The sequence below is a fragment of the Triticum aestivum genome, chromosome 1B, assembly GCF_018294505.1.
Source record: "Triticum aestivum cultivar Chinese Spring chromosome 1B, IWGSC CS RefSeq v2.1, whole genome shotgun sequence".
NCBI lineage: Eukaryota > Viridiplantae > Streptophyta > Magnoliopsida > Poales > Poaceae > Triticum > Triticum aestivum.
Window position 1 is genome coordinate 477,390,165 of NC_057795.1, and position 72,089 is coordinate 477,462,253.

A 72,089-nucleotide genomic window follows, 5' to 3' on the forward strand; every position below is an offset into this window, starting at 1 on the left:
ACAGATTCAAAAGGTAGTAGTGCAAGAGACCAAATTACAACAGAAGAACAACGAATGAAAAGTTTTCCTCTTCACTGATTATTTTGGCATAGCCTAGAGCTATAAAACCTTTACCCCTCCAAACGATGAGGAGAATATTCACCACATATTGTCATTGGAGCCTTGCAGCATCTTATCATGCCTATGATCTATCGAGGACATGACCAGGCATCCCACCTTAACAACAACAAGCCTCGAAGCATGCCATGATCCATCCAGTGCTAGAGAAGTATTTATGATGTGTTGAAAAACCGATCTATAAAGTTGTGTCGAAAAACCGATCTATATACTTTAATCTCGACTATGACGTGGACGGGAACAAATCCTTGCTATGTTGACCGTTGGATTGATATAAATTGACCGTTGATATCACGTTTGAACCCTAGGATTCGAATTTTCAAAATTGGTAACCTATATAGTAGTGTAGATACATTTCGTGAACGATTACATTTCCTAATATTACTACATTAGAGAGTGTTCCCAAATATTATTCCGTCCCAAATGTTACTCTACCACGCATTCTAGTTACTTGTAGCTTTCACCCTTCTTCGTGCTCTCGGTGCCATTGCCATGGCCAGGTTGGTGCTCGACCTCCGTCTCCAATGGCTTAAAAGTGTAGTACTTGACACATACGAAGTAGTAGACGAGGTTGAGCCCCTGCAGCCCGACGACGAGCCAGTAGTAGTTATCTAGCTTCCCTCTGTTGAGGTTGTCCTGCAGCCACTGCCCGCTCGCCTGCGTTTTCTCGTGCACGATGGTCACCAGCAGCGTTCCGAGGTAGCTCCCCGCCGAGATGGTGAGCCAGTAGAGCGCCGCCGCGGTGCTCCTCATGCTCTCGGGCGCCTGGTCGTACAAAAACTCCATGCGGCCGACGTCCATGAATGCGTCGGCGATGCCGTGTATGGCATACTGCGGCACCAGCCAGAAGACACTGATGGGCAGGGTGGCGCCTTTGGGCGCGTCGAGCATGCCGCTGGCGGCGGCCACTGACTTCCGCCTAGTCTCGACGGCTGCCGCGGCCACGTTCGCCAGCATGGCGATGGTCATGCCGACGCCGGCGCGCTGGAGGTGGGTGATGCCGTTGGGACGGCCGGTGAAGCGGCGGAGCACGCGGACGAGCACCCGGTCGTAGAAGGCGAGGGTGATGAGCATGGCGAGGTTGGTGAAGATGAGCATGGAAGCCGGCGGGATCTTGAAGCTCCGCGTGATGTCGCGGTCCATGGTGCGCGCCTGCTGGATCGCGAAGCTGCTGTTGTGTGACGACGCGGTCACCATGAGGATGCCCGCCGCCCAGATGGGCAGCATGCGGACGATCGACTTGATCTCCTCCACCCGGTGCACCGTCGACAGCCGCCACAGCTTCGGCTCGCCGGACGGCAGCACGTCGCCCTCTGTTACTATGGCCGCCTTGTCAAGGAACCTTATCATTCAAGAACTACTCCAGTTAGCTCATGCAGGCTGCAGCCAAAAGTACATAAAAATTTCATCGGTTGCCAGTTTGCCACAAGGAGGGCAGCTTACTTTAGCTGGTTGGTGTGGAGAAGACGGCCGGTGGTGGAGATGCCGGCGTCGAGCTTCTTGTCCTCGTACAGGAGGTCCGGGTCCGGCAGGACGGTTTTCCTCTTCTTGAAGGCAGCAGCCACGACCTGCGCCAGCCGGACCAGCGGGCTGCCGCCAGGCGGCATCTTAACATACAGCGAGTACCCGGACACGAAGCCGATCACCGCAACGAACATGGCGATGGTGGGCACGCCGAGCCCCCACCCCCACCCGACGTTCTCCTGGATGTACACCACCACGGTGACCGCCGTGAGCTTGGCGAGCTCGATGCCGAAGAAGTACAGGTTGAAGAAGCTCCACATGGGGGCCTTGCCGCCGTTGGCGCTCCGGCGCCTGCGTGCGCCCAGCTCGAGCTGGTCGGCGCCGAACGCCATGTTGCAGGGGCGCGTGCCCCCGGAGCCGATGGACGTGCAGAGCAGCGACAGGTAGAGGATGGCGATCTGGTAGGTGGATGCGCGCTGGCACTCGACCGCGTGGTTGGCGCAGGGCGGCGGGCGGAGCGAGGGGAGCGCGGCGGAGAGAGTGAGGCAGACCATGCCCAGCTGGTAGATGATGGAGCCGACGGTGATGGTCCAGAAGCGGCCGGCGAAGGAGTCGGCGATGAGGCCGCCGACCAGCGGGGTGAGGTTGGTGGTGCCGTGGTAGTTCGTGAGCACGTTGGAGGCCTCGACCAGCGGCAGGTGCAGCTGCAGGGTGAGGTACGATATCAGGTTCGAGCCGAACCCCACCGTCGCCAGCCGGTCGCAGAAGTCGTTCGCTGCACCAATGGCGGGAAATGTTATATTTCAAATTCAGTGGCGGAGCTAGCCGAAGATCACTGGGGGCGAAGCAAAAATCTTTAGTGTTTGGGGGCCAAATGCTAAAAAAAAAGTCTAACCTAAGCCTCCCTAAATATTTTTTCTCCGGGAATTGATCAAAGGATGGGGGGCAGCCCCCCCCCCCCCCCCCCCCCCCCCCCCAACATAGCTCCGCCATTGTTCAAATTGTATCCGTATGCTAAAACATTTTCATATTATTTTGCGGGAGAACATTTTTTTCTCATATTACTTGTTCCAGAATCACAATCTTTGCTTGATTTGACACACGTGCTAGATGCTCTAGATATTTTGAAAAGGTAATTGGCCAATTGTGATCCATATGGACACTTCCCCCAAGAAGACATTGATAACATGACGAATGTTTGACATGAAAACCTTGAGATATCTACACGCCTTGTATACATGAATAGGGGATGCTTCAGCTATAGAACGAGAATTTCTTCTCTGCAATTAATGTTTTCTTGGTCGCGTCGAAATCTCACGCGGATAAGTAGCTCGAAACAACAATATTCCTGCTTCCAAAACAGTCGCTCTATTTTTCCTTTGATGAAACAGTTAATCTATTTTGAAGTTCTGATTACAAGTAGTAGAAATTACCTTGAAGTTGTAATTTTCTAACATTGCACGCTCACTATCAAGTTGTATCGACCAGTCAAAAGTCGTAAAGGTTCGGCACAGATTTGATTCTGCATTTCTGCATGTAACAACCGTATTGGTATTGTCTGATGGCTACACTTCGGCAGTTTAGAATTTTATTACTCACGGAGGAAGATTCTTATGCTGCTAGCCAGGTCAGGTTCTTCGATATGATTCCAAAAACGTCATTTTTGGTTGCATATAGGACTTTTCCTTAGATTGCATGTAGGATAGGACCTATAGGTTACACCAAACGGTGCAGGCTTGCCGTAGCACGTCGTTTTTGAACAAAATAGACCGGGTTGACTTCACGAAAGGAGCATCCACACTCATATTTGTGTCTGCTTCTTCTTTTCTTAGGAAGAAGGGTTTCCCCTGATTTTTATCAAGACACATTCGTATTGGCTGGAATTTTAGACCATGTGCAGAATTCAGTGAATTTTTAAGGGAGGTCCAGCAGGAAAATAAATAAGGTTTGGTTAAATTTTATGCGAATCAAGACAATTTTGCAGCTTTTGAATATTTCGTGTGGAATTTGGGATGCAACAGGATATAAATTCTGTTGTGACAAATACGGCATTTTTTGTGTTGTTTGCTAGAGGGAAGATGACATGTGGCAGGGGCATGCAGCAGCCCAAGATCATGAATAGTTGAATACAACACTTGAACGTTAATTCTTACCCATCTACTCCCTCTGTTCTAAATTAGATGATCCAACTTTATACTAACTTTGTATAAAATTGAGTCATTTATTTTAAAACGGAGGGAGTAGCTCCTAATACCCCTAACCTAACAGTAAACACTCGCGTGTCAAGACTGTTTCAACATGCAAGAAGTGGATGCATGTTATGCACTTGTGATAAGTCGCATGTCAAAATGAATGTGAATGAACGTAAAAAACAACAATACTGCAAGTACGAGGCAAAATCCTTGAAAAAATGTAATATACTGATCGATGTATCATATGGATAGCTAGAGCAATACTGTTGCGTGTTGCACTTCTTATTACGCGTTCCACGTTCTTGGGTATCTTTTGGCAATTGCTGAGCAACGTTCAGACATGAAGCATATTCTTTTTCGCGACAAGTTCGGTGGTCGAAAGTCAAAACACTACAAACGCATAAACCTCAGAATTACAGTGTAATACAAAAAGGGAAACTCTCTAGGTCACGAATTTTGTAAATTTTGCAGATTGGAACTGTTGCCTGATTTAACTTTTGTGCCACTGTGATGAAGCCAGTTATTGCATGCCTCAACTAGACGTGATCCGTGTGCAGCCTCCACCGAATCATAAAGGAAAATCGATAGCACTACATATCCGCAGCCGCCCAACGGAAGAAAACAAAGAACTGAGATAACGCTCCAGTGGACCATCAACGGAAACCTGAGGCGAAACCACTAGCTAATTCTGTGGGAGCAGAGAGCAGATCCCAACGTGCATATGTAACTTTACTAAGCTTAAATAGAAGAGAACTGGGCTGAAAATAGGGAGGATCAACCAATCACCTAGGATGAAGGGCATGGTCCTGAAGCCGCCCTGCTTGGCCTTCTTCGCCGCCTCGGCGGCGTCCTCCGCCCGCCCCCTCCCGTCCTCGGCCATGCTGTCTCTTCTCCGGCGGGAACCCTGGCGGCCGCAGCGGAGTTTCCCGGCCGACGACTCTCGACCGGAGCGGTGGAAGAGAGCTACGAGCTACGAGCTACGGCTAGGCGGCCGGCTGGCCAGGTAGCTCCGTGGCGTGCGTGCGCTGAGTGAGAATGGAGAGGTGTCTTGTGTCGTGCACGCCTTTATATAAAGGCGTACGTGGCTGCTAATGTGCTCGCACATATCCGTCCCCGGGAAAAACGTCGCTGGAAATGGGAGGCATCCGCTCCACTACGGGATGATTAGGATGTGACGGCGTCCACTGCTGTCAGATCGAAATGGCATCAGGGCGCCGCTTTAGATATCTTGATTGAATGCCTTGCAAGATCGGAACGATCTTGCCGTAGTTGAAATTCGCTGTTGGAACTAAAGTGGACTAGGCCTATATAGCATGCATGCGCATTGAGATCGAAACGATCTTACCGTAGTGGAAATTCGCTGATCATATGATCTGCGATCGTGATCACACCTATGTAACTTGTGGTGGATTTGTTGTTATTTGATGAATACTTCATTATGGTGCTGTTGTCTTGGTTACATGAATTGTTTATAGGTGGATGTTGCTCTCTCTTTTATTAGTTGTCAATTTAAATGAACAAAAAAAATGAGAGGTGTTTAAATGAACAAATAGTAAAGGAAGTGATGTGTAATTGATGAAGTAGGCCCATAGCTAAAAGTAAGTATCAATTAGGGAAATGGGCTTCTTTCCTTTTGGGCCTCGATCTTTACTTTGTCTTTCTTTTTCCTCTTCTTTGAATTGCTGACCACCTAAAGAAAAATTGAACTGTTGACTTTTCCTCAAAAGAAATTGAACGAACAGCTTGGGTTTGTTGACTTAATGTGATCCCGTGGACCTCATATTATTAAATGCTCATTCCCCAGCATGGGATTTAATTATTATTTTGAATTTCTACTAAAAATATTACTTGAATTTGCGCAAATTGTCCTAGAGAATTTCCATCGATCTCTTCCATGTTGCATCTGTGAGATGCTTTGTGGATGGGTGCAGGCTCCTTATTTTCTCAACAACCTATTTTTATTTGCGTGGTCTACTTAATTGAAGGATTAGCTGAACTATGGAGGTGATAATTCTTGGGCAAGAGAAGATTACATCCTTTGTAGAAAAGAACGGAGAGTATATTGTGATTTCCCAGTTGCCGGTCGTAAAATTATTTTGATTAATAAACATCAATGTTATTTCCATTTTACGAGAATGATATATCTTATGCTTAATTAGGTATAAAGTTGTATCTAAGGATCAATCTTTAGATCATTATATTGCTTGCACATATAGTGGTTCCGGCACTTGGTCTGATTTAGCTACTTGCGCCAAGGGCGCAACAGGTCATCTAGTTATTCAAAACCCTATGGTAGTACTATGACAGAGCATCTGGTCCCCTTAACATCCTTGTGCAACCTTGATGTTGCTTCTGTTTCCGGTCCTAATCCACCTACCATCCCACTAGTCGACGGGTTACTCTTGCATGCACGTGGCTTTAAAGTTTTGACCCGCTCCCTATTAGCAGCAATAATATCCACCCACATGAAATTAGTTTCCAAGTCATAGGGGCTCCGCACCAACCTCTATCTCTATAAGTTTCCTCTGCTCCCATTCATCCATCCATTGACCCCCATACACAGCCACACATAAGAACGCAACGATGGGCATCAACCTGCTAGGCTTCTTCGTGATGGCAATGCTCGCCATGGTGGTCGTCAAAAAGATTGTCAAGTGCATCAGTCTGGCTCATTCGTGGACAACTGGCCCAGGTCGGCGATGACCTCAACCATCGCAACCTGATGGGTATGGCCAACCGTTTCGGCGAGGTGTTCCTCCTCCGCATGGGTGTCCGCAACCTAGTTCAATAAATAGTTCGTGGGGAAAGGGGGCCAAGCCCCCCCCCCCCCACCCCACCCACCCCCCCCCCTCAATCCTATATAACTAAGTTGCTGATCCCTGCTATTTTTATTCATCATAACACACATGCCACCTCAGCGCACATGTCACATCATCAAAGGTCCACCTCAAGATGCATGGAGAAAAGTTTTCTATTATTATTAGTTTATCTCACTAATTTTATTTATCACAATATGCACACATGTCCACCTCATCAAAAGCCCACCACAAACTTGCATGGGAAAAAGCTTTTCACTATATTATGCTACTTAAATTCAATATATATTTAACTATACAATAATTAAATGCAATATATAATATGTGTTACCCTCAAAAAAATATGAATATTATGTTTTATTTTATATATAATTAATCAAAATATTCATATTTCATATTGGGATTGCTAAATCTCAGTCGATGAGACTTAACCAAGTCTCAGACGATGCTATTTTCATGAGACCTTAAGTGAACATCTGTGCAAAAAAATTTATTTTCTTTTTTTTACATGTTATGTCACTTGACTTAGACTTTGTTAATTAAGTCCCAGTCAACTGAGATCTAGCCACACCCATTTCACATTGTTACCGGCTTTTGTACACGACAAGAGTCGCATCAACTTTCTACACCAATGCCTGCGGAATACCTATATCTTGCTTAGGGCATGTACAATGGTGCTATCTTAGTAGTGTCACGTAGGGTAGATGATGAGGTGGAGGAGAGAGAACTCATAAGAAAAGACTTGTCTTATCTTATTTAAGAAAAGACAAGAGGTGATATCTTAGCACAATATGTCTCACCACATTTTTAGAAATTGCTAGTTATTGAAGATAAGGCTAAGAGATAACCTATTGTAGACAATTTTTTTTGTCATCTCTAGATCACATACAAGACTTAAGATAAGACTATCTTATCAACCATTGTACATGCCCTTAAACCTAACGTAACAATCCCCGGCCAGTCGTAAGACTCCAAGCGCCGCGCGCGCATGCCTGCGGATCACACTCAGGGAACGCAATGCCAAGACGCACCTGTTGGGCGTTGCACACGGACGATCGACGTCGACGGCTCAGCAGGCCACAGCTACGCGCAGTGGCGGCAGCACCGCGCGCGCAGGTCGGCTTCGTGCGCTCCTGTGGAGCCTCTCTGGCAACGAACGAAAAGGAGACGGACACTATTGCAACTTGCCGCTGCCGCCTGGTCCTCGGCAGGCATCATGCGCTGCACTTCCGGCGACTGAGAGGAACGCTCGCTGGCCTTTATCCGGGTTGAGACTAGGTTTCCAATGATGCGGGGCGGCAAAGACATTTATTTCTGCAGCATTTCTAGTGCCACAAGTGGCACACTCTTCACCCATCAAACAAGCAATCTATAGAAAGTACTACAGGCAATCTAAAGTATCGAGCAATGGCCGATCGAAGAAATATCTGGCCACTAGGGAAGATGCAATGGTACGATCGACAGTGATGTTTACAGTGACAGCACAGTTTGTGCCACTCAAATCTCTCAAATATTATTAGATGCGGTTCCAAGTGGAACCGGTGGATGACCCGTAAGCAATTGGCTTCTGCAGTCAGCGCTAGCTAGCTAATGATCACCCATAACGGTCCCGTCCGTCATAGGTACTGTATATGGGAAGTATGGCATGACCAACCAGCTAGTTTGCGTTATACTAGCTGGTAAAAATCAAGCTGTCAGCCATCCAAGCAGTGCGTGTAATCTAAAGATATACAGTTGGCCGCCAAGGTGACGAAACCAATACCGAAGTTGACACGCTTTCTCAGCAACACTTGCTGTGTATGCAGCACATGAGGATCAATGGACCATGCATGCATTACGAACAGCAGGATCAACTCACGGGATTTTCTTGTCTGAAACTCTATAGTGGTGTGTTTGAGATGCGTAAAGAGAAAAGGAGATGATTGAGCAATGCTAAGTTACTCGGTGATCAGGAGGACGCATTCACATGCCGGCCCTCAGCTAACGGTGTCTACTCCTCCATCTCTGCCTACCGGGCGTTCTTCTATGGCCAGGAGTGCACCGGCTACCGCCAAATCCCTCTGGCGAAACATTGCACCTCCGAAGGAGAAATTCTTCGCATGGCTTCTGCTGCGGAACCGATGATGGACGGCAGACCGATTAGAGAGAAGGGGTCTTCCTCGGTCGCCAGCTGGTTGCCTTCTTTGTGATCAGATGGATCATGCATGAATCCATGGATCGCCTCATGGTTCGGTGCCTACTTGGGAGAGATGTTGGTTTCAGTTACTTGGTGTCCGAGGTGAGCAGACTTTACAAAATTTGTCCATTGCGATGAAATATCATGTCATAGCATCATGAAGAATTTGTTTGCAGTCCCTGTCTATTCGCAGTGGCATTTTTCAACTCCAACGATCTCAATGTTGCAGGGCAAACTAGAGATTTGATGGCACAGATTGCAAACATCAAACAGAAAAGAGCAAGTGGAGTTTCACTTCAGCACTCGTCGCTCTTCTGCTGCCATAAATGATTTATTAAATTACTCTAACCCTATAAGAATTTATTTTGGACCAACAAGGAACATATAGTACAGGCGAGGAAACTCTAACCGTATAAGCAAGGAACATATTGTCTCCCGTGACCTATTAGGTGTATACCGTTTCCCACTTCACACAAAAAATATACTTTAAGTAATTGGGGTAAATATTACTGTGAGCAAAACTGGGGTCAGTGATTGTAAAGTCTAATAGCAAATGTGCAACACACAAATAATTTGAGAAATGTAACATCGTTTTGCTTTTGCACAACTGAAGATGATGTGGCTAAATCTCTCTCCTTTGAAACGGAAGAACAAACAAAAAAAAAATCAAAAAATTATAGTTGTAATTTACTTTAGGTAGTGATCTCCACAATGTTAAGTTGGCACCATGACAGAAACAACTGGAAACTGCTACCTTGCTAAGAAGTTGCCTTTGTTATACATAATGTTAACTCCTATAGCATCCCTGTTATCTTTACATCAGACTCGAATTTCTTTACGAGTACACTTCCCCGGTTTTCTCCCTGGCAAAATTGTCTAGCAGGGGGGGTGGGACGGTCTGAACAATCTAAATCTAGGCCCTATGAAGTGTGAACAAATAGCTAGGAGTCAGAACTCAATATTTTACAGAACCTGTTTGCTTTTGTGCTTTGCCGAAAATTGCCTCTATATCACCAGCGAACAGAGAAAGCTGTTTCGCTAAAGCAAAACCGCAATACATACCATCCACAGCAGCACTTACTATGCCCCCTGCGTAGCCAGCACCTTCCCCAATTGGATATAGCCCTTGCAGTGACGTGCTCTCGTATGTCTCCTTGTGTCGTGAAATTTGCAAGGGGGAGCTCGTTCTAGTCTGGAAACAGGCATCAAATATAATAAATAAAAGGGAAAGGTGGATGCAGAGATAAACATAACTGTACCACCAAAGATATAGCAGTCCAGCCAAAAAGAAAGACTGCACATAAATGAACCCATGCAGTGGAATACAACATTGACATTGCGCCTTTTCACGCTGCAGAGCATGCAGATAATTTACACATGTCAATGAATATTAAGGAAAACCTAAAGCATTCTCCGTGATGTTGACAGATATTTTTCACCAGTTCCCTATGAACAATTGCCTGAATTAGCTCTGCTTAATGATTTGCATTTGTTCTTAGTGCAGGGGTTGCTCCCAAATTTAAAATCAAGTTAACGATGGGAGTTGGAAGTTATACAGATTACCGGGTTAGAACATAATTTGAGACGAAAATGCTAAGGGGGTGAAGGATAAAGACAAAAATTTGAAATAAAGATCAGGGGTATATGCAAATACGACAACCGAAGTGGCCAGAGAAGGTTGACTGGAATGTGATGCAGCTTAGTCAGAGGGAAAGTGCACGTTACCAATAAGTAGTAAGACAGAATCTAGGGACAGAGAATCAAGTAGCTAAAAGCCTACTAGTTACAATCGCACTATCTAGGCTAGTGTATATTGGGATCATTTTAAAGTGGAATATAAATGAGCATTCAGGGAAACAGGCAAAAAATCACCTCTTCAGGGTATCATTCAGGATCTGCATTCTCGATTTTGTGAACTAAATTTCTAATGTCCTAGGGATTTTTAGCCTAGCTCGGCATGCCCAAAGAAACTAAAATGTTTTGTTTTCGTTCCATAAACGTTACTCTAATGAATTTACAGCTCAACCTTGGCCCAAATTTAATTAACCAGAACAGGAGGCATTTCAAAGAAAAGCCCGATTCACTGTTGTCTTTGCGCAACAGGTTCCGATCTCACTGTCACAGGCTAAAGTGTAATTGCAGAAACCCACTGCACCAACAGGCCACCTTGCTAACATCACTTGATAACAATTTTCAAATATACCCTGGTTTTGCAGGCTCTTCTGCAGGAAGTACAACTAGATTCAGCATTTCCTAAACTCAACTGCAGGCCTAAACTCTGAATTTCCTATTATAATTCAGAGCATGCTCCAATATTCTGTTCTCGCACCTGCCAGTAGCAAGGTACTAGTGCATTACCCGGCACAGGCTGCAACTAACAGCAGACAACTGTTACAGTGAGAGTTAAAGAATTGCAGATCACAGGCCAGTAGAAAAGAATGTTTCTATTAGACTGACCAGCTATCATCGAGTGGTTATGGTGTTGATGGCATAAGACTAACACTAGACTCTCTGATGTTTAAATACATCGTGTAGGAGTTCATCAAGAACCACCATTTTTAAGCAAATAAATCAGTAAGGAAATTCATTCAGCTTGTCGCATAAGAATTTGCATACCTCTACACCATGAAGTAAGGCCTCACTAGAAATAAAGCCTGGCATCTGGAAATAACAGATTGCAAATGGGTCAGGACAGATGGAAAGTCAAAACTGCAAAATGAAGAAACAAAATCGTAGTTCAAACCTCTTTGTCAATCATCATTATTGATTGTTGCAAAGCTTCAGTTAAGTAAGGAGGGAATAACTCATGGAGTTTGGATGGACGAACCCCCAACCTATAGCTTGATGGTGGGAGAGTTGTAACTGAAATAGGTAACAAAGTAACTAAAAGGAAATGTGTATCGTTACTCTAACTGACAAGACTTCCGTGTACAATTAGTACCTGACAGTTTGTTACTGATAAAATCTGTGACACACTGTGCAGGGACAACAAAATTCCCTCCCCCCATCATAGCTGCTCTTCTTTCATACTCTCTCTGTTTTCAAAGTTACAGATAACTCATATAAGCTAGCAGAAGGGGGAAACTGTCATCAGACTGTAGTACAGGTGCAAAAAGAAATGTTGCTGAGCTCAAACTCTCCTTTCTATCAATGCATCAAGATGCAAGGCTTTTGCGGTTTCTCGAAAAATAGAAGTGCAGCAAACCAGCTAATATTGGAAAAAGTAAAGGAATCAAACACTTGAGAAAGCAATTAGGTCCAAGTAGACTATTTGTACTTTTGCAATCAAGTGGTTTTCTTCTAGACAATCTTGTACTGCTGAGACCTTTATCATAAAGTCATTTTAAGGCACATAATCCAGAGGTTCAATGTAGCCAATTGTTCATGGTGATGGCAATGCAATTATTAAGCATTTCAGTTATCTAAGGGAATCATAGCAAGTACCTGGAACTCTACGCCCGCAAGAGAACCATGGGATTGAAATGGTTCAAAATCATGAGACGATACAGTGACCACAAGAGCTGAGTTTGCCCACTTAGACGCTCGCCGTGAGAATGACATACCATTGACACACAATTCCAATGGGTTTGTGCTAGTTAGAACAACCTGCAGACATTTCTCGGTATTTCAAGAACAGGATTCCAATACTCGATAATGTATTGAGGAAAGAAAGGTGAGTTGAACAACAAGAAAATGACTGACCTGTCCTCCAGGACACATGCAAAACGAATAACAGCTGCGATTTTGATCTACTTGCTCTATATCATTCTTCACATCTCCTTCACCAATAGACTTCACTATCTTGTAATCTGCTACAGGTATCCGCCCACGCCCTTTATGTACTTCAGCAGCCAATTCAGAATACTGCACAGGATGACAATGACACATATCACACAGATTGTTTGAAACTTTGAATACAATGTCATTATGTCAAAACACTGTACTTTTGATTTTCAACACTGAAATACAGTATGCTGCTACCCATACTAGCGTAATACCCATGCATTGAGATGGAATTTTAAACCTATACTGTAAGATCTTTCTGCCGTTCATGCAAAATCAAAATATCCATATCCGGTCTCATCTTAACCGTTTGTGCCAAATATAGCATGTGCTGTAATGAAAGTCAACAGACTGCCGCCACCAATTGACTTTCATGGGAGTAAAGATCCATGGTGTAGCTGTATCAAGCCGGTAAATAAGTGAGTGTTAGGACATAGTTACTACAAGATTAATAGGTCCATACATAAAGCTCTATGAAAGCCTTGGACACAGCCCAGCAAGACAAACTCAGTCCATGCTTTCAAAAGTGAGATCTCATCAGTGCATAGTTAACTGGATGCTTATCACAATTTGCAAAGGAAATAAATATAAGTTAAAAACCAAAACATAACTTCTTCAGCTTCTGTTCATGCTGCTACTCCTATAATAAAACTTGATGGTTGGAGGGTATTTCGGCAAACTGGCAGTTTCTGTACTTCTCCAGAGTTTACAAATGGATTGTTCCACATGATGCCATAGTAATTAACATCCTAAACCTTGATTATTAGTTTCAGTTTCACCTTTAACAATCGCCAGTTAGGAATTCACGAAATACAGAATGTTAAATTACTGGAAATTAAATCTCAACCTTGAAATAAAGCTAAACATTAGGCGAGTATCATTCAGAAAACCGTTGGTGTGAACAAATGAAATATGGCTTACTTGGATGTTGTTTATCAGTTCTTGGGGGTGTTCGATTCTTAAGCCAACCTGTAAGAATAACCAATGTTATCACATGGTCTGGAGAGAAGAAAAAAAACCAAGCTTTCCTTCATATTATGAAAAAAAATAGTCCTTGCAATTGGCAAAGATAACATGGGCAAAAGACATAATGCCACAAGGAGGCGATGTTCAGCCAGTCAGTGGTGCAGTAATCGTACAGCCAAGACCTACATTGGGCCGATTAAATATTAAAAAGAACCGATTAAAATGCCTAGATTAGCTGCTTCATGTACTAAAAAGCACTATTCTACCAATACCTTGTTGTGAACCTGGTTCTAACTAAATACTCCCTCCGTTCCAAAATACTTAGCATGGTTTTAGAACTGCAAATATTTTGGAACGGAGGGAGTAACTATCATCGATAAGACGTGAAAGGACTAAAGGGGGTGACAGATAGTATATAGAGGACAAAAGTATGTATTATTACTTGATTTAACTATGAGGTATGTGGCATCAAGTTTGGACCTTAAATTCCTAATATAATACAACGTCCTGATATAATATCATATGACTTACTAAATCTATATGTTTTCTACTAATATTTCCTGGACATCTTCCTAGCTCTCCTTCTCCTGTTCTTGTGCCAACTCCTGCTCCTGCCTTTGTCTGCACTCTTCAATTTCTGTGAGCAATCAATTAACTCCAAAAGGTCCAGCCACATTGTGTCCCAAGCTGCTGATATCCTTTATCCAACACACCCATCTTTCACCCTATTGTTGCTACCGTGGTCTTGCCCTGACTGGCCTTTTGTTTATGTCTTTTTCTCAAACATGCACCAAATTGCCCGTTGTATTAGAAGAACCTTTTGTCTATGCATACGGTGTAAAGGAGAGTGAAATAGGATAAGACAATGTTGTTGAAAACTTGAAATAGAAAGCATCTATATAACATGGCAAAAATTTAAATGATATGCTAGTATTTACTCAGTGGCTTGTACATATATTCTCAACCCGAGGCATTTGATTGACAAAGAAATCGAACTCCATCTAATATATCTGTTTTTGTTTGGTCTGAAGACCAATGTGCCTCTTATGTAACCTAATATCCAACCAAACATGGTCTCAAATTCTACGCTGTGGCTTGTCTGCTATCTGACCATCAAATTATTGACAAGTACAAGTGAAGTAGAAACTGCCTTAACCAGCATAAGAAAACTTACAGAAAAATTCTTGGGGGTTATATCTACATTATGCCTAAGAAGCATACTGTATGTGTCACGAGCTGAGTGCCCAACTGCTAACACAACTGCATCGAATGATAGTTTCTGATCAACAGAACCTGGCTGTAGATTTGAATCAGAAACCACAACTCCTTTGACCTGCCCGCCTTCCACTATAAGGTCATCTACTCTGGTATTAAATCTTATGGCAACCTGTATCAAACATAAAACAGAATACATTGGTGCATGAAACCTTACACAACAAAATAATAGCAAAGCTTCAATGAAGACTGCTTTGTTCAACTCACGCCCAACTCTCTTAAGTGGTGTCTGAAATTCCGCAACAGAGGAACAAGTTTATCTGTACCCAAATGAGGTCTCCCATCAATGAGAATGTTTGGAGGGCCTCCAAAATGGACAAATGTTTTCATCACCTGAAATCCAAGACCCCACGGTATAGCTTAAACACATATAAAGGGTCAGTTTTGGACTAGGAAAGTCTAGGATATTATGTTATGCAGAAGCTCTTCCTATTTTGATGGATATGTATTCAAAACAACAGCAAAAATTTACCATACTATCCATGACCAGTATGGGGAGCAACTTACTGGTTACCACCAGAGTCTTGAACTCTGGTAGCCAACAGATACTAAGCTTGCATTATTGCATCAATAATTACAGATAACCTTTTTTAGAAGAATTTCTAATTTGCAAGCTAAGCATCCATTGAGGTAGAGCAGGAAGATTCTTACAGCCTGAACACCATCAGTGTTTTTCCCTATCCTGGTCACAAGCTTCCCGTCACTCCATGTACCTGCACCACCCTGCTATGATTAAGAACAGAAGATCAAGAATTGATGGACTTGATCTTTTAAGGAACATGGAACAAGGGAATAGTGGTTTGGTCAATCATTGAAGTTCCATTGTAGGTAATTGATACTTCAAAAAAATAGGCATTGCCCCATATGCCATCAACCCAACTTGCAAAGATCATTTGATTTTAAAATTCACAAAAATGTATGGAAAAGCGGACCTCAAACAATGAAGAACATGAGTTCAGAACAAGCATGCATAAGTTAGGTTTTGAATTACTAAATTAGCTGCAGTAAAAAAATGTGAAGATTATTACACATTTTTTCTGCATCATTCATTTTAAGCAAATCTGAGATTATGGCAGATGCATTATTAATGTCTAAAATATGTCTCTGTACACTTTACAGGTCATATAATTAGGAGAGTGCATTTATTGGGATGCACTAATCCATGCACCAGCTAATATACCTGATTGGAACATGTATCCGCTATTTCACATACAGAGCACAGACGTAAACCACCTCTTCTAAGATACATGTACGCATAATTTGACATATTACATCAATTCCATTTTATCACCTGAACAAAGAGAACTATCACTAGTATTTGCAGAATGACATGACTGATAATGTTTATGTTTAACGAAAAGATATAGTCATCTATTAGACAATTCACGTTGTCAACAACTACCTATTTGAATACTGATCAAAGCAATTATGTGATTGTCCAGTGATGCCTTGGTAGTACAGTAGGAACAAACAGTATACCTCGCCAAAGCAAAAGTTGCTTTCTGATTGGAGAATTCGTCTAACTGCTAGTGCACCAATGTCACGCCCTCTTTGCTCAACAGGTTGGCCACGCTCCAATAAGGTAACTTCTGCTCCAAGTTCAGCTAACACAAGGGCAGCAAACAACCCAGATGGGCCACTTCCTACAATTGCCACCCTTGGTTTCATTCGTGTAGGACTGATCGAGCCATTATTAACAGTATCCCTGGTACCATGTTCATCATCGGAGACTTTGTTATGAACATTAAGCATACTGATCAGATCAGTTGCTACCCTCTCATCGGACATATATTCTACAATTCCAAGCCTGGGTTCCAATCTAGCAATAAAATCCCATGTCCTTGGCTCCATGTCCAGAAGCTTCTTAGCATCCACATCAACAGTATAAACAAATTGAGGTTCTTTCAAAATCTGTAAATGTAAAACATGGTTTATTCATTCACAAAGAAACAATTCAGATAAAGTGATAACCAATCTGAATATTGAAATACAGTATAGATTAAAAAAATTCAACGTCACTAGAAACACACGTGGTCACAGTCGCAACACGGATGAAGCAAAAAACGTGCAACACAGAACCATCTACCAAAAAATATTACGATAAATTTCAGATATCATTGAATATAATTAGATTGGGTAACCACACGAATAACCAATCGCTGCAATAAATAGAATTCACATCAATCACATATTATTTCAATTTATATGAACATCTACAATTCTACACTGTGAAAATAACTTTAGTATAAAATCCCCAGATCAAATAAGTGTACACCAAGTATCAGACAGCATAAATAGATAGTAAACTGACCATTTTTTTTCTTGCTAAATCTATGCTATTTGCGCAAATTACAGGGCATTGCAAATCTCTGCAGACAATACCAGATTATTTTGCAAAAATGCGGCGCTCTATGACGGGCTTAGATTTTACCCTACCCGCTAGATGACACCTCAGGCCCACTCACAAGCACCAAGATGGAGATAGGTGGCATCAATGCGTACAAGCAGTCTTGGCCCGAGTATAATCATCAAGGCAAGTGACACAATGAACGGAGAATCAAACAGTTACAAAGATATCTATGTGATTTGTTCCCAGACTCGACTAAGGGCTGCTCGTACAGTGTGGTACCTTCTATGGACCAGAGAAGTAGGCACACGGGTCAGAAAGTAACCCTGATAGACAACGCAACTTTGGCTAGAATAACCTGGTATTATGTGAAAATATTTACAAGATTTGGTAATTTCCGCAGCTAATGTAGAATTAAAAATGAGAAATTACTTCATTCTAAGGAGATATAAAATGTGTCTAGCAGTGTGACGCGTGGCGTTAGATTGCACTCGCTGGAACAAGATACTAACCAAGCAAGGGAAACAAAAGATGGTACAAAAGCAAGAGGAAAACCAGAATCTGAACAAGATATTATGTACTATTCTGCAACATGACAAAAAATCGACACCATATGATTAATTCTGGCACCCCCACAAAATTGTCAGTGTGGGTATGCATATAAATGTTCGCAGCCTGGCATGCAGATAAAGATTATTTTCATGGCATATGTGGAGTCGTCAACAAAAAGATGGTAAATTAACTGGAGAAGTAAACGAGCTTACTACATTGGCTTTCATTTCAACTGCATGAGTATTTTTTTCACAAAGCTTAACCCAGTTTGACTGCATCGTTTCAGCACATCCAACAGCAAGTGTTTTATGACAACTAAATAGTCATCCCATATATATACAGGAGGAGCAATATTAAATAGGATAGACACATTATATAAGTTCATTAAGAACCTTGCGTGCATCAAATGACTTGCGGATAACAGAGAAGGCCTCTTCAGGGAGCATAGAAGCGACCTGCGCAGGAGAGTCGATTAGAGGCGCATAATAATAATTATAGAGAAGATCTAACAAGGATATGAAAAAACTGCAATAACAGCAAGCCGGCGGCAATTACAACAAGAGACGTTGTAACATGGATAACAACAAATGTAAACCACAGTGGGATCGAACTTCAAAGCAAACGCATGTCGAAGGTATAGCAGGAAATATCATGTAGCGCAACATTTGAAGGGGGTTGATTAGATACGGTTGGGATACGGTTGCAAACACTCATCCAGCCATTTCCTGATTGATTAAATACGGTTGGGATTTGGGGAAATAACCCAATATATGTAGGAGAAGGTGAGGCAGAAGCTCTGTTAATTCAGTTGCAAACCGTTTATCAAACCAGGCCTATTCCACAACACAGAAGTAACATTTACACTTGATTCCTATTTACCATATCACCACAGCAAGCTGCACTAGACTTCCTTGAAGGAGGTTACGAGTGGCTAGCTCATCTCAAGGCTGTGATAATTTTCCAAGACGAATGAGCACAAATATAGTCAATTAAATGGCACGAACTAAGTAAAAAAAAAATCGCTACACTAGCAAAGGCCACCTAAAACATCTGTTTCAGCAACCCCACGTCGACTCATCTAACAAAATGCTAAAGCCTCGCGAATTTCATGGCATTATGTCCCCATATCAGAAAATGCAATACGTTAGCGTACCGGGAACTTGAGGGCCTTGGCAATGGCCTGGAGGAGCGGCGGGGAGACGCCGAGGAAGTCCTTGCCGGGGTCGTCGCTGGCGGGGACGGCGAGCTTGGAGAGGCGCCAGAAGCCAGCCTCCCGGGCCACGCCGCCCTCCTCGGGGGCGGTCTGGCGGAGCTGCTCCTTGTGGCGCCGATCCAGGCGCTTCTTCTCCGACGGGTACCGCCGCTTGCCCGTGCGCCTCGCGCAGCGCACGACGGCGGCGAGCGTGCCGCATCGGCGTCGCGGGAATGCGCTGCTCGCGTAGAGGCCGCTGCTGATGCCGCCGCCGCTGGGGCTGGCGCCCAGGTGGCGGTGGGGAAGCGGGAGGGAGAAGGGTGGGAGCTTGATGCCCGAGACAGTGTGAAGCGCCATGGCGGATGGGGCTGGAGATGGAAGGGGGTTTCTGGCCCTGCGGATAACGTGGGTTTTAGCCTGGTTTATACAGGGGCCATTTTATAAGAGACTGCAAATCCGTTTTGTTTGATGGATTTTCATGTGCAACGTCTTCTTTTTTTGTAAAATTCAAACTCTATATCGGCTGCGCTTATAGGTTGTGCGAATTCAGGAATTTGTCGAGAAATAAAAATGCGAAGGATGCAGGGATGACTGAAGTTCTGGACAGAACTGAACTGATGTTTTGCCTGGAAGCCAATGTTCGTTAGCAAGCTGGTTGCAGAGATCGTTACATTTTCTGTATTATGCTTATCGAAGTATTTCATTTGAAATGTGCACCTGATAAGTTTATCCAGATTGAAATAGTTTCCGTCAACCAGAGGTCGATTTGCCATAGACGACGCATGAACTAGTTTGTCGCAACTATATATGTTCAGGAATGATAAAACTACATGTATATTTTGTCTTAAAAGTTCCTCAAACAGTATTACATTATAACAACAAGGTTAGAGTACAGCATAAGATCCTGGTTATATTACAGCAGCACAAAAGCTGCACTCATAGCCTAAACCTGCAGAACCACATTTAGCTCACACCACTTCAAACCTTCGACAAACTTGAATTACCTCAGGCCGAGTGAATAGAAAGTTCATTCCTTGGTTAGACAACAGCATCAGGTCGTTTTAATCTACCGGCCATCAGATTCGTCGGGGCCAACAAAGCTGCTTGAGAACCATGACGACGCATTGACCCCCATGATTATTGGTTAGTTTACAAGATGAGGGCTGGCACTCTTGAAAGGAAGGGTGCAGGAGTATGTGACATATCTAACACCGTCAAGGAGAACAACAACAAATATCCTGGAGATGGACTTGGGAGTCATCCTTGGATCGCTGTCGCCGTCACCGGCCTCCCTGGGATCAGCTAGCACAGAAACAACTACCGACGATGCTGGCTTCTTATCAGGTAACTTGCTGCTTTCAGAAGTTCTGTTAAAAGGCCCTGTGTTGTTCGCCGTTTTCCCAGTGAGTGGAATCGCCTCATTGTACATGATCCTCCTATTCTTCAGCTTGCCGTAATACGCAGGAGCTGGTGTTGGAACCTTTCGAGTAGCATTAACACTTGAGGAGTTGACAGCTGGAGAAGCAGGTATTATGCCACCGGAATTGGTGGCAGCGGAAACGTCAAACTGAAATACCTCGCTGCACATTCCAGAATTTAGGATAGGCCCTGAAAATTGTTGCATCAGAATTAGAGTAAGAGACAGTGCAATATCCCTCCAAGAGTGTCGAAAGAAAACTGAGTTTTCTGTAGGAGATGACTTCATCAACAAAACCAAAGAATGATATTCCAATAACAAACTTGACAACAACACCAAAACATTAGGCACGTGAGTTCAGACTAGTTTTCCTACAAGCTAGTGAAGATTTAGCAGTTATCACTTCTCCATGAAAAGAAAATATTGCAATTGTGAAAAATCAGTAACATTGCTCGGTCACAAGTTTGAAAATATGCTTAAAGCAACATATCATGAATCTACTATTTTGCTAGCATAGAGTTTGAACATAGGTTGTACTGACAGATAAGTTTTGGTCAGGGATTAAAAGGCTCTTCAGGGCAGAGTCTACATGATAATTGCTGTATACGACAGTTCCCAAATAAAAAGCAACAATATCCCTAATATTTACTGAGGTCTTTTCTATGTGATTGCTAAAAGTGTGATATTTACTTGTTTGGCAACATTAAATATAGAGTTGAGTTCTCATTTCCTGAATAGTTGCAATGTCATAATATATGATGGCATACTAAGTGACATTATGCAATGTCATAATATATGATGGCATACTAAGTGACATTATTCTGGTCAAACATGCATTCTAGCTCTTCTCTTAATGACTCATGGACAATCCTTTTAAGTACTTTTACAAATAAAAAGTAATAACATCACTACTATTTACTGAGCTCTTCTCTACGTGATTGCTAAAAGGAGGACATAAATAAAGACATTGTTCCCATTGCTGGATGGTTAAAGTGTGAGATTTACTTGTTTGCAACATTAAATATAGATTTGAGTTCCCATTTACTGAATAATTGAGTGACGTTATTCTTATCTAACATACATTCTACTTTTCTTACGTCCTGTTTGGTTATAGTGGCCTGGGCTTCATGCCTGGGAAAAGAGGTTGCCTGGTTTGAGCCTGGTACTTCATTGTTTTGTGCCTGGTGAGGCTGGCCTGGCATACATGTGTTTTGTTGCTGTCCTGGCCTGGGGTAGTGTTAAAATAATATAGTACCATCATTGAAGGCCTGTAACTACAAAAAGAGTTGGAAATAGCAGCTCATTACCACCAGGCAGCTACCCAGGTGTCCTTTTTTGAACGCTTCTCCCAGGCTAAGCAATATGCCTGGGTCGCACTCCAGGCTAAGCAAATTGTGAGGCCACCAGGCCAGGCTAGCTGCTACTTTCTCAGGACAGTAACCAAACACTCCCCAGGCACCTTTCAGGCAGGCTTCAGGCCAGGCAAAATTTCATGTGGACACCATCCAAACAGGCTGTTAATGACTCATGGACAATCAGTTCAATCCCTTGACTTCTATTTTAACTTGGTAATATTATTCTCTGTAGCATTTGGTCACTCTTGAAGTAAGATAATGTGGGAACCTTCTTGATTAAAATATCACATCATGATGTGTCAATGCAACAGAGAAATAATAGTTTGGATAATAAATGGAATTCATAGCTGCAGTATCACAATTCACAAAAAAACAAGAATACTAGATTGACAAACAATTGTTCTGCTTACCTGCCATTCCTTCACGGAACCACTGCGGCAATGGTCCATCTACTGGGGATTTCTCTTGTGGATTCATATTGTTTCCAGGCAGTGATAGATGACGAGCTATGGCTGTACTAGTCTCTTTGTGATCTATACCTGACTGGTCACGGTTGTGTTGTGAAGTCCCATGTGCTACCGCTTTCTCGCTTGCAAGCACAGAATGAATAATCAGATTGCCATTGATCTTGACATGCTTTCCATTCCTTGGCACATACAACAAAGCAGGCAAGGTCTCACTTGAGTTAAGTGGAGGTTGATGCTTCTGGTCAGCACTGCCATCAGTCCCAATCATCATTCCAGAATCAACACCAGTCATGTCACTATTGTTCAAACCCCCTTTAGGTGCTTGACCATGGTTATTGACATTCACTACCCTATCATGAGGCTGACCAAAATTCCTAAACATTGCATTGTCACTTCCCCCACTCAATCCAAAGTTGTGATTGAACCCTGGAACAAAAGCGCCAAATACGAGCATAACAAGCATCAAACCGAGAAGGCTAACACTTGCCACCTTCTTGGTCTTGGTCTTGGATTTACTCTTGCTGTCCACGGCCTTCTTGTTCTCTGGTTTCTTTGTGGCCTTGGTTGCGGTCACCTGCTGCTGCGGCTTTAGCCGAGGAATTGGTACAAGAGGGACATGGGAACCATGAGGCCGCATGGCATACCCGGGCACCCAAGGGAAATGCATGCCGGGCATTGCTCCCGGTGGATACATCCCAGGAGGTGGGCAATTCCCGCCGCCGCTGCCGAGTTGCTGCCGCAGTGTTGCATTCTCGGCCACGATGAAGGAGATCTTGGAATTGAGGTCGTTTATGACCGAGTTCATTGACTTGACCTTCTCCTCCAGCTCCTCGACGTAGCGCTTCTTCCTCTGCCGGGACAGCTGCGCGCTCTCGCGGTTCCGTATCAGCCGCGCCGCCCGCCTGGTGTCCTCCCCCTCGCCGACGGCGCCCCCCTCGTCGGAGTCCACGGCGGCCCGCGAGGCCGACGCGGAAGGGGAAACCTCGCCGTCCCCGGATCGGCGGCACTTGGCCGCCTCCGAGCTGGGGGCGGGGCTCGCCGGCTTCCGCTTCAGGCCCCAGTTAGGGGCGGCGGCGCTCCTCCCCTCGTCCGACTCCTCGTGCTTGACCTCGCAGCTGGCGTCGGCGACGGCGGAGCCGGTTCCGGAGGCGGCGGGGGAGGGGGAGGACGAGGAGGCGGTGGGGCCGGATCCGGCGGCGGAGTCGCTCCGCTCGGGGGAGCGGAGGAGGAAGTCCTCGACGGAGAAATCCGCGGGCAGGTCGAAGTCGAGGTCGTCGCAGTCGCCAACGCCGCCGGCGCCGAGGCCGAAATTCCCGAGCGGCAGGTCGTCGTCGTCGTCCGCGAGGTGCAGGTCCGGGTCGAAGAGGCCGGCCGGGTAGTGGCGGAGGTCGAAGTGGGAGGAGGGGTCGAGGAGGGCCGGCTCCGCCATGGCCGCGTCTCGAGGAGGGTTCAGTTCAGGCTAGGGTTTTGGGCGGCATCCATCGAGGCGCGGTGCAGGCGCGGAACGGGAGGAGGAAGGAGGGAGGAGTGGTGTGGGAATTTGGAATTCGGAAACTCGGGGCGGAGTGGACGGAGTCGGGTGTTGACGAGCCCGTGCCTCGTGCTCGGGACGTGCGCTGTGGATCCGGATTTTCTCCCGCCCGTGGAATTCTTCTCCCTCTAGTCCGTGGTGAAAGGGACCCGCTTCGCCCCGGGCCCGCGTGTCATCGGGGGTAGAGGGTGTCCCGGTCGGTGTGGCTGTGTGGCTGTGCGGCTGCGCGCGGAGTAGCTAGATCTAGGATTGCCGTTCGGGTGGGGTGCTAAAAGCGGTAGTCCGACGTGAGTAACGCCGAAGTTAAGGCGGCCGGGACGGCGCGCGCTGACGCGTGGGGCCGAGGGCCCGCTGTGCCCAGTGGTGTGGGCGTGGGTGAAGGTGAGTGGGGTAAAAGTGGCGTGCGGAGGGTTCTGGGTGGGAAGGGAAGGTTCTGGCTCTGGTTGGTGGGTCAGTGAGTGAGTGGTGCAGGAAATGTGGCTGCTCTGGATAAGTAATTCTGATGAATGAATGTGTACTTTACCATTTTCTAACAGATTTTACAGAAGCGTCCTCTCGTGTTTGCTAGTTTTTCAGATCCGTCCTTTGGAGGCTACTAGGATCAGGATGTGGTCGTAGCGGGGTGCGTAACACGTGCCTTCATCATTTTTTGGTGTGAGCTTTCCGTTGCGTAGAAGCAAGACCAGGAGTAAAGGCAAAGGATAGCCCAAGCCAGAACGGAAATGGAATTGTGTAGAGGATGATCACGCGCGTCCAGTCTGGCTTTCTGTTTTGTTTGTTTGTTTTGTTGTATCATATCCAAGTTAGTTCACATGAGAAACAAAGGTCCTGAATTCTGTTGTTGCGCGCCTCTAAGTTTTGGCTATCTTTTTTTGTTGCGAAAGAAATCTATTCAACATCCGTCATGACAATAAAAGGAACACCAGAAGCGAGGAACTTTGTTGATTCTTGATTGTTAATTGTGTACGTGCAATCTGCGTTAATATTGGCCAAATATAAATTGTATTGCACATTAACATCAGACGAGATGTATACATGTTAATATTAGGTAGGATATAATTACTTGATTAATACTAACATACTCCCTTTGTTTTATAATATAAGAGTGTTTTTTAACTAGCATAGTGTAAAAAAAATGCTCTTATATTATACGGTATGACGGAGGGAGTAGATATTAGGCATGATAATAATTAGTGGAGGGTGCTAAATGTGTTTATTGACAAGCATGTTTAACAGTAAATACTGAAGCAACGTAGACCCACCAACATGTGAGATTTATTGGATCTCCGCAACTCGCTCTTTTTATATTGGTGTAGATATAGATATATAGTGGTGGTTTTTTTTTTGCGAAAAATTCGTGTATTACTCAAAACTCATAATTACAATCACGACGTACAATATCAAGGACTTCTCCGGGTCCTGACCCAAGCCATACCACAGTACGAACTTGAACCCTACCAAAGTTGGCCATAAAATGACTAGCTAGATTTTGACTACGTCGAATATGAGTAATACAAGAACCATGTTCCTCTAGATTATCCTTGATCTCTTTGACTAAGAAAGCAAATTTAGACCTATTCGTAACAGCACTCTGGACCATCGTTATGGCTTCCAGACAATCAGATTCAACTTGGATAGGTAGATTGCTCCATTGGGAGGCCAACATTAGGCCTTCCTTTATTGCCAACATCTCCGTCTCTAGAACATCATCACAATAGAATAGATGCCGACATGAGCTGAAAATAATGCTCCCATCATGAGCTTTGAGAATCATACCTGCTCCGGCAATTCCATTTACGACCGACCCATCGGTGTTAAGTTTATCATGCCCAGCCGGTGGGGGAGACCATGGGTTACCAAAAGGGGTGTTGTTATTGCATGTATCAACCATGAGTGGGTAACAAGTTGAGACGGGAGTCTTTCCTATATGCATTTTCACATTTGGGTCAATGGAAATGGATTGAAGAGATTCAAGATAGCTAGCTAAGAATCTACATGAGACTTCCACGAGTGGTGCTGGTTTTGCATGGATTATTTCGTTGCGGACATACTAGATGCGCCATAGCAACATCATTAGCCTGACCCTCATAGACTCCTCGAGACTGGCAGCCAGTTGAATGAACCGTTCCTCACCAGAAGGAAGGATCGAAGAAATCTCAAGGAGGTCCCAAACAACTGCCATAACATGCCAAAGTCGTCGAGCATTAATACAAGAACAGAATGCATGGAATGTGTCATCATCAGCGCAGCCACAAACGGGACAAGTTGCAACCACTTCCAAGTTTCTTTCTTGTTTGTTGCACCATGTGGGTAAAACAATTAGTGGTCAAACGCCAAGCAAAGTTCAGAACTTTGGGCGGGGCAGGGCTAGACCGGACTGCATTCCACCCATCGCGTGAACCATCAGACCAAGAGCTAGTCGAAGCAATCAGTGTGTTCTGTTGTTCATCTGCAGCAAGCCGATATGCACTTTTTACAGTAAACGAGCCTGACTTTTCCGGAGCCCAAGCAATGAAATCTTCTCCCATGGCTATTTCTTGCCTGCAGCAAGACGTAGTTCTGTCACGTCTCTTGCATTGCGCTACTGGGTTGCCTACTAGCGACGAGCAAAGTTTGTTCTCTATTATTATTATTATTATTATTATTATTATTATTATTATTATTATTATTATTATTATTATTATTATTATTATTATTATCATCATCATCATCATCATCATCATCATCATCATTATCATCATCATTATTATTATTATGGACTGTGCTAACGACCAGTCGACTGGTCGTTAGCGACAGATCCGCACGATCCCCTCAACAGGGGAAACAATGCTCCACCCGCTATTCCCGTGCTCCTCCCGATCGATTTATTGCACCATAATTAAAAACGCGAAAAAAAATTACCTACACAGGATTCGAACCTGCGTCGGGGTGGGAAGGATAGGCCCAAGTACAAAGCCCAACAACCATCACGCCAACCTAGTTTGTTGTTCATTAGTTCAACAACGAAATTGTTTTAAACTCTTTCTTACTACTATCGTAAGAAAAAAGAAAGCTATTTTTCTGGAAAAAAATTCACTTCATCAATGAAAGTTACCGGGGGTATATTTCATGATGTCCCTCCGTCCCCCACCCCGGTCCCCAAAGTTATCAGGACCAGGGTATACAAGTTATCAGGTCTGCGAGGCATGAGTTACCGTGTTATTAACATGAAAGTTACCGTGGGTATATTTAATCAACCCCCTCGCCAAAGTTACCGGGACCGGGGTAAATAACTTATCATGTCTGCAAACGTGTGGGTTATCATGCTATTCACAGAAATGTTACCGGCCCCCCCACCCTCCTCATGCCAAAGCTATCAGGACTGGGGTACATAAGTCATCAGGTGTGCGATGTGTGAGTTACTATATTGTTCACGCAAAAAGTTACCGAGGGGATGTTTCGTCAACTCCCCCCCCCCACCCCCACCCCCGTACCAAAGTTATCAGGACTGGGGTCCATAAGTTATCAGGTATACGATGTGTGACTTATCATGATATCGACACAAAAATCTACCGAGGGGATATTTCATCAACTCCCCCCCCCCCGGCATTCGTTGCCAAAGTTACCAGGATGGGTGCAAAAGTTATCAGGTCTGCGTTGTGTGAGTTACCATGCTATTCATACAAAAGTTCGTCAACCCTCCCCCCTCCCCCTTCGGTCGCTAAAGTTACCAGGACAAGGGTACATAAGTTATCAGGTCTGCAATGTGTGAGTTATCATGCTATTACCGGGGTATATTTGATCACCCCCCTCGGTCGCTGAAGGTACCAGGGCCCTGGTGCATAAGTTATCAGATATGTGATGTGTGAATTACCATACTATTCATACAAAAAAGCTATCGAGTGTATGTTTAGATAAATTTTTTTTGTAAAAAAAGCTATGACGATATTTGTACATAAGCTATCAGGTTTTGGTACATATAATTATCAATCTCATTACAAAAGAATTTACCGAGATATCACAAATGAGAAAAAGACCGTTGTTTGAATTGTATAGGAGTGAAACATTTATTTCTCTAGAAAACATTCATCACTACAAAAAAGAGACAAATGGAGTACAAAACACGTTGCATCGGCCCTTTAAAAAACTTGGAGCAAATGGTTTTGTCTCCTCATCAAAGGTGTTGTGGTCTTTCTTTCTCGTTCTCATTTACTAAGGTAGAAATACAAATTAACCCACAAATGAAACAAAAATAGGTGGTTAGCTCAGCTGGTAATGCGTTGTGGCTGCAACCGACTGGTCGTGTGTTCGAATCCTAGCAGTGGCACTATTTTTCCGAAGCTCTTTTTACGCGCCATAGAAGAAAAGAAAGATCGAAGGAAAAAAAATGATCGTGCGTGCCTGTCGCAAACCACCAGTCGACTGGTGGATAGATTTGTTGTATTATTATTATTATTATTATTATTATTATTATTATTATTATTATTATTATTATTATTATCACTACTAGGTATGTGCATGTGTGTTGTCAAGGGGGGCAAATATTGCTTAACACAATAAGAGAACCATACAAGACAAATCATGATGCAAAGCAAATAGACCAGATAAGATTATGCTTTGGTTATAAAGTACAAATTTTTTAGCTATTTCTTAAACTAATAAATTATTTTACTACTGTAGTCAAACATCTTTGGTAACTTAATAAATAGGAATAAATTCATGACACATAAACAAGTAAATATCAATCAATCTCTTATATTTGGTAACCCTTCCGAAGCTCTTTTTACGCGCCAGAGAAGAAAAGAAAGATCGAAGGGAAAAAAAGCGATCGTGCGTGCCTGTCGCAAACCACCAGTCAACTGGTGGATAGATTTGTTGTATTATTATTATTATTATTATTATTATTATTATTATTATTATTATTATTATTATCACTACTAGGTATGTGCATGTGTGTTGCCAAGGGGGGCAAATATTGCTTAACACAATAAGAGAACCATACAAGACAAATCATGATGCAAAGCAAATAGACCAGATAAGATTATGCTTTGGTTATAAAGTACAAATTTTTTAGCTATTTCTTAAACTAATAAAATATGCATAATACCATCATTAATCTGTTTAATTGGGTTACCAAATATAGGAGATTAATTTATATTTATTTTTTTCTCGGTCATGAATTTTTTGCTATTTATTGGCTTACCAAAGACAAAATAGGTACAATACCATCATTAATCTGTTTGATTGGGTTACCAAATATAAGAGATTGATTGATATTTACTTGTTTATGTGTCATGAATTTATTCCTATTTATTAAGTTACCAAAGATGTTTGACTACAGTAGTAAAATAATTTATTTATGGACCATGAATTTATTGCTATACCATAGATCGACCTAGTTTATTGGGTTATCAATTACTAGTTTGATGAAAGCAGAAAGTGATAAAAAAACAAGGAAAATTTGGTGGAGGTGAAAGCTTCGACGAAGGGGGTGGTGGGAAGAAAATTGAGTGAAAGATGAAATCTTAGGTTTTTTTTAAGTAGTAGAGATTTGTATCATTTTTCTTTGGGTTTTTTCTATTTTATCTTTTTCTTTCCTTTGTTTTCCTATGTCTTTCTACAAACCGCATCATGTTTCTTCGGGGTTTTCTTTCTTTGTTTTCCCTTTTTTTCCAACACATGTCTACAATTTTCATAAAACATTATATTTTTCATACACATCATGAATATTTTTCATACTCATTTAAAATTATTTAAATACATCATTAACATTTTTTCAAACATATGCTTTGAAGTCTATTTTTATACACATTGTCATGTTTGGTATACCTCTATAAGATTTTTATGCACATTTAATATTTTCCAAATGCATGATTAGTAAATAATATGTGTTAAACATTATTCAAATACATGTTAAAACATATTTTTAATGATACAAACCATTTTAAAAACCATGTGGAAGCAATTACATTGCATGGACATTTTTACAAATTGTTACAAATATATTTTTGAAACTCATAGCATTTTTTAAAATGTAATCTACATTTTTACAAAACACTTTTAAATTACACGAACATTTCTTTTGAATTAAAAAGATTTTTTTAATGCCACATACATGCTTTTGAAACGTATAAATGTTGTTAAATGTCACAACATATTGTTGGTGCTATCAACAACTATTTTTACATCGTGTTAACCTTTTGTGAAACGTGTGGGAATTTTGTTAATGTCACAACATTCTTTTAATGTGATCAAAAATGTTTTTTAATGACGCTAACGAAAAATTACACATGTGAATGCCATTGGCATTTTTTAAAAGTTGCACAAACAATTTTTTAAACACTGTATAATTTTTTTTAAACACTACATGAACATTCTAAATATAAATATTACTCAATTTGCAAAAACATCTTATATCGTGGGACGAAAGAATTATATTTTAGGATATTTTGGAGTGTAAATAAAAGTATACCAGAAAAATGGAAAAAGTCCAAACAAACAAGTGGACGAAGCAGCGTCCCATCAATGAACAACCTGATTCTAGAGTGACAATTCGTCATATACCAACAAACACACCAACGATTACATCAGCTAGATCTTGATTATGTGAGGCGCTCACGGGAATGTGGTTTGAAGCGTCCCATCAATGAACTAGAGTGACAATTCATCATATACCAACAAGCCCTAACAAAACTAACTAGATTACATGATGAATCTCATCCAACTCCCTCACCGACCAGCGAGCCTACGAAGGAATTACTTACTCCCGGTGGAGAGAATCATGGAATTGGCAATGGAGAAGGGTTGGTGATGACAAAGATCAAAGATCCCCCTCTCCGGAGCCCTAAATTGACTCCAGATCTGGCCTTCCGATGAAGAACAGGAGGCGGCGGCGGGTCCGTCTCGTGAAATGTGATAATTCTTTCTCCTCCATTTTTTTCTCCGAAAATGTGAATTTATAGCGTCGGAGATAGGGTCAGCGGGGACACCGGGTGGGGACAACCCACCTGGGCGCGCCAGGAGGGGGGACGCTCTGGTGGGTTGTGCCCACCTAGGGACCCCCCCTCTGGTGGTTCTTGGATCCAGTAATTCTCTTTTATTATATAAAAATCCTTGTAAAGTTTCGTTCCAATCCAAGAAATTTTATTTCTACACAAAAAATAACACCATGGTAGTTCTACTGAAAACAGCGCTAGTCCAGGTTAGTTTCATTCAAATCATGCAAATTAGAGTCAAAAACAAGAGGAAAAGCGATAGAAAAAGTAGATACGACGAAGACATATCAACTCCCCCAAACTTAAACATTTGTTTGTCCTCAAGCAATTCAGTTGATAAACTGAAAGTGAAAAAAAAACTTTTACGAACTCTTTTGCTCTTGTTTACATAAATAAGCTCAAGTAGCACCCAAGTTTTCAGCAAAGTTTATAACTAACCATGTCAACAATAACTCTTAAAAATTATATTAACTCGTATCAATGGCATAATCAACTAGCGAGAAATAATAAGATATCTCAAACTACAACACTTTGTCAAAACAACCATGATATAATATGACAATAGTAGTATCTCGCTAGCCCTTTCTGAGACCGCAAAATATAAATGCAGAGCACCTCCAAAGTTCAAGCAATGACTAAACATTGTAATTCATGGTAGAAAAGATCCAGTCATGATGCACCCAACATTACCTACACACAATGCATGAGGATGATAATAGTGCTCTCAGGATCTGGCACTTATTTGAGAAGGTGATGACACAACATAAAAGTAAATAGATAGTCCCTTCGCAGAGGGAAGCAGTGATTTGCAGCGGTGCCAGAGATCAATTTTTTAATACAAAGGTAAATGAAATTTTGAGAAATACACCCTTCTTGTTTACTTCACGACCATTAGTTATCGATATCTTCCATGCTAAACACATTAGCGGCGGTTTCCAAGCGATAAAAGTAAAGGTTTACTCCCCCTCCACCAACAAATACACTCCACGGCTAACCAAATCCACGTGTACCATCCATACCAACATCAGTCCTGGGGGAGTTTTGTTTAATTATTTGCAATTTGATTTCGGGACTAGGAATTCCTATTACCGCCCCTCTCGTGTAAGGACAAATGAATAAACACTCATCATGAGAATAACCCGCTTAGCATGGAAGATACCGACTACCTCCTATCACTCTACGAACAATCCACACACAAAAAGGATATTTATCTGAGGTTTTTAGAGGTGGCACATGCAAATTTACTTAGGACGGCAGGGTAATACCGCATATAGGTAGGTATGGTGGACTCATCTGGAATAACTTGGGTTTTATGATTTTTGATGCACAAGCAGTATTCCCGCTTAGTACAGGCGAAGGATAGCAAATAGATTGTCGATGCACATAAGTCTGGGCCCTTTTGTACCCCTTACTTGTGCACGGGCAGTTGTAGCCGCACTTGTGGCGAGGCTTGAGGGGGCAGTTGAAGGCAAAACACAAGACAACCAAGGCGGCATCCAAACCAGTAAACACAGAGCGGAAGACAAGCTAGACCCCACATAAAACTTGCTATCGATCTAGTAAAGTAGTCAATTTCTTAGGGACAATTTCACAACTCCTACCACCACCTCTCCACACTCGCTATATTTACTTTATTGCTTCCTTATCTAAACAACCCCTACTTTTTATTTTCATGCTCTTTATTATCTTGCAAACCTATCCTATCATACCTACAAAGTACTTCTAGTTTCATACTTGTTCGAGGTAAAGCAAACACTAAGCGTGTGTAGAGTCGTACCAGTAGCAGATAGGACTTGAGAGAATATTTGTTCTACCTTTAGCTCCTTGTTGGGTTCGTCACTCTTACTTATCGAAAGAGGCTACAATTATCCCCTAAACTTGTGGGTTGTCAAGTGCCCCTTAGTTGGTTCTTTATAAGAGAAGATGGAGACTCAAATTCAAAATAAAAATTGCATAAGTAAAAGAAAGGCCCTTCATGGAGGGAAGTAGTGATTTGTAGAGGTGCCAGAGCTCAAAGCTTAAATTGAGAGATAAAAATTATTTTTGAGAGGCATACTTTTCCCACCAACGAAAATGACTTGGAGTATCCCAACACTTTCCATGCTAGATACTCATAGGCGTTTCCCAAACAAAAAATAAAGTTTATTCCTTTTTCCACCATTACTTTCACTTTCCATGGCTAACCGTATCCACGAGTGCCCTCCATACCAAAACTTTCCAAGGAATTTATTATTTGACAACATAAAGTAAATTCATTTTTCATTTCGGGACTGGGCATCCCTAATACCTTTGACGTACTCCCGTGCAATGACAAGTGAATAAACACTCATCATGAGAATAACACATCTAGCATGGAAAATATTGGCTACCCTTTACCACTTCGCGAGCAGTAGAGCACACAAACGAGAAATTTTATTTTGAACATTAGAGATGGCACATGCAAATTTGCTTAGAACGGCATGGAAATACCGCATATAGGTAGGTATAGTGGACTCATAAGGCAAAACTGGTTTAAAGGGTTTTGGATGTACAAGTAGTGATCATACTTTGCAAAATGAAGGCTAGCAAAAAGATTGAGAAGTGACCAACCAAAAAGCAAAAAATCTCATACCCAAGCATTAAGCATAAGTAACACCAAATAATGCACCATAAGCAGGATATAAATTTCATTGCATAACTATTGACTTTCGTGCTTGCATAGGGAATCACAAACCTTAACATCAATATTATTACTAAAGCACAATTACTCATCAACATGACTCACGTATCATGTTGTCATATCTCAAAACCATTACTAAGAATCAAGTTTATTTTGTCCAATGATCTTCATGAAAGTTTTTATTATATCCTCCTTGGATATCTATCACTTTGGGACTATTTTCGTATGTTGCTTTTGATAAGCTCAAACAAATATAAGTGAAGAACATGAGCATAATTTTTTTCTTTCTCTCAAAATAATCTAAGTGAAGCAAGAGAGATTTTATTAAAAAATTGCTAACTCCCAAATAAATCTAAGTGAAGCACGAGAGCATTAAAAAATTGCTAACGCCGTCGTGCTGACAAAACTCTCCCTCGGCCTCAAATGGATCAAGAGTACGAGGGACATCTCCGAGCTGAACGTGTGCTGAACATGGAGGTGCCGTATGTTCGGTGCTTGGATCGGTTGGATCACGAAGACGTTTGACTACATCAACCGTGTTAACTAAACGCTTCCGCTTTCGGTCTACAAGGGTATGTGGATACACTCTCCCCTCTCGTTGTTATGCATCACCTAGATAGATCTTGCGTGATCGTAGGTTTTTTTTTGAAATTACCGCATTCCCCAGCAGAACCCGACAAGGTTAGCGGTGAAGATGCACACCTCGACACTCGCCAGCGGAAAATGAGTAATGGACTCACACTGGGGGCTGGATTGTGGGCTGTGTCGTGGGCTGGTATCCGGGCTAATTGTGATCGTCATCGGTGCACCTGAGGGAGTCCTGGACTAGGGGGTCCTCAGGCGTCCGGGCTATGTGATATGGGCCGGGCTAATGGGCCGTGAAGATACGAAATCAAAGACCTTCCCCCGTGTCTGGATGGGACTCTCCTTTTCGTGGATGGCAAGCTTGGTGGTCGGATCATGCATCTTCCTTTCTCTGTAAACCGACTTTGTACAACCCTAGATCCCTCCGGTGTCTTTATAAACCGAAGGGTTTAGCTCGTAGGGACAATCACAATCATACAGTCTAGACTGCTAGGGTTTAGCCATTACGTTCTCGAGGTAGATCAACTCTTGTAACCCCTATACTCATCAAAGTCAATCAAGCAGGAAGTAGGGTATTACCTCCATTAAGAGGTCCCGAACCTGGGTAAACATTGAGTCCCCTGTCTCATGTTACCTTTGATCCTTAGATGCACAGTTTTGGACCCCCTGTCGGTGTAAAAACCGGCGGATCTCGGGTAGGGGGTCCCGAACTGTGCGTCTAAGGCTAATGGTAACAGGAGGCTGGGGACACGATGTTTACCCAGGTTCAGGCCCTCTCGATGGAGATAATACCCTACTTCCTGCTTGATTGGTCTTGATGATATGAGTATTACAAGAGTTGATCTACCACGAGATCATAGAGGCTAAACCCTAGAAGCTAGCCTATGATTATGATTGTTGTTGTCCTATGGACTAAAGCCTCCAGTTTATATAGACACTGGAGGGGGCTAGGGTTACACAGAGTCGGTTATAGAGAGGGAGATCTACATATCCGAATTGCCAAGCTTGCCTTCCACGCAAAGGAGAGTCCCATCCGGACACGGGACAAAGTCTTCAATCTTGTATCTTCATAGTCCAACAGTCCGGCCAAACTATATAGTCCGGCTGTCTGAGGACCCCTTAATCCAGGACTCCCTCAGTAGCCCCTGAACTAGGCTTCAATGACGATAAGTCCGGCGTGCAGATTGTCTTCGGCATTGCAAGGCGGGTTCCTTCTCCGAATAATCCATAGAAGATTTTGAACACGAGAGTCGTGTCCGGCTCTGCAAAACAAATTCCACATACCACCGTAGAGAGAACAATATTCCACAAATCTAATCTATTGACATCTTTTCACAGCATGACATCACGCCGCGACCCGGTCATTATTCGAACCGTTTTTTCACAACCAGCTACTGCACACATTGCGAGGTGGTTTCCTTGGCATGTCTTGTCGAAGCATAGATCGTGTCCCCTTATTGCAGGATTCTCATCAATACGGGTGTGGGTAACCCAACCGCGCCATCAATCGTGGCGCTTGGGGAATAAGCGATTTTAACGGGCAAGTGAGGAGGCGCACCAATTTCTACTGCCTTTATAAAGAGATAGGGATTCCCCCTTTTCACCCACGCCTTCTTCCTCCTTTGCTCATCCAATCTCGCACTCTCGAGCTCCAGCGCCCAAGTTCTCACCTTCTCCGCAAAGCCATTCCAGACATGTCCGGAGCGGGAGGCAAGTGGATGGCCTCCTTCGTTACAGAGGAGGATATCACGAAGCTTCGGGAGGCCGGATACTTAGCGGCAGACATCACGCACCGGCTCCCGGACAAAGGGAAGATTACCCCTACTCCGGAACCCTACGAGAGGGTTGTGTTTCTCCCCCACTTCGTCCGTGGACTGGGATTTCCTCTCCACCCATTTGTCCGTGGGTTCATGTTTTACTATGGGCTAGATTTTCATGATCTGGCCCCAAATTTCATCCTCAACATCTCGGCGTTTATCGTCGTGTGCGAGGCCTTCCTCCGCATCAAGCCCCACTTTGGCCTATGGCTGAAAATCTTCAATGTGAAGCCGAAGATAGTGGTTGGCCAGCAAGCGGAGTGTAGAGGCGCCATGGTGGGCAAGATGCCCAACGTTACCTGGCTCGAAGGCTCCTACGTGGAGACCGTGAAGGGGTGGCAATCAGGGTGGTTCTACATCACCGAGTCGCGCGACGCCAACTGGGTGGCGGCCCCCGAATTCTGATCTGGCATCCCCATGCGGCTCACCTCCTGGAAAAAGAAGGGCTTAGCCTGGGGTGCACCTGCAGAGCTAACCGGACTCCAGAACCGTGTCAAAAATGTGATAAGCAAGAAGATCAAGCTTGTCAATGTGGTCCAGGTCATGCTCTTTCGCTGGATACTCCTGTGTCAAAGATGCGCATTCAATATGTGGGAGTTTGATTCAGCCAAACACCAGACGCTGCGAGAGCTCTTTGACACGACGCACAAAGACATCTGGAAGGTGTTGTTCAAGGCCGCCGAAGTACCTCCTCCCATTACCGAGGACCGCTGACTCAGCACAAAGCGCCCCGCCAATCCGGTAAGCTCTCTATAATTTCACAAGATGTGCCTTTCCCAATATGTTCATGGGAGGAATTTAAGCCACCATGCTGATTTAACAGGACTATGTGGCGACAGTGGAGTGGATCAACTATCCGGCTCCGCTACCTAAAGATCCAGAAACCGCTCTCCTGACGGAGATGCTGGTTCCGGCGCCTTACGAGGTGCCGGGGAAGAAGGCCAAGAAGAAGGCCACGGGGACCAGGAAAGGTCTCTGTTTCCGTGTTCTCTGATTCTACCCCTCGCCGTTTCTTATATTCCCAGAGATCCGTAACTCCGATTGGGGTGAATCTTTTGCCCAGATTTTTCTCATAAAATTAGCTTTCTTGCGGCAAAAGAAGAGCGTCAACTGCCTTACGGGTGGCCCACGAGAGTCCAGGGCGCGCCTGCGCCCCCCTATCTCGTGGCCACCCCGGACACCGTTTCGCGTTGATTCTTCCTTCGGAAAATCCCAAATATTCCAAAATAATTCTCCGTCCGTTTTTATCCCGTTTGGATTCCGTTTGATATGGGTTTTCTGCAAAACATAAAACATGCAACAGATAGGAACTGGCACTGGGCACTGGATCAATATGTTAGTCCCAAAAATAATATAAAAAGTTGCCAAAAATATATGAAAGTTGAATAATATTGGCATGGAACAATCAAAAATTATAGATACGATGGAGACGTATCAGTAAGTGATAGCCCGTCCGTGTGTTATATAAAGGAAAATCGTCGATGCTAATAAAAGCATCATGATTTTTAATAGGGGCCATGACCGAAGTGGCGGCCCTTAAGAAAGCGCTGTCCGAGGCCGAAGACAAGGCGGCCAAGGAGCGCATCGAGCGCGAGAACCAGGAGGCTCGGGTAAATGAGGTCCATCAAGAGCTCCAGGACTTCGTCAAAAAATACGAGTCCTTGGAGCATGACTCCAAGACGCAAGAGTCCGAGTTTGCGAAGGCCCTCCAAAGCATGCAAGACGCCAAGGCCAAAGCCCAAAAGGCCCTCCAGGAGATCCAGACGGCCAAGAAGATAGTGGCGGGTAAGGCATTCATTATACAAAGCAAGCATGTGAAGGAGACTTTCTTTTTACTTACCCGAATTCGGAGCTCTCCAGGAGCGTTCATAGATCTGCCGCGTAGCATATCGGATGCTGCGGAGTTCTACTGGGCTGAGGAAGGGAGCTCGACGGAGAAGCTATTCTGGTCCCAGTATATTGGGCTGAACATCCGATGTCCTTGAGCGACCAGCTGAAGCAACTGGTCGAACTACACAAGGCGGGCGAACTGGCCATGAAGGACCTTATAGTCCGGCTGCGGCCTGGCGAGCCCCTGCCCGACAGCTACTTCGGCTTTGTAAAGCGGATGGTAAATGCTTGTCCGCGACTTGAAGTCATTAAGCGGTCCGTCTGCATTGAAGGTGCACGCAGGGCCTTCGCCCGTGTGAAAGTGCACTGGGCGAAGATGGACGCCGAGAAGCTGGTGATGGAGGGGCCGTCGAAGGACAAGGAGCACCGTCACCCCGAGAAGTATTATGAGGGTGTCCTTAAGGGTGCCTGCCTCGTGGCGGAGGAATGTGCCAAGGATGTAATATTTGACTGAATGTACTCATGTCATCCTGTAATAGGAAAACGAGTTTGTGTGCGCTATATGACGCTTTGTTGATTTAAAATATTACCTTCTGTGCGGCCGTTTATAAAAATCTGAAAGTTGGCCAGTCGTCGGCTTCTGCCCCCATGTAACTAGTACTGGGGTGTTTGGGATAAATCTAAACACTCTTTATCCAAATTTTTGGTCCAATAAGGAGGTGTTTAGCGCAACAAACAAGGCAATCGGACTATATAGCTTTATCACTCTCACTTAGCCATAGAAGTCTACAATTTTAAATTTTGGCGAAGCCCCGAACTTGGGGCGCTATGCACGCCTAAATCGGACAAGGCCGATTCCTCTCCCGAAGGGAAAAAATCTTTAAGGATTTGAGACCTCAAGAACAGCGACCAGCTCTCGCCGCATCATGACAGTCACTTTTCTGCTTTCTCTATTGAGGTGCTCATCCGGAAGAACTGGGACACAATCGCAGTAGTTCTCCCTGCGCTACCTTAGCTGATATAGCGGAACGTAAGGTACCAAAACATAGGAGCCGGGCAAACCCAACTATTGACCCAAGACATAATTCAGAGCTGATGCATATAATGCTATAAGTTCGGGGTGCCGCACTGTCGAAAGTGTTTGGACTTTTCTTGACGTGTTATGGGGTTCACTGAAGCCCCTAGCGAACTGAACATACAAAAGTGTACGGGTGCAATTTGTAGTAAATAAGCAATCAAGGAAAAAGATGAAGAAATGTAATAATAAGGTGACGCTGTATATTTTTCCATTGTTATTTAAATAATACGTCAAAGCATATGTGTACAAGTAGTGCGATGAGCCAAATAGGACTATTTAACATGTCCTAGCCAAGGGTAAGCTGCGTGTGGGTATATAAAATAGGTATAACGATCGTTATCAGAGACCACCTGGGTATTCCCTTATACATCAAAGCTTCTTACCTCCTTGGTTTTTCTCTCCCATGATGAGTCCAATAATCCGGCTATCTGAAAGGGCTTCCAGAAAGTTGGGTCCTAAAAGAAAGAAAATGATGAAGGAATACGGGTCCTGGGGCGGTTGAGCCGCATTGTGGACCGCGTCATAGTCATGCCTCCGCCTATGCCCATGGTATTTAAAGTGCGTAATTATGTATGCGCGACACGAATTTCGCCGCTTGACTGGGACTAGGACGGAGGCTGAATTGCTAGTCGAGCTCTGGACGTGCCGGATGATCCTGTTGCGGGGTACTCCGGACTCGCTTGACGGTGTCCGGGTTCTTCAGTGCCGAATTGGTTGTTTGCCTAAGAAGGTTGTTTTGTACTTCTGCTGCAAGGGCCACAGTGTGCTCCTCTGTACAGAGGAGCGCTCTGTGTTTCCATTAATTGTTATAACCCCGCGAGGTCCTGGCATTTTGAGCTTGAGGTAAGCATAATGCGGTACCGCATTGAATCTGGCGAATGCGGTTCGTCCGAGCAGTGCATGTTAGCCACTGCGGAAGGGGACGATGTCGAAGATTAACTCTTCGCTTCGGAAATTGTCCGGAGATCCGAAGACCACCTCCAGTGTGATTGAGCCCATACAACAGGCCTCTACACCTGGTATCACACCTTTAAAAGTGGTTTTGGTGGGTTTGATCCCTGAGGGATTGATGCCCATTTTGCGCACTGTATCATGATAAAGCAGGTTCAGGCTGCTGCCATCGTCCATAAGGACTCGTGTGAGGTGGAATCCGTCAATGATTGGGTCAAGGACCAATGCGGTAGAACCGCCATGACGGATACTAGTAGGATGGTCCCTGTGATCGAAAGTGATCGGATAAGAAGACCATGGGTTGAACTTTGGGGCGACTGGCTCCATCGCATAGACGTCCCGCAGTGCACGCTTCCGTTCCCGCTTGGGAATATGGGTTATGTATATCATATTCACCGTTTTCACCTGGGGAGGGAATTTCTTCTGTCCTCCTGTGTTCGGCGGCCGGGGTTCCTCGTCGTCACTGCTATGCAGCCCATTTTCCTTGTTTTCGGCATTCAACTTGCCGGCCTGTTTAAACACCCAACATTCTCTGTTGGTGTGGTTGGCTGGTTTATCGGGGGTGCCGTGAATTTGACATGAGCGATCGAGTATGCGGTCTAGACTGTACGAGCCCGAATTGTTTCTTTTGAATGGCTTTTTCAGCTGTCCGGATTTAGAGCCTCTGAATCCGGTGTTGACTGTCGTGTCTTCGGCATTGTCGTCAATGTTCCGATGCTTGTGTCTATTGCATCGTGGCTTGCCGTTGCTATCTCTGGCGTTTGAATCGCCGGAGTTTTTTGGTGTGATGTTGCTATGAGCCATCCAGCTGTCCTCGCCCGCGCAAAAGAGGGTCATGAGTGTCGTGATGGCTGCCATGGACTTTGGCTTTTCTTGGCCAAGGTGTCGGGCGAGCCATTCATCACGGATGTTATGCTTGAAGGCTGCTAAGGCCTCGGCATCCGGACAGTCGACAATTTGGTTCTTTTTAGTCAGGAACCGAGTCCAGAATTTCCTGGCTGACTCTCCGTGTTGTTAGGTTATGTGACTTAAGTCATCATCATCCAGTGGTCGCATGTAAGTGCCCTGGAAGTTGTCAAGAAATGCGTCTTCCAGGTCTTCCCAACTGCCAATGGAGCTTGCTGGCAGGCTATTCAGCCAATGCCGAGCCGGTCCTTTGAGCTTAAGTGGTAGGTACTTGATGGCATGTAAGTCATCGCTACATGCCATGTGAATGTGCAGGAGAAAATCTTCAATCCATACCGCGGGGTCTGTTGTGCCATCATATGATTCAATGTTCACGGGTTTAAACCCTTCCGGGAATTCATGGTGCATTACTTCACCAGTGAAGCATAGGGGGTGTGCGGCGCCTCTATGCCAGGCTACATCCCGACGCAGTTCAAATGAATCTGGTCTATTGTATTCGGCCTGGCCGGACTTTTGTTTAATGTATCCGGCGTGACGCTCGTCGTCACGCGTTGTGGCGTGCCCCCGTGATCCGTAGATCGATCTTGACTATCCTTCTTTGTTTTCCAACACGTCTCGCAGGTCCTTCGTGTAGCCCCGGTCCTTAATATTATTGTTTGATTGGCGACGGGGTGCGGTCTAGACTTCGGGCTTGTACGCTGCTTTGTCTCAGCCACGGGGTGGCCGGTCAGCCGCATCATGCGCTGGTAGTGTGGGCCTTAACGCCTCCTCCTCGAGTTGAGGTAGCAACCTGCGCTTTGGGTAACTTTTGGTAGGTCGCTCGAGTCCGTATTCCTCGGCAGCCAGGACCTCGGTCCATCTATCAGTTAGCAGATATTGATCAGCTTGAAGTTGTTGCTGCTTTTTCTTCAGGCTTTTTGCAGTGGCTATAAGCCAGCGCTTGAAGCGCTCCTGCTCGATGGGATCCTCAGGCACGATAAATTCTTCGTCGCCAAGGCTCACTTCGTCTTCATAGAGAGGCATGTAATTGTCATCCTCTGATTCTCCATCTGTTGCCTGTTCCCTAGGGCTAACTTGCCCATCTTCCTGCTCGGCCTACTCGAAGCCTGGCTCGGCAGGATTGTTTTCGTCTTCGGCACCATCCGGATTGTTATCATCTCTTGTGCCGGTATCACTATTTTTGATATGGCGGGTGTCGGTGTCAAAACCGGCGGATCTCGGGTAGGGGGTCCCGAACTGTGTGTCTAGGCGGATGGTAACAGGAGACAAGGGACACGATGTTTTTACCCAGGTTCGGGCCCTCTTGATGGAGGTAAAACCCTACTCCTGCTTGATTAATATTGATGATATGGGTAGTACAAGAGTAGATCTACCACGAGATCAGAGAGGCTAAACCCTAGAAGCTAGCCTATGGTATCATTGTTCGTCCTACGGACTAAACCTCTCCAGTTTATATAGACACCAGAGAGGGCTAGGGTTACACAGAGTCGGTTACAATGGGAGGAGATCTACATGTCGTATTGCCAAGCTTGCCTTCCACGCCAAGGAAAGTCCTATCCGGACACGGGACAAAGTCTTCAATCTTGTATCTTCATAGTCCGGGAGTCCGGCCAAAGGTCATAGTCCGGCCATCCGGACACCCCCTAATCCAGGACTCCCTCAGTAGCCCCTAAACCAGGCTTCAATGATGACGAGTCCGGCGCGCAAATTGTCTTCGGCATTGCAAGGCGGGTTCCTCCTTCGAATACTTCATAGAAGATGTTGAACACAAGGATAGTGTCCGGCTCTGCAAAATAGTTTCCACATACCACCGTAGAGAGAATAATATTCGCACAAATCTAATCTGCTGACGTATTCCGTAGCGTGACATCATGCCACAGCCAAGCCTTTATTCGAATCGTTTTACTGTCCCACCTCAACGTGTTTAGCGAGGCGGCTTCCTTGGCATGTCTTGTTAAAGCAGAGATCGTGTCCCCTTATTCCGGGATTCTCATCAATACGGGCATGGGTAACCCAACCGCGCCATTAATCGTGGTGCTTGGGAGATAAGCGAGTTTTACTAGGCTGGTGGGGGCTCATAGTTTCGGCCGCCCATATAAGGGGATAAGGATCTACCCTTTCCATCTACGCCTTCTTCCTCCTTTGCTTATCCATTTTCGTGCACTCGAGCTCCAGCGCCCAAGTCCGCACTTCCCACCTCAACCTTCTCCAATCATGTCCGGAGCGGGAGGTAGATGGATGGCCTCCACCGTCACGGAGGGGCACATCAAAAAGTTGAGGAAGGTCGGATACTTGTCTGACGACATCGTGCACCGGCTTCCAGATGAGGGGCAACTCATCCCCACCCCTAGGCCCCATGAGAGGGTGGTGTTCCTCACCCATTTCCTCCGCGGACTGGGCTTCCCACTTCACCCATTTGTCCGGGGGCTCATGTTCTACTACGGCCTGGATTTCCATGATCTGGCCCCGAACTTCATCCTCAACATCTCGGCGTTTATCATCATGTGCGAGGCCTTCCTCTACATCAAGCCCCACTTCGGCCTATGGCTGAAGATCTTCAGCGTCAAGCCGAAGGTCATGGGCGGCCGGCAAGCGGAGTGCAGAGGCGCCATGGTGGGCAAGATGCCCAACGTCACATGGCTCGAGGGCTCCTTCGTGGAAACCATCAAAGGGTGGTAATCGGGGTGGTTCTACATCACCGAGCCGCGTGACCCTGAATGGGCAGCGGCCCCTGAATTCCAATCTTGCATCCCCACCCGACTCACATCCTGGAAAGAGACGGGCCTGTTGTGGGGTAATCCGGAAGAGGTGGCCGAACTCCAAACCTGCATCCAAGACCTGGTGAACAAGAAGGTTAAACTTGTCAACATAGTCCAGGCCATGCTCTTCCGCCGGATCCTCCCGTGTCAACGACGGGCTTTCAACTTGTGGGAGTTCGACCCGGCCCAGCACCAGACTTTGTCCAGGCTCTTTGACACAAAGCACGAGGACGCCTGGAAGGTGCTATTCAAGAGCTCCGAGGTTTCCCCTCCCGTCACCGAGGATCGCGGATTCTGCACCAAGCGCCAAGCCACCAAAGTAAGCTTGTTTTTATCCTTTATAGGACAATTGATTTTCATAGTTTGACTCTATGCAGGATCTAAACTCCCGCTCCTTTGACAGGACTGGAAGAGGACGTCCGAACAGTTTGACTGCCCGGCCCCTTTGCCCAAACGCACAACAGATGCACGCTTGATGAAGCTACTGGTTTCGGCACCTCACGTGGTGCCGGAGAAGAAGGCCAAGAAGAAGGCCACAGGGACTCGAAAGAGTTTCCGGCGTCTGGTGGTGTCGGATTCATCGCCCGACGACCCCAAAGCGCCCTCCGCCTCCGAAGACGAGGAGGAGGAAGAAGAAGCCTCTCCCCCTCCAGCCGGGGAGGAAAGAAAAAGAAGGTCGCCCCAACTGGGGAGGCCGGAGGGTCCAAGAAGGGGAAGACCCTTCTTCCAGACTACGCCTCCGACGCCGACGACGGCGGAGAGGAATGGCCATCCCGGGCCAAGCCCCTGGCAAAGTCATAAGTATCCGGATACCAGAATAACTCATGGCGTTCTTCTATTATACAATACCTTCTGACGCCGAATTCAATCATGCAGTCCGCCCAAGGCTCAGCTCAGCTATTCGTCGAGCGGCTCTCTGGATTCGTCGGATGTGAATAGCACTTCACTCCCGACTGCTACCTCCCCTCGCCCTATGGACGATGCCGAGGTGGAGTCCCAAAAGGGGCTAAACCAGGAGGAGGTGGTCCTGGAGGCGCCGCAAGGTGACCTCCCGGACTCTAGGCCCAAAGGGGATGAAGCCCCAGAGGGATCTAAGTCCGGCCCTGGGCCGGACACCACTCCGGAACCTTCAGTGATTTCAGAGTCCGGCAGGCGGCCCCCTCGCAAGAAGGGCAAGCCTACGACGCCGGCGGCCTCCGTCCAACCGGAGGCACTGGACAATTTGCTGGAGGTGCTTAACGGTGCCTCCATCGACGAGGAGCACGGCACTGTTATGAGTGTGGTGGTCCAGAAGGTTCAGTCCGTTAAGAGCGGGCTGACAGAAGCCTGTACCAGCCTTTTAACAGGTTTCGAGGTATGTATTTAAAACATGTAAAAATGTTACCGCATAGACAGTAGCCCCTGATGCTCAGTTTGGCGTTCGGAAAGAAAAGCCGGACTGAGGATCTAAAAAATATATACGCAGGAGTCTAACAGAAATATGTCAATATGGGAATGCAGGCTGCGTTGCTGACCTTTGCCGCACTAACTGCGGAGGTCGATGCATTGAAGCAGAGCCTCGAGCGGTCCGAGAACGAGATCGGCCTTGCCAAGAAGCATCTCGAGGACAAGGAAGGTATGTAGTTCCTCATGTAAGTATATATAAAAATACCTGGTTGCAAATAATGACAGGACCAACCTGAATGTTACAGGGGCCACAACCGAGGTGGCGACCCTGAAGGAAGCGCTTTCCAAGGCCGAACACGATGCGGCCGTGGAGCGCACCGAGCGAGGGAAACAAGAGGCGCAGGTGGCAGAGGTGCGGCAAGAGCTCAATGCTCTTGTGAAAAAACATGAGAGTTTAGAGCTTGACTCGAAGACTTGAGAGTCCAAGCTTGCCTCGGCACTTGAAAGCGCCAAATCTGCCAAGGTCGAAGCCCAAAAAGCCCTCCAGGAGATTGAGGCGATGAAAAAGATTGCGGTGGGTAAGGCATTCTTTATGCAAAGCAAGCACGTGAAAGTAAATTACCTGTTACTTACCCGAATCCAGAGCTCTCCAGGAGCATTCGCAGATCTGCCCCGCAGTGTATCCGACGCTGCCGCATTCTACCGGGCCAAGGAAGGGAGCTCGATGGAGAAGGTGTTCTGGTCCCAGTATGCTGAGGCCGGACACCCGGTGCCCCTGAGCGACCAACTGAAGCAGCTGGTCGAGCTTCATAAGGTAGCCGAACAGGCCATGAAGGGCCTGATAGGCTGGTTGTGGCCTGGGGAGGCCATGCCTTTGAGCTACTTTGGGCTGGTGCAGCGGCTGGTGGATGCTTGTCCACGGCTTGAAGTCATCAAGCGCTCCGTATGCATCCAGGGCGCCCGTAGGGCTTTTGCCCGTGCTAAAGTGCACTGGGGCAAGCTAGATGCTGAGAAGCTGGCGAAGGATGGGCCATCGGAGGGAAAGGAGCATTGTAGGCCCGAGATGTATTATGAGGGCGTTTTGAAGGGTGCCCGTCTTGTAGCGAATGGAAGTACCAGGGATGTAATTTTTGAGTAAACTTGCTCGTGTTTATCCTGTGTGCTGAAAACTTGTTCACATGCGCTAAGCAACGCTTTTTGAATTTAAAATATTACCTTCTATGCAGCCATTTATTAAATCTGAGAGATGCAAGTCGTCAGCTTCTACCCCCATGCCACGAGTGCTGGGGTGTTCAGGAAAAATCTGAGCGCTCTTGTTCCCATTCTTGGGTCCGTCTAGGGAGGCGCTCAGCACAACGAACAAGGCAATCCGACTTATAATGCTTTATCACTCTCACTTAGCCATAGAATTCTATAATTTTAAATTTCGGTGAAGCCCCTAGTATTCGGAAGACCGAGTTCGGGGCGCTATCCACGCCTAGGCCGGATAAATCCAGCTCCTCGCTCTAAGCGGCATAAGTCTTTAGGGACTCGAAAAACCTCTCGAACAGCGACCGGTCTCTCGCCGTATCATGACGGTCAGTTTTAGCTTTCTCTACTGAGGTGTTAACCCAGCTCAACTGGGGCACAATCGTAGTAGTTCTCCCAGCGCTACCTTAGCCGATAAAATGGAACGTAAGGTACCAAAACATGGGAGCCTGGCAAACCCAACTATTGACCCAAGACATGATTCAGAGTCGATGCATATAGTGCTATAAGTTCGGGGTGCCGCACTCATGAGAGTGTTCGGTCTTCTCACACCGTATTTTGGGGAACTTAAGCCCCTGGTGTATTGGCCGTACCAAAGTGTACGGTTGCATAATGTCATGACTGAACATATTTACATGAAAAAGGAATGCAATAATAGACAAGAGCTATGTATTGTTTATTAAAGGGCTGCTATGAAAGCAGAGCGATACAAATAGTGCGATAAGCAAGAGATGGGATTATTTGACCTGTCCCCCTCCAGGGGCAAGCTGCGAAACTTTAAGTAAGATAGGTATTTAGCTCGTTATAGAGACCACCTGGACTTTCGACGTGGCTTGCTATCTCCCTGGCTATTGCATCGTGTGTTCAGCGAGCGTACTGCCGGACAGGCCTTCCGAAGAGTGGAGTCTTGAAAGTAAGAAAAGAGAATGACAAAATCGGGAGCCCCTAGTGCGGTTGAGCCACATGCTGGGCATGCCGTGGTTGTGCCCCTCTCCTTATGCCCTTGGTATTTCTAGAGCGTAATTATGTACGCCTGGTACTGGTTTCGCAATCTCGCGAGGGCTGGGGTTGGGGCCACACTGCTATGCTTGCTTGGAACGTGCCAGACGGTCTTGTTGTAGGTTACTCCGGGCGCGCTTGACGGTGTCCAGACGTTTAACAGCCGGACTGGAGAATTGCCTGAAAAGGCTACTTTGTACTTCCGCCGCGAGGGCCGCCGTGTGCTCCTTTGTTCGGAGAGAGCGTTCGGAGTTTCATTGACCGTAATGACTCCTCGAGGGCCTGGCATCTTGAGCTTGAGGTATGCGTAGTGCGGCAGCGCATTGAATTTTGCAAATGCGGTTCGTCCGAGCAGGGTGTGATAGCCACTGCGGAACGGGACTATGTCGAAGATTAACTCTTCACTTCGGAAATTATCCGGGGATCCGAAGACCACTTCGAGTGTAACTGAGCCTGTACAGCTGGCCTCTACACCTGGTATGATGCCTTTAAAGGTCGTCTTTGTGGGTTTAATCCTTGAGGGATCTATGCCCATTTTCCGCACTGTATCCTGGTAAAGCAGGTTCAGGCTGCTGCCACCGTCCATGAGGACTCTAGTGAGGTGAAATCCATCAATGATTGGGTCTAGGAACAATGTAGCGAATCCGCCGTGACGAATGCTAGTGGGGTGGTCCCTTCGATCAAAAGTGATCGGGTAGGAGGACCATGGGTTGAACTTTGGGGCGACTGGCTCCAACGCATATACGTCCCTGAGTGCACGCTTCCGTTCCCTTTTGGGGATGTGGGTTGCGTATATCATGTTCACCCTCTGCACTTGTGGGGGGAAGCCCTTCTGTCCTCTATTGTTCGGCGGCCGGGGCTCCTCCTCGTCATTGCTATGCAGCCCCTTGTCTCTGTTTTCGGCACTCAACTTGCCTGCCTGCTTGAACACCCAACAATCCCTGTTGGTGTGATTGGCTGGTTGTTCGGGGGTGCCGTGTATCTGGCACGAGCGATCGAGTATCCGGTCTAAATTGGATGGGCCCGGAGTATTTCTTTTGAATGGCTTCTTCCGCTGACCGGGTTTAGAGCCTCTGAATCCGGCATTAACTGCCATATCCTCAGTATTGTCGCCGTTAATGTGGCGCTTGTGCTTGTTGCGACGCGACCTGCCATTGTTGTCCTTGGTATCTGAATTACCAGGGCTCTTGGTCATGTTATTACTACGATCTAGCCAGCTTCTTCTCCCGCGCAAAAGCGGGTCATGAGTGTTGTGAGGGCTGCCATGGATTTCGGCTTTTCCTATCCAAGGTGCCGGGCAAGCCATTCATCACAGATGTTGTGTTTGAAGGCTGCGAGGGCCTCTGCGTCCGGACAGTCAACTATTTGATTTTTCTTGGTTAGGAACCGTGTCCAGAATTGTCTGGCCGATTCCTCTGGCTGCTGAATTATGTGGCTTAGGTCATCGGCGTCTGGTGGTCGCACATAAGTGCCCTGGAAGTTGTCAAGGAATGCGGATTCCAGGTCCTCCCAGCAACCAATTGACTCAGCTGGCAAGCTGTTAAGCCAATGCCGAGCTGGTCCTTTAAGCATGAGTGGGAGGTATTTTATGGCGTGTAGATCATCACCATGGGCCATGTGGATATGAAGGAGATAATCCTCGATCCATACCGCAGGATCTGTTGTGCCATCGTATGATTCAATGTTTACGGGTTTAAAACCCTCGGGGATTTGATGATCCATTACTTCATCTGTGAAGCATAGTGGGTGTGCGGCGCCTCTGTACTAGGCTATATCACGACGTAGCTCGAATGAGCTTTGTCTGTTGTGTTCGGCCTGGCTGTATTTGCCATATCCAGCGTGACGTTTATCGTCACGTGTCGTGGGGCGCCCACGCGATCCGTAGATCGATCTTGTTTGCCTTGCCTTGTCCTCCAATATGTCTCGCAGGTCTGGCGCGTTTCCCCGTGCCTTGGTACTTTTTGAGCGGCGCTGGGGTGCGGCTTGAGTTGAGGGCCGAAAGGCCTCTCTGTCGCGGCCACGTGGTGGCCGATCGGCCGCATCATACGCTGGTGATGTAGGTTTAGTTGCTTCCTCCTCTAGTTGGGGTAGCAGCCTGTGCTTTGGGTAGCTCTTGGAGGGGCGTTCGAGTTTGTACTCTTCGGCCGCCAGGACTTTAGTTCATCTGTCAGCTAGCAAATCTTGGTCAGCTCTAAGTTGCTGCTGTTTTCTTTCGAGGCTGCTTGCCGTGGCCATAAGCCTGCATTTGAAACGCTCTTGTTCAACGGGATCCTCAGGCACGACAAATTCGTCGTCGTCGAGGCTTGCCTCGTCTTCGGAGGGAAGCATATAATTGTCGTCCTCGACCTCTCTGTCTGCCGCTCTCGCATGAGGGCTGGCTTCTCCATCCTCCTCTGCTGAATCCTGCTGGAGGGGGTTGTCTTCGGCACTGTCCGGGGTGTTATTGTCTCCGGTGCCGGAATCGCCGTTTTTGCTGTGGCGGGATTTAGAGCGGCGCCGCTGACGTCGACGCTTAAGCTGCTTCTTGGAGGGGTCATCCTCCATTTTTCCATCGCCATTCCCTTCTTTTGGGGTGTCCACCATGTATATGTCATATGACGAGGTGGCTTTCCAGTGCCCTATAGGCGCTGGTTCTTGGTCGTCTCCTTCATCGGCGTCCATACCGTCGATGTCTTCGGAGTCGAAGTCGAGCATGTCGGTTAAATCGTCGACAGTGGCTACGAAGTGGGTGGTGGGTGGGTTTCGAATTTCTCTGTCGTCCGCATCCCAACCTTGCTGACCATAGTCCGGCCAAGGCTCTCCTAACAAAGAGAGAGACTTTAGTGAATTCAGGATGTCGCCAAAGGGCGAGTGCTGAAAGATGTCCGCGGCGGTGAACTCCGTGATCGGAGCCCAATTGGGTTTGATCGGAAAGGGTGCGGAATATTCGGAGTCCGGAAAGGAGTCCGGCACCTTGGAGTCACGAGCTCCGCAAGGGACAAGATTGGTGTTCGGCTCGATCACCGTAGAGATTGCAGCCCCCGAGGCGGTGTCTAGCCACCCGTCCTCGACCGGTGCAGTCGGCTCCGAGCTAAGGGTCGGAGCAGACACCTGAGCGGCGCTCTGGGCACTGTCCGGCGGCAGAGCTAGATCGTGCCCATCGTGACAGCGCGGCGCGCTCGGCTACGGCTCGAATCCGTCGAAGATCAAGTCTCCACGGATGTCAGCCGTGTAGTTTAAACTTCCAAATCTGACCTGATGGCTAGGGGCGTAGCTTTCGATCTGCTCCAGATGGCCAAGCGAATTGGCCCGCAGTGCAAAGCCGCCGAATACGAAGATCTGTCCGGGGAGAAAAGTCTTACCCTGGACCGCGTCGTGGTTGATGATCGAAGAAGCCATCGGGCCTAAAGGTGATGACACAGAGGAACTCTCAATGAAAGCACCAATGTCGGTGTCAAAACCGGCAGATCTCGGGTAGGGGGTCCCGAACTGTGCGTCTAGGCGGATGGTAACAGGAGATAAGGGACACGATGTTTTTACCCAGGTTTGGGCCCTCTTGATGGAGGTAAAACCCTACTCCTGCTTGATTAATATTGATGATATGGGTAGTACAAGAGTAGATCTACCACGAGATCAGAGAGGCTAAACCCTAGAAGCTAGCCTATGGTATCATTGTTGTTCGTCCTACGGACTAAACCTCTCCGGTTTATATAGACACCGGAGAGGGCTAGGGTTACACAGAGTCGGTTACAATGGGAGGAGATCTACATGTCGTATCGCCAAGCTTGCCTTCCACGCCAAGAAAAGTCCTATCCGGACATGGGACGAAGTCTTCAATCTTGTATCTTCATAGTCCGGGAGTCCGGCCAAAGGTCATAGTCCGGCCATCCGAACATCCCCTAATCCAGGACTCCCTCAGCGGGGCTTGGAGCGGCGCCTATGACACCGGTGCCTCGATTGCTTCTCGAGGGGATTATCTTCCATTGCCTCATCGCCATTGCCTTCTTTGGGGGTGTCCACCATATATATATATATATATCATATGATGAGGTGGCTATCCAGCGTCCTATAGGCGGTGGTTCCTGTTCTTCTCCTGCATTATCGTCCATACCGTCGATGTCTTCAGAGTTGAAGTCAAGCACGTCGATTAAGTCATGACAGTGGCAATTAAGTGGGTGGTGGGTGGGGAACAACTTTCTTCGTCATCCGCTTCCCACTCGAGCCGGACATAGTTCGGCCAAGAATCTCCTGACAATGAGAGAGACCTTGATGAATTTAGCACATCACCTAAGGGTGAGCGCTGAAAGATATCCGCGGATGTGAACTCCATGACCGGTGCCCAATCAGATTCGATGGGCATGGGCGTACGCGGTTCGGATCCTGTAGCCGGAGACGAGTCCGAGGGTCGATGATACCGACCTCATAGGAGGTGGGATCAGTGTTCGACTCCAACGCCGATGAGTGAGCAGCCTTCGTGGCAGGGTCCATCCACCCGTCCTTGGATGGCACAATCTGCTCTGGATTGATTCCCGGGGCAGCCGCAGGTACGATCCCCCAAATACTGTCCGATGGCAGATCTAAGTCATGCTCGTCGTGATTGTTTGGTGCACCTGACACGGGCTTGAATCCGTCGAAGATCAAGTCTCCTCGGATGTCGGCAGTATAGTTTAAGATTCCAAACCTGACCTGATGGCCAGGGGCATAGCTATCGATCTGCTCCAGATGGCCAAGCAAGTTGGCCCGCAGTGCGAAGCCGCCGAATACGAAGATCTGTCTGGGGAGGAAAACCTCCCCCTGGACCGTGTCGTTGAAGATGATTGAAGGAGCCATCTAGCCTTATCACGACGGCACAGTGGAACTCTCAATGAAAGCACCAATGTCGGTGTCAAAACCGGCGGATCTCGGGTAGGGGGTCCCGAACTGTGCGTCTAAGGCTAATGGTAACAGGAGGCTGGGGACACGATGTTTACCCAGGTTCGGGCCCTCTTGATGGAGGTAATACCCTACTTCCTGCTTGATTGATCTTGATGATATGAGTATTACAAGAGTTGATCTACCACGAGATCGTAGAGGCTAAACCCGAGAAGCTAGCCTATGATTGTGATTGTTGTTGTCCTACGGACTAACCCTCCGGTTTATATAGACACCAGAGGGGGCTAGGGTTACACAGAGTCGGTTACAGAGAAGGAGATCTACATATCCGAATTGCCAAGCTTGCCTTCCACGCAAAGGAGAGTCCCATCCGGACATGGGATGAAGTCTTCAATCTTGTATCTTCATAATCCAACAGTCTGGCCAAAGTATATAGTTCGGCTGTCCGAGGACCCCTTAATCCAGGACTCCCTCACCCCTACCCAAGATCTGCCGGTTTTGACACTGACATTGGTGCTTTCATTGAGAGTTCCACTGTGCCATCGCTAGAAGGCTCGATGGCTCCATCGATCATCTACAACAACACCGCCTTGAGGGAGACCTTTCTCCCCAGCCAAATCTTTGAATTTGGAGGCTTCGCACTGCGTGCCAACTCGATTGGCCATCTGGGGCAGATCGACAGCTATGCCCTGGTCATTAGATCAGCTTTGCGAATCTAAACTATGTCACTGATATCCGAGGAGACTTGATCTTCCAAGGGTTTGCGACCCCAATCACCGCTCTGGCCTTAGATCTGTAGCACACCACCAGGTCCGAAGACGGGAGTTTAAAGCCCGATGGACTCTCTCCAGCTATAGAGCCTGGCACCGGAGAACCGGAGGCGATCGCATCATCGGCAGGCCTGGAGTCACCTCATGCTCCCTCTATCCTCATGGAGCCGGACTCCCCTCCGGACATTAACTCTGAACTCTCGAGATCCGTGTCATACGAGCTTGGCCAGGGAACTTCTGGCCTGCCTGCTCCATGGACTCTCGCTCCCCTGCCCAAACATCACTCTTAAACGAGTCCCTAGACTTAATGTGATCTCTCGCCATAGTAGAAGGATCACTCCCAAACTACGCCCAACCTACACTAGGGGATGAGAGCGGGGAATTTTACGTCCCACCCACCACCCACTTCATAGCCACTGTCGAGGACTTAACCGACATGCTCGACTACGCCTCCGAAGACATCGACGGTATGGACGACGATGCTGAAGAGGAGCAAAGCTAGAACCCGTTGTTTACCGGACGCTGGATGGGCACTTCCACATATGACGTGTACATGGTGGACACACCCAAAGAGGACGATGGCGATGGTGGGAAGGATCCCATTGAGGACAAACCTTCTGAGGCACCACCAAAGCGTCGACGTCAGCGACGCCGCTCGAAATCGCGTCGTGAAAAAGACAGCAATACTAGCACCGGAGACAATAACACTCCAGATAACGCTGAAGACCAAGAAGCCCCTATCGAGCCAACATCCAAACAATGTGATTGGGAGGATGGGCAAGTAAACCCCGATGGTCCCGTCGGGAACAAGGACTCAGAGGATAGTAACTATCTACCGATCTCACAAGAGGATGAGAGCCTCGGCGATGAAGAATTCATCGTGCCAAATGAGCCCCTCGAACAAGAGCACCGGTTACTGTGCACCGTGGTGCCATGAACGATGCTTGGAGAGAGCTCTGGTATGGAGGGGCCGGGCAGCCGTATAGTGTGGTGGTTTTTAAGAGCTCAACGACAAACGACAAAGGGAATTTGGCTTCCCTTACAATTTTGCTTGTTCATTATCGCACACGGTTCATCTCGGTCGCTTCCGGAAACAGTGTGCGCTGAGGCTATTGTGTGTTGCGCGTTATGATTGGCCGGAACCCCAGCCACGCGGATCTCGCGTGTGCGCCATAGGATGCGCCGCGATCGAACGACAATCTACGTCCCTCACATCACAATCATGCAGCTGGTGCTGGATTGGATTTATATGCGCCAAATGCCTAGAAAATGCACATAATCCCTTAAATATGGTAAATGATCCCAAAAATGCCAAATTTGAACACGATGATTTGCAGGGTGTATGTTCTTCGTAGAAAAAAAAACTCCAGGCAAAAAACAAAGAAAATTTGGATTCCCCTTAAATCTTGGTGATTTCCCTCTCGAAAGCATGGAACTTCCCCGACGATGGTTCGATTTATGAAGGGCGTGTATGATGACATAATCCAAACTTTCTCAAATTTTCACCAGGGCATGGTGAGGGCATACCATGGCACCATGCCAGGTGTCACGTTTTTTCAATCATTTATTTCATTTTTTCTATAGTTGAACCAATAAACAAACGTTTATGGTTGACTATTGCCACACATTTCATCGAAATATGTGTCCATTCCTTGTAAAAGGCATGAGAATTTACTAAATGGCACGAGCATCATTTTCCAAACCGTTCTTGTGCACCCTTTCATGCATCGATTGTTTGAACTTGAATTATGTGCATTAATGCCTAGGAAATGAACATAATCCCCTAAATATGGTAAATGAACCCGGAAAAGTGACAAATTTGAACGTGGTGATTTGCAGGGTGTATGTACATCTTAGAAATAAACTCATGGACAAAGGACAAATGAAATTTGGATCCCCCTTCAATCTTAGTGATTTCCCTCTCGAAACCATGAAACTTACTCGGTGATGTTTCGATTTTTGAAAGGCATGCATGACGACATAAGGATAACATTCTCAAATTTTTACCAGGGCATGGTGAGGCCATACCATGGCACCATGCTAGGCGTCATGTTTTTCAAGCATTTGTTTCATTTTTTGTATACCCAGCAAACGACGCGTATGGTTGACTATATATTATCACTCATTTCATCGAAATATCTGTCCATTCCTTGTAAAAGGCATGATAATTTACTAAATGGCACGAGGATGGTTTTCCAGACCATTCTTGTGCACCTTTTCATGCACCGATTGTTTGAATTTGAATTATGTGCATTAATGCCTAGAGAATGCAAATAATCCCCTAAATATGGTAAATGAACACGGAAAAGTGTCAAATTTGAACGTGGTGATTTGCAGGGTGTATGTTCATCGTAGAAAAAAAACTCATGGACAAAGGACAAAGGAAATTTGGATCCCCCTTCAATCTTGGTGATTTCCCCCTCGAAACATGGAACTTCCTCGGTGATGGTTCAATTTATGAAAGGCGTGCATGACGACATAAGGGTAACATTCTCAAATTTTTACCAGGGCATGGTGAGGTCATACCATGGCACCACGCCAGGCGTCATGTTTTTCAAGCATTTATTTCATATTTTGTATTGTTGTTACCCAGTAAACAACGCATTTATGGTTAACTATTGCCACACATTTTCTCAAAATATATGTCCATTCCTTGTAAAAGGCATGAGAATTAACTAAATGGCACGAGGATGGTTTTCCAGACCGTTCTTGTGCATCTTTTCATGCACCGATTGCTCGAATTTGAATTATGTGCATTAATGCCTAGAGAATGCAAATAATCCCCCAAATATGGTAAATGAACACGGGAAAGTGTCAAATTTGAACGTGGTGATTTGTAGGGTGTATGTTTATCATAGAAAAAACTCATGGACAAAGTACAAAGGAAATTTGGACCCCCCTTCAATTTGGTTATTTCCCCCTCGAAGCCATGGAACTTCCTCGGTGATGCTTCGATTTATGAAAGGCGTGCATGTCGACATAAGGAAAACATTCTCAAATTTTTACCACGGCAAGGTGAGGCCAAACCATGGCACCACACCAAGCGTCATGTTTTCCAAGCATGTATTTCATTTTGTATACATTAATTTCGGGTTCGGTTGGCCTTTTTTATACATTATTTGAATTTCTAGGCATTTAATGTGCATAATTCAATTTGAACTACAAGCACATGCTCCAGTGCACCAAAGTTGGTTGAAAAATCACATGTGAGTTCTTGGGTGAATTTCTAGGTCCCATGCAAGAAATGAGAATGAAATTCAAACATCTGGGCATCGTGGCTCGGCCAAAAAGATTGAGAAACTTTGTTTTTTAATTAGTGTAAATCCAAAACACGCCTGAAAATCATGAAACTTGGCATGGTGTCATGACATTGGCACCAACATGCTGTGGTAATTTTTTTGGCCAAATTGGGACAAGCTTTGGTATAAGCTGCTTGCAAACCGGAGCTTCTCTTAAGAAGGCTCGTGGTTCCGAGAGGGAGCGTGTCACCTCCGTGTGCGAAACGACATACGTACACGTACTGCCTTCTCCCGCCGTAATTTGTTTACACAGGTAGATTAGACCAAATAGAAGTATCGTGCTAAAATTTGAAATTATTCTGGGTTCGTTTGTACATTAATTCAATTTCTGGGCATTTAATGTGCATAATTTAAATTTGAACTACAAGCACATGCTCCAGTGCACCAAAGTTGGTTGAAAAATCACAAGTGTGTTCTTGGGTGAATTTCCAGGTCCCATGCAAGAAATGAGAATGAAATTCAAACATCTGGGCGTCGTGGCTCGGCCAAAAAGATTGAGAAACTTTGTTTTTTAATTACTGTAAATCCAAAACACGCCTGAAAATCATGAAACTTGGCATGGTGACATGCTGTGGTAATTTTTCTGTCTGATTTGCGAAGGCGCACACATTAAAAATCAAAAAGTCATTTTGGAACAAGTGTTGTCACGTTACAAATCGGAAACACAACTATTATTGAAACCGTGGGCGTTCTACTTACCAATTACGTGCCGCCACGCGTCCCTTTTTTATTGGCTAGGAGATGCCATGCAGGGTAGCTATTTGAGTATGGGAGGCGTGCGATCAGACCCCTGCGCGTGCTCATCGGGAGGAGAGCCCTTTGACCTCTATCCGCCGTGCACCTCCCTCCCAACGTCTCCATTAATGGCGCCCGAGCCCCTGTTTCACGGCGTGGCTATGTCTCACTGGACTGAGATTTAAGTGAGAAAAGTGAAAGTCTGAAAAGATAGTTTTGCACGGATGTTGATGTAAGATCCGACAGACCTATATAACATCGAATGCAACTTATAGCAAGCATGATGAATATAAGGATGATGACAGTGGATAATAATTGTCTTACATATCTAGGAAGATAACTAAAAAAGCCACATGCGGCTATGCCCGAAATACACAAGGGAAAAAGAATAAGGAAGATGCATACAACGATCTGGCTCGCTGATCTCTACTTTCGTGATGCGCTGTAGGTCGCGGAGACTAGTTCTCGCCGCGAGCGACGATGATCTCTTTCATCAGTTTTGTGTCTTTAATGCGCTGCTCGGAAGCAACCGCGGATTCCCCCACCAGCCTTTCGCGCTCGAGCGGAGCATGGCATTCTCGTCCATAAGTTTCTTGACGATGACACACGTCCTCTTCAACAAGGCAGCGGTCTCCTCCGCTTGCTCCGCCCTTCCGGCGATCTTTGCCCTCAGTAGGTTGCGGTCGGCCCTGAGTTGTTCAAACGAGGCATTCAACTCGTCCCGCAGCTTCATCCAGCCGGGGATCTGATCTATCTGGCTATGGACGATCGCATTCATGTGCCTGTAAGAGTCCTCGCCTACCTACGAGAGATTTTCCCAGGCCATCGCGACGCGGGAGGACATCTCTATTGCATTCACGGCGTGGCAGGACATCTCTGCTACTTCCACGGCGCAACTAGACTAGTCTGCTGCATCGACGGTGCAGCGGGACCTACGTGCTGCTTCGGCGGAGCGGCGAGACCTCCGTGCTGCTTCGGCGGCACAGCGGGACATGTCGGCTGCTTTCGTGGCTAAGCGGGACATGTCTCGTGCTTCCGCTTACATGCTCGCCTCTTCATGGTGGTAATCTCTCGACTGAGAACTCAATCTGGCCATGGCAGACGCAAGAGAATGATGCTGAATGACTTGTTTGCTTTTGTGGATGAGGAGGTGAGGAAGGAATGTGCAGTCCTCTTGGCATAGTGCAGTATTTATAACCGAGTACTAATACGCTCCTAAGTAGGAAACCGTTTAGGTTTTGATCGATGTGAACAGGTTTGTAATTTGGAAGGTGATGGGACGCAGGCTCAAAATTTATTGACGGTTCTATAATTTCTAAGTGCGGCACTATTCTCGGACAGCGTAACATGGGCACGCTTTCTCGGGCGCGTATGTGGCGTTTGGTGCACCGCAATCGGCAATGTCAGCACACGTCTTGTTCCAAGAACCGTGCACGCTCGTTATTACCATCGTGCACGCTTCTTTTAATTAGAATGTGTGCCCGTCTAGCGCACACATGTTGGTCTGTCTATCTGTTTTTGTTTGTTGTGGCTAATCGCAAACAGTTCAGCCGTGTGAAGTGTATGCCATCAATCACACACACCTTTGATCTGGCTGACCATTTCTATTATGTTGCCTAATTGCAAACAATTAATCCTTCTAAAGCGTATGCCCTCAATCGCACACACCTTTATCTAGCAGTCCGTTTCTGTTGTTACTCCTCATCACAGACAGTTCATCCGAGTGAACCGTATGCTGTGTATCGCACATGCCTTCATCTGGCTGCCCATTTATTTTGTTCCTCCTCATCGCAAACAGTTAATTGAACTGAACCGTATGCCCTGCATCGCAAACGCAACTAAAATCTGAACTGTGTTTGATGCATCCGTCATCGCAAATGTTTTAGGCATTTTTTATGGTTCTCTGACACCACCGTTTGCGATTATTGCATCGCACACAGTATCTCAAAGGGTCTCTGATTGTAGTGTCGCGTTAGCGGCATCCTGCAGTAGTGAAGATAGTAATAATTGCATCTCTGTTAGAGTCCATTAGCTTGCTCAAAAATTTGTTTGAAAAATGCCAGTTGATATTAATTCCAGAAACTCTTATAATTTAAAAACTTTGTTGGATGATTGCCATTGATCTATAGTTCTAATGGAGACACCTCCTATAAGTGTTTTACTCTACAATAAGACTACTATTAGGATATACCCTCTGATGCCATGAAAGGCTCGTGTAGCTTGTTCATTTCCAACTCTAAAGTAGCTATGGCAGCATCTTTATTTTTCTGTCTTTGAGTTAATAGAACATAGCATTTTGTGATTTTGATAGGATTTAATCCATGCACCATATGGATTGGTTCTAGTGGGATAAAATGGAGTTTGTTAAGTATACTTTCTACTCATATTATTTTTACTCATGTTATCAGTTGTTTAGAAGTTGTTTAGTGGTTGTCTAGATGGCTAATCAAGGTAGTAGCACAAAGCTAGCTACTGCTACAGTAACTAGCAGCGGCGCCCGGGGCAGCAATGATAGTGGGCGGCACGGGCGCGCGTGCGGCAACGAGCGGACAGGAGCGCACACGCTGGCGTTTGTGGGTGCACACAAGTGGCAGCAGGCACACGTGGGTGTGGGCAGGAGCGTGCGGCCACGACAACAACGGTCGCAGTTCGGGAGTACGCAGGCGAGCGCAGTCTCAGGTGGGGCCGAGGCGCGGCGGACGGTGGTTGCGAGTTCGCGCGGACAGATCGCGAAGTGGGCAGGGGAGCACGTGCAAATGGCGTAGGGCGACGACATCGACACGTACGGGCGCGGGCTGACCACGACCAGTTTCAAGGGGCACGGCGGTGCAGCGGAGAAGGGAAGCAGAAGAGAGAGAGAGAGAGAGAGAGAGAGGGGGGAGGTCTGCTCACCCTCCGGTGGTGAGAAGAGTGGTGTCGAGGCGCGAAGCAGATCGGCTGGGATGAGACGAGGAGGACGGCTGATGAGGACATCAATACCATTGTTAGACCCACAGTCCCTGTTGCTATACATACTGGACTAATTACTAGAGCTCGCGCATGCCAATTGAATTACCAGGTACTTTTGTTTCTTGGTGACAATTCTAATGTTCATGAGAATATGATGCTGCCTAAATTGGATATATTTGTGTTGATTACTAATGAAGGGCCTAGCATGGACAAGAGGGGTGAACACTGGAGCAGGACCAAGCATGGAGATGAAGGAGCACGCGAAGGGATCCGGAATGGCGTTTCTAGTGCATATTTGAGCACTTTGATGACCTACAAGAACATGGACGAAATATACAAGATGCCCCTTCATAACTTCCGTCCATAGCTTATTTTAGGTGCTGCGCCACCTTATTTTTAGGCCAGGCTCATGTAATTTCGAAATACTTAAGCATAAGCAGTTTTTAGAGTTCGTATGTGTGGGGAAACAAAGTTAGGGTTGGTTTCGGACCCCTCCTACAAGGGGCCATGAAATTCCCCCTACTCCTCCATATATACAGCCCTTAGGGCCTCGTTTAGAATTTGGCTTTTGTTTAGATTAAAGTTCTCCATAGCTGCAACTTCGTGTACTTCGTTTGTGTTCAACGACCGTACCAAGGCGTCACAGAACCCCACCTTGATCAATAAAGCTTTCCTTTTATATTCGCAATATCCATATTGCAATCTCAGTTTCTTGCTTGTTCTTTGTTTGCTCGCAGGAAATAGACCCTCGTGGTCGGGTTGATCATGCTCCAGTGTGTTCAATAATCCCTCAGAAGTTGGTTTAGCGATTGCTAAGGCACGACGTCTCGCATGTTCATAGTCGGATCATCAAGGACGCCTCCCAAAGAAAATGATAGCTATCTCATTGAAACATCGGGACACCTTTGTCTCTATCAAGTGGTATTAGATTTCTATCTTGCTCGGTGAGATTTTACAGTTTTTCGTAGTTTAGATGTGGGGACCGGATTTCCGGGTATTAATTTCCAGAAAATGGCCCTTGTGCTCACCAACCCCAGGATTACTGTTAGCTGATGAGGCACCAACTTGATACAGAAACTCCAAGCAAAATACAAAATATGTAGTACAAGAACATTATGGCCTGTGAGTACAACAATTGGTTTCTAGAGGTTGATGGCGGAAGCGGTTTGTGGATCTACAACGTCTATGGGATTCTATTTCCCACAGGAACAACTGACCAGGATAACTCCTATCTTCGCGAGGCTGCTATCATCACTGCTTACGTCTAGGGCTGTCGGCACGGTTGCTCCTCTCCGTGCAAGAAAATCTGGCCAAGACAATAGCCAGGGACAAGCCAGTGAGTACTTTGAATGTACTCGCAAACATTATGAACACAAGTATAATATAACAATAATGTGCCAAAATATTTTATGCTCATGATGTCAGTCACAAAAGATAATAAAAACTCTGATGCATGTAAGCATGTTATTTATGAATATGTAAGAACATAGTAATAATAAAATGCATTGTTCGGGAGTCTAAAGCGACGCCTCAAAAGGTTAGTAAACAAGAGGAAATGCCTCAATCGGGCGTCTGGGCGACACCACATAAAGGGCTTATAAAAGAAATGCCACAGTTGGGGGTCTTAGCGACACCACATAAAGGGCTTTAAAAGAAATGCCACAGTCGGGCCTCTTAGCGACACCACATAAAGGGCTTTAAAAGAAATGCCACAGTCGGGCGTCTTAGCGACACCACATAAAGGGCTTTAAAAGAAATGCCACAGTCGGGCGTCTTAGCGACACCGCATAAAGGGCTTTAAAAGAATCACAGTGAATATCCAGGAGGTAGAACCATCCCAGGGATATTCGATAATACCAATAATGTAACGGGTTAGTCCACAACAGAAATAATGATCATAATCATCACAAATCACAAGTCGTGATTCCAGTTCTGGTTTAACACTTTTCTCCTCCGAAGACCGACACAAAGATCGACACTTAACCCATCCCAGACTGTAGTCCTTAACCATGGACACAGCTATTCGAATAGGTTTAATCTCTGCAGAGGGTGTACTCTTTACCCATGAGTAACGGATTCGTTTAGTCCATCTGGACTAATTCTGTCTATGGCCTTTTTGTTGGAAACACCCTAACTTGCACACACCAGCTTAACTCACACGTGTCTGGAATCACCCACGACACCTGTCAAGCAAAACTCTAAGTGGGGAGGCTACAACCTCGACGTAACATGGGATCACAAAAATTTATACCGTGTGCAAACTGGGGAGCTACCCCCTTTGGCTACAACCGAAACACCCATGCTCCCGGACCAGGTGGCATGTCTACCGGATGCCTCCAGTATCTTCCACCATGGCCTCTCTGTATGGTGTGTGCTAGGAAAGGGGTTGACAACTTACTAAACCGTACCCTACTTGTTGTAGAGATGAGTGGTAGTACGAAGCAAGTATGGGGGTTACTGGCACAAGACTCGATCTACGGTCGACTCAGGAGGTTCAAATATTTTTCTGCATGATTAGTATAACAAAATATACTTCAACCAACAGATAGAAACAACACGCGACATACCCCCTTATGCCATACCGGACACGTCCGTCTCGACAGAGGACTAGGAACATGACTGTGTCTACCCAAGAGAGAGGCCTTCCCGGCTTCCCTTCCGGTATGCATGAAAGGCATATGACGGTGATTTCCATCACAACCATGTCAACTCCATCAGTATAAAAATCATTAATATGCACTCATAAGTAGGATCACATCCTCACATAAAATGACGTATGCTCATGTCGGGGTGGTGTTGTCACCGAGTCAAACAACACACACAAAAATTACACCAGGGTTCAGAATGCTTGCCTTCAGGTCATGGGAAGGCAGGGTGCATTCCAAAACATCTTGAAATCTTTCTCCTCTCTTCAAAATCCTATTTTTGAAAATATATTTGAATTAACACACAAAATCAAAACAACACAAAAAGTTGTTTTGGAAAATTTTCAAATAAATCTTAAAATAAACTAGACAATATTTGAGAGAGGTAGGAAAAAGAATTAATTTATTTAGAGTTGTATTTAATAAGATATAGCCGGTCAAAGTTTGGTCAAAATCTGTTATTTAAAAATAAAACAGAAAAGAAAAACGTTTCGAATAAATACATACACGTCGAAAGCGTATTCTGGAAATACACTTCCACTTATCCAGCGTGGACTGCGCCTGAGTCACTGACAGTGGGCCCGCCTGGCCCACTAGTCAGGTTTGACTAGTCCACTTCCCTCCTCTTCCTCTGTCCGAGAGGAGGGGCGGGACTCCGGCGGTGCTCACCGGTGAACGGCGGCACCGTTCGAGGAACAGAGATCACCCACAGGCTCAGGGGGTCGAGGCGGTCACTACGGTGGTTGTTTTGTTTTCTGGGGTGGACGGAGCTGCCGGCGGCGAGCTCCGCGGCGGACGGTGGTCGTCGGAAAAAGTGAGATTTCGCCCGCGACGAGTCCCGATCAAGATTGAGTAGGGGGACGGACTCACGAGAGGGCGAGGGGGTTCCTGGTGGAGAGAGTGGAGAGGGGGAGGCCCTGGTTGCGCCGAACAGAGCCGGGAGGCGGCGGTGGCCGGACTAGCCGGAGTGGGGCAAGATGGTCTCTTTCTCTCCAATTGACAGCAACAGGGGCACCAGGAGTACGGTGTGAGGCTGCTTGTGTGCTCGGAGGGCTCGAGGGGCTTCCTTTTATAGCGCTCCCACGTTGGTTCGCGGCGACAATGGATGAGCTCGTCGGCGACCGATGTTCTGTAGCTACAGGGCATCGTGGCGAGGCTGGGGATGGCGGAAGGAGCTAGCGGACGAGCGGCTACTGCTCCAAGGGCGAGCTGGCGAGCAGGGGTGGCTTGGGCGGCGCTAGCCAGCGCAGGAGCTGTCGGGCGGCAGTGGCGGCTAGCTGCTGGCCTGCCGGAGACGTGGCGAGAGCTGCGGGGCTCGTGTGGTGCAGAATGGGACACATCGTGCTGGCTGCGGTCGGTCACGGACCGGAGTGGGTGCGGGGCGGGACGCGGCGGCTCGGGCGCACGTGCGTGCAAAACGCACGCTCTAGGCGCGCCCAGAGCATGCCCGGGACGTGCTCGATGAAATGCCAGGGTAGCCTAGAGGTCGCGAGTGAGGTTGGCAAGAAACAGGGCTAGTTTAGGGTTAGAAAGGAAATCAAGGGACATGGTGGATAGGTCACGGGCTCAAGTTCACAATGTAAACTTGAAATCATGCCAAATCTGGCTATGCACTCAGGGTGTTTGTCAAAATGCCAAGGGCATCCAGGCAGTACTTGGGGTGGCCAAATTCTCCAGATCAGTGTCTCTATGGATGTATGAGAGGGTGGTGAAGTTAATTTGCCAAAAGGAGAAACTTGCTAGTGCAAGTTTTGCAAAACTACAATTCTGGACAGGGAGTAAATGGCATCATTACATGGACCAAAATTGTTCCAAAGAGTGCATGCTCCTGGACTTAGGGGTTTTGTAGGGTTGACTATAAGCAGGTGAAAGCACAAGGTCACTAGAGCAAGAATGAATGGGGTTGCAGTAGAAAACACAAGTCTGGTCCAGAATGAAAAAGAGGTTGATTCACTCAATTTCTCCAAAGAACAACACTAGGTTTTTGCAAAAAGTTGGATGGCATGCTACCACTGACATCCCAAAATTTTGGTGGAGGTTCTGAGGAAATATTTAATTAGGCTATAGTGCAAAAATGCCCACTGGACCAGATTTGAAAAAATAGGTGTAGAACTCAAAATATGCAATGAAATAAATATATTATTGCATAAAAGTGATTTAGATACATCACATGACATCTCCAAATTTTTGGTTGTAAATTTAGTTAAATTTATCAAATGGTTGTAGTTCAAAAAGAGCTCCAAAACTTAAAGAAAGTCATTTTAAAGAATAAAGCTCAGGGTGAAATAATTGAATAAATAAATCTACTGATCAAGTAATGTTATACAGAGAGCATAGAAGTCCGAAATGTTTTGGAAGGATCCTTGGGAAAAACTCCTTAATATTAAAAGAAAGGTTCTAAAATCAACAGAAATATTCTTGCAGGCAAATTTTTTAAACTTTTGGCAAAATTTTAATAACTAAAACTTGGTTAAATTTTTGGGGTGTTACATTATATCGAGTCTGTTCTTCCTACCTATAGTCCACAAAAGAGCCACACAAAAGTTGGGGTTAGTTCATTATATCCGAACCAGTCTGAGACTTTGCATAGTCTTTTCAATATTTTGCTTTGTTGAATTGGCGGTTGCACCGTCGTGTCAAATTGCAGGTCTTACCGTCTAGTCTTTTAGAGTTTCGAGTTCTGGTCATAAGTTGTCACACCGCCGCCACACCATCATCATCGCCCCTGCCATCTACCACCACCGCTCTGAATCCATATACCACCACTCCTACCATATACCACCACTGCTGCCACCGCTACCATATACTACCACCATATATCCACCACCAATCCGAGTTCTTTTCATATTAGGTTTGTTTTCGAGATCCATCTATTTTCCGATTCGTGTTTCCTTGCCTGAGTAGGTTTCGAAAAAAAGAGTCTGGAGACCCCCAACAGTTTTAGGCCAAAATTTTGGCGACTTGATTTTTCTCTCCCTATCCTGTTTTTAGGCTTTTCTGAGTCTTTTGAGACACGTGCCATCATACCAATTTTTTTGCACTTTTTTGTCGTCGCTGCCTTGATTTCCAAAAAAATAGTCAAAAATGTGTTCCATACAAAGGGATAATTTGTTCCATACAAAGGGAGTTGTGAAGGAACATTCTCTTTGCGTCATCATAGATGCAGGGAGCTGCAACAACTTGGCTAGCATGGAGATGGTGGAGAAGCTATCTGATGTGGAGCATCCTTCGACCATCCCATGGACGTCCCATCACCACCACAAGCATGAAGAGAACCAATGACAAGAGCACAAGCACGCGACGTTGAAACCAAGGTTAACTCCTTCCTCTTCGAGCTCCCTTTGGGTTCACATAAGAAATGACTTCTACCTCAATCGAAAACGTTATGCATTCTTAGGTACCAAGGAGAAAACCGTGAGGAAGCATGGAGGGATCACCAAGTCCTCATGAAGTCCCAAGCAGGAGGAGGAAGGGACCAAGATGCGGAGGACCAGAGACCTCCTGGACACCCCGGGTGCCCGGACATGCGGTTGCGGGGTGGGCAAAGCCCCTGGACACCCCGGGTGCCCGACCCCTAGAGCCCGACTGCCCCCCACTAGGGCGCACACCCAAGTGCCCGGCCCTCCAGCCGTGTCCTCCCTGGTTGGTACGCGTGCCCGCCCCCCTCACCACTAGGTGTCCGGTCCCCTTCCCCGGCGCGACCCTCGGGTGCCCGGTCCCCTTTACCATGGGTACCCGGACCCTCCACCGTGCCTAAGAGAATTTCAGAAAAAATGACCCTTTTAACCCCATGTTTTCCCCAACTCGTCCCTAGCCTATAAGTACTCTTCATCTAGCTCATTTCTAGGGTTAGCCAAGTATTTGATAGACACTAGAGAGCTTTGCTCCTTGTATCCCCTCCTCTTGAAGATCAAGCCCCCATCTTGGGAAGAATCCTTGTGGATTATCAAGGCCTTCTCTTGGAGAAGATCAACATCAAGACCTCATCTCCTAGGAGTGGGAAGAACTTTACCCTAGTGCCAATTTCCCTGAATTGTTTTTGTATGCTTGTGGATATCTTGTATGCTGCTCTAGTGGATGTGTGATTGTGGTTTGTTTGAGTGTTTCCCCTCTTGTGTTCTTACTATTTTCCCCTCCAAGTGTGAAAACATCCTCCCCTAGGGTTTCATGCTACAACATCTTGGTATCATGAGCAAGGTTGATTCACATCTTGGAGTCTCTACCCCCCCCCCCATTTGGTAGACTAATTTTGTTGCTTTTTGTCCCAATTTGAAAATCCCCACAAAAATAGCCTCCAAATTTTTATTGCAATTTGTTGGTTCTTGTGAGATTTTGTTGTTTTCGTCCATGAATTTGTTGTTTGGCAAGTGGATCTAGCCTTCCCCCATCCATCCCCACCTTTCCCACCACGAAATCCACCAATTTCAATTTCGGCCACCACCGGGTGCCCGCACCCTGAACCCCCGGGCAAATTTCGCCCAACCCCGCTGACCACCCTGGGCACCCGCACCCCGTACCCCTGGGTGCCCGCACCCCCAAGAATCACCCAACAACAACACCATTTCGGCCATAACTTTCACTCCGGAAGTCCGATTTTGGCGTTCTTTAGCTTGTTGAGTAGCTATAGACATCCCCCATCCATCTAGAAAGGTTCCAACATCATTTGACTCCATCAAAATTTTGGCAATTTTGCCGAGGCAATCCACCATATCATCCGCAAAACCACCATAGCTTTTCGCAACCTAACCCATTTTGATCCCTATAGCTTTTGTGGTTGCTTGAGTGATGACTTGAGTATCCTAAGGTGTTTCATCTACTTAGGGATGGTTGCTTCTTCATCAACCACCCCCACCAATTTTGCATTTCTAACTCCGGAACCACCACCACATTTTGCTACCACCATTTGACATTTGCCTTTGGAGATTTAGAGTTTGCGGTTTTTCGGTTTCCTAGGGTGTTTCGGCAAACTAGGAACGGTTTGACATCGTCAACATCGCCGCCCAACTTCGAAAAGGATTCGACATCGACCACCTTCACCATTTTGACAACCTAACCGTAAGCAAGAACGGTAACCTCTATATCACCTTGGTATTGTGGTATCCCATCATTGTACATACATCCTTCCATTGCTTTGTTAACACCTAGCCCATTTTGCGTCACTTTCCTATCGAGACTAGCCATTTCAGTATTGTCGGGCCACGCTACTTGTGCACTTTAGTGATCATCGATACGAACCTACCATTGCATACATACCTCATCTTGGTATCATCATATCATCTATTGTGTCACAAGGTTGTTCCCGCATACACAATTGCTACCTTGGTTCGAGCATTTTGCAAAAGTGGCCAAAGAAAAAAAAGAATAAGCTTTTAAGCAAAAAGAGAAAAACAAAGAGCTTGTATGCAATAGCCATAGCATTGCCACATTGCATATCATATTACCATATTGATCATCTTGGATCATCGTGTGCGAAACACCAGAACATCATACATATATACCATATTTGGGATAGAAAGTTGATTCATTTTGCATATCATAGGTTGTGCACAAGTGTCGTATCCGCCTATTGCACAATTGTGCCAGCGTCTCTCTAGAGTTGTGCAACACGAGCGTTTTCCATGGATTCCATATATTAAGCTCATTCCTTGGTCGCACGACCCCGTTTATCTATCCGTGTGTGTGTTTCCATGTGCCATCGTTTGCTATTGGTCTACTTGCTTTACTTGCAATATTGTGAACCTTCTGAACATTTTCGATATCTTGACTAACATTTGCTTGAAATTTTGTTCCACCTATTCTAACCAAGCTCCTCGATAAGCTTTACTTGTGTAGGTGTGAGAAACAAACCCGGTACCAATTCCCCTATTGTAGCATCACATTGAGTGATACTCGATACATTTTCAATCTTCGAAAAAGGTAATTTTGGTATTGTCTTCTCATTTTGCTACTCACCTTTGCTCGAGCCTTGTGATGGATAGGCAAACCACATCTATTTCGGTCTACACCAACAATGACGAGTTCGATGCCATGAGGAACAGTTTGGACGCCAAGATGGATGCTCAAATGGAGGAGCTCAAGGTCCTCATCAACAACCACAAGAGGTCTTCATCATCTTTGAGGATATGCTCAAGTGCACATCCTTTCGAGCTACCATCTCCGACAAGATCACATTGGCATTGACACCATCACTGACAAGAACGTGATTGTCAAGAGCTCAACACCAACCACCGCTCTATGACTTCACCATCTACCTTGGCATATTCGCCAAGTGACTTCAAGGCATCTTCGCCTTTAGATATTCGGCATATTCTCCTACAAGCACCTCAGGACTATGCTCAAGAGAAGCTCCCCAAGCTGAAGTCCACAACTTCCACGAGCTACTACGACCTCGACACTGACCACGAGCTTCCTTTCTATGGGACTCAAGACCCCGAGGAGTATCTTGAGTGGCAACGCAAGATGGATTACTACCTCTAGCTACATCAAGTCTCCTTCGAAGATCAAGTGAAATGCGCCACAAGTAACTTCCACGACTACGTGTTGACATGTTGGCTTCACACACCTTAGAAGAGCTATGCCATGAGTTGGCCCAAGACGAAGGAAGCTATGCAGCGAGAGTTTGTGCCTTCCACATACACGGAACATCTTCAACGCCAATTGGAGAACACCATCCAAGGATCCAAGTTCATCAATGAGTACTTCACGGAGATGAAGAAAGCTTTGCAACTTGCCAGCGTGAACGACCCCATTTGGATGAAGTTCCACTTCATGATGGGAGTGAACAACAACATCTCCAACACTATCTTCCGCGATAACTACAAGTCCCTCGACGACAACTACATTGGTGCTCTCTCAGCAGAACAAGAACTCATGAAGGCCAAGGCTTCTCCACCCCAAGCACACTTCTTGAAGAGAAAGCTCCAAGATAGCAAGCATGAAGGTAGTACCACCGAGATGTCCAAACCCGACGAGCTCCAAGATGATGCTCCAAAGTTCGACTTCGCCGCCATTCCTCTTCGTGGTATTGATGATGCCGAGTCTACTCCGACTCTTTTTCAAGATGGCATGGTGATGACTACGACTCTGGAGTCTCTCAAGGAGCATGCATTGGAGGAGAGCGACAAGGTGGCGAGCAAGGATGATGCCTCCATCTTTGGAGGCGAGAGTGATGATGTGCCATCTTTGGCCTTCATCCACGGCGACAGTGACAAGATGGTTGAGCATGGGATTTTCCCTTCGACCACAGCGACGTATGATGGCTTGAGTGACTTGTGCCACCATATTGAGAATGAGAGCGAGTTCACCACTAGCCCCATATATGATGAGTTGCCCCAATACCCATGTGAGGAGAGCCACCAACACCACCACTTGAGTGATTTAAGTGACTCCACCATATGTGACATTGAGTGCACCTACCTTGAGGGAGTAACTGAGCCACCACCACGTAGAGAGAGTGAGGTAGTTGATAGGTCATGTGAGGCTATTTTGATTTCTAACAACTTAACCTCTACCTCTATTGCGTCTTCTCATTTGGTGCTAGGTCCCATATACGACGACGCCACGAACTTTGACGACTATGTCCTTCCTTTGGACAATACGATCGCCATGGTGGACTATGATGCACCCCCCACATGGTTCCATCACGACGATGATGTTGACCACCATTTGGTCTTTCCCACCTTACCTACACCACATGAGTGGAATGACAAAGGTAACATAGGTGATGGTGATGCTCTAGTCCCACTAGTGGACATTCTTGACATTGATTGCTTGCATGATGTTGATCCTCCTATTGACACGCTTCATTCTAGTGCGACTTACCCATGCGATGATTTACCCATTTATGACGAGTTTGATGATTGCCATGTGTAGTCTATTAGTTGTGATGCCATGTTACATAGGATTTCTTGTGATAATTCTCTTGGTCACATCATGTTTGACAATCTGCTTGACTTGTCATATGCTATGCATGAGATCAATCATATGTCTCATTTGCAATCTCATCGTAGTGACTATGCATATGCCATTAAAATAAACCCAATTTGCACATATGGCATAGATGACAAGCCCATGGTTATTGGCATTTTTTTTCTTGTGAGGGTATTGATATTCACCCTTTGCATCATTTATCTCATATGCCATGTCATGACCAACTAGCTTCGAATATGCATTGTTTTGGATCCATTTTCTCCATATGATGTTTCCGCTATTGCTCATGAGGAGACCCCCATAGTTTCCTCATCCATATTAGGAGATTTTGATCCATCCCATCCATTGCATGATTCCCATGATTATTTGCACCGTGCTCCCCATGAATGACAATGATATTGATGTGCCATATAATTGTATGCTCAATTTGCATCCCCATCGTGTTATACATAACAACTATTCATTCATGATGGATGACATGTTCTTATACCATGCAACAAATTTATTTGAGCATTGCTTATCTTGTGCTAACTCACACGTGCACATACACATCATGATTGATGATGTGTACATTTACCACACACACACTTTCTTTGGCTTGTGTCTATTTTGTGTAGGTACCCATACTTACTCGTCAACCTTGCAAGACAATGAGTTGACAAAATGAGCTCTAGAGAGCAACAATGCCTTGGGAACCCGTGAGATGTGTCACCAACTGTTTCCTCCATGCAACGACTTCGCGCATTCCTTCTACATGGCCCTCACATGGTTATGGATTCTTGTCCATTATATATCATTTGCCCATATTGCCATGCTCACTTTGCATGCTATGCTCCTTCCTATGCCTTTGCCATGCATGTGTGACCCATGCTTTGCATTACACATGATTATTGGTTCTAGTACTTGTATGTGTATTTGCAAGCATCGTTGCGATATTTCTTGTTATTGCCATGTTTGCTTTGTGCCCAATGCCTATGATGATACCCTGATCTTGCTTACTGTTCATGCTTGCGATATGCCATGTGCATTACCTATGCCTACTATTTGCACACATGACATGATTTCCATGATTACCTATAGTATGTTGCATCTTTGCACTACTAGATTGCATGACTTGATTGCCATGCACATGTTGCACATGTGCTATATCATTTGTGTTGAGTGTCACACTATATTCACCACACCATATGCATGTTATTATAAGTGCATCTAGTGCCACCCTTAGTTGGTTTTGGAGTATTGACGACAAAGTTGGTTGAGGGACTAATGCGTTTGTGAGAATTGCAGGATAACGCAGGTAGTGTCCCTCATTGATTCGGTTTACCTACCGGAGATGACCCCTAAAAATGTATGAACACATTGAAGACAATGGTGGTGTGTGAAGATATTCACACTGAGTCTATGACATGAGAAGACATTGAGTGAAGACTATGGAGCGCGAAGACTGAGTTGTTTCGTTGTTTCCTTTTCTTCTTTGTTGAGTCATAGGAACCACCGTACTGTTAAGTGGGGTCCAAGTGAACTAAGTCAGAGTAACTGAAGTGATGCTCAACCCAAATCCTATGTCTTCGAGCGAAGACAATGAGAGCAAATCTTATCCAGAGCTGGATGAGTCAGCTTTGCTTGTAGCCCAAGTAAAGTTGCTGTGTGTGTTTGAAATCTGACCGTTGGAACACGTGTCAGTTCCTTAGTGACCCAGGGTCATTTCGGACATATCAGGTCGGGTTGCCTTGTGGCTATAAATATCCCACCCCCTACACCATAAATTGGTGGCTGCTCAGAGTTAGTTTACGGCTTTTGTCGTTTTGAGAGCAACCCACCTCGAAGCCTTTGAGAGAAATCCTTGCGAGGACAAAGCCCAAACACCCAGAGCCAAAGAGTGTTAGGCATCACTGAAGTCTTTCTGTCTGTGTGACCTGAAGACTTATTACACTTGAGGACTGTGTATCCTCCAGCCGGTTAGGCGTCGCGTTCTGAGCATCCAAGATTCATTATGGATTGCCGGTGAACGAAGTCTGTGAAGGTTCGGAAGTCTACCTTGAAGACTTACCAGAGTGATTGGGCGAGGA

General features: G+C 45.9%; 3 protein-coding genes across 3 annotated transcripts; all 3 read right to left on the reverse strand.

Annotated features, from left to right (window-relative positions):
- Positions 1-433: 433 nt before the first annotated feature.
- On the reverse strand, positions 434-4,812 carry LOC123132609 (protein NRT1/ PTR FAMILY 3.1). The gene is made up of 3 exons (XM_044552446.1): positions 4,560-4,812; positions 1,561-2,356; positions 434-1,459 (listed from the first exon to the last, which is right to left on the reverse strand). The coding sequence occupies exons 1-3, from the start codon at positions 4,651-4,653 to the stop codon at positions 565-567; spliced, it is 1,785 nt and encodes a 594-aa protein (XP_044408381.1). The 5' UTR covers positions 4,654-4,812; the 3' UTR covers positions 434-564.
- A 4,681-nt stretch (positions 4,813-9,493) lies between these two features.
- On the reverse strand, positions 9,494-19,297 carry LOC123132617 (uncharacterized protein Cbei_0202). The gene is made up of 13 exons (XM_044552459.1): positions 18,842-19,297; positions 18,081-18,143; positions 16,269-16,700; positions 15,441-15,512; positions 14,997-15,122; positions 14,689-14,901; positions 13,470-13,517; positions 12,468-12,629; positions 12,210-12,371; positions 11,707-11,800; positions 11,509-11,627; positions 11,382-11,426; positions 9,494-9,957 (listed from the first exon to the last, which is right to left on the reverse strand). The coding sequence occupies exons 1-13, from the start codon at positions 19,235-19,237 to the stop codon at positions 9,721-9,723; spliced, it is 2,169 nt and encodes a 722-aa protein (XP_044408394.1). The 5' UTR covers positions 19,238-19,297; the 3' UTR covers positions 9,494-9,720.
- Positions 19,298-19,675: 378 nt separating this feature from the next.
- On the reverse strand, positions 19,676-23,691 carry LOC123132626 (bZIP transcription factor 39). The gene is made up of 2 exons (XM_044552466.1): positions 22,063-23,691; positions 19,676-20,488 (listed from the first exon to the last, which is right to left on the reverse strand). Exons 1-2 carry the CDS (start codon positions 23,546-23,548, stop codon positions 20,025-20,027), a joined length of 1,950 nt encoding a protein of 649 aa, XP_044408401.1. The 5' UTR covers positions 23,549-23,691; the 3' UTR covers positions 19,676-20,024.
- Between the last annotated feature and the right edge of the window lie 48,398 nt (positions 23,692-72,089).

Excerpts from the sequence above, each read along its gene's own strand:
- LOC123132609 (XM_044552446.1), bottom strand. The coding sequence starts at position 4,653 with ATGGCCGAGGACGGGAGGGGGCGGGCGGAGGACGCCGCCGAGGCGGCG. Across the intron at positions 2,357-4,559 it reads GACCATGCCCTTCATCCTAG|CGAACGACTTCTGCGACCGG; the intron begins GTGATTGGTTGA and ends CCATTGGTGCAG. Across the intron at positions 1,460-1,560 it reads CTCCACACCAACCAGCTAAA|GTTCCTTGACAAGGCGGCCA; the intron begins GTAAGCTGCCCT and ends TTGAATGATAAG.
- LOC123132617 (XM_044552459.1), bottom strand. The coding sequence starts at position 19,237 with ATGGCGCTTCACACTGTCTCGGGCATCAAGCTCCCACCCTTCTCCCTC. Across the intron at positions 18,144-18,841 it reads CCAAGGCCCTCAAGTTCCCG|GTCGCTTCTATGCTCCCTGA; the intron begins GTACGCTAACGT and ends TCTCCTGCGCAG. Across the intron at positions 16,701-18,080 it reads AGTCATTTGATGCACGCAAG|ATTTTGAAAGAACCTCAATT; the intron begins GTTCTTAATGAA and ends TTACATTTACAG.
- LOC123132626 (XM_044552466.1), bottom strand. The coding sequence starts at position 23,548 with ATGGCGGAGCCGGCCCTCCTCGACCCCTCCTCCCACTTCGACCTCCGC. Across the intron at positions 20,489-22,062 it reads GTTCCGTGAAGGAATGGCAG|GGCCTATCCTAAATTCTGGA; the intron begins GTAAGCAGAACA and ends AACAATTTTCAG.